General features: G+C 36.8%; 1 protein-coding gene across 3 annotated transcripts; it reads right to left on the bottom strand.

Moving 5' to 3' along the window:
* Positions 1 to 702: 702 nt before the first annotated feature.
* Positions 703 to 43,081, bottom strand: LOC149551942 (uncharacterized). 3 transcript variants are annotated; one of them, XM_089787440.1, is made up of 8 exons: positions 42,563 to 42,897; positions 9,373 to 9,483; positions 8,451 to 9,279; positions 8,112 to 8,348; positions 7,648 to 8,019; positions 7,220 to 7,275; positions 1,741 to 1,816; positions 1,446 to 1,624 (listed from the first exon to the last, which is right to left on the bottom strand). In XM_089787440.1, exons 1-8 carry the CDS (start codon positions 42,758 to 42,760, stop codon positions 1,590 to 1,592), a joined length of 1,914 nt encoding a protein of 637 aa, XP_089643566.1. In that variant the 5' UTR covers positions 42,761 to 42,897; the 3' UTR covers positions 1,446 to 1,589. The 3 variants fall into 3 exon arrangements, 2 of the variants coding, with proteins under 2 accessions (XP_089643565.1, XP_089643566.1); XM_089787439.1 differs by having other exon boundaries at positions 703 to 1,624; positions 8,112 to 9,279; positions 42,563 to 43,081; XR_016352833.1 differs by lacking the exon at positions 1,446 to 1,624 and having other exon boundaries at positions 1,761 to 1,816; positions 7,631 to 8,019; positions 8,112 to 9,279.
* Positions 43,082 to 72,089: the final 29,008 nt, after the last annotated feature.

Below are 72,089 nucleotides of genomic sequence, written 5' to 3' on the forward strand. Positions count from 1 at the left end.
ACTAAGCTTCAGAATGTTCACTAGCAATAACAGAACGTTCACAAGAAAGCTGACACATAGGGAGACCCACAACATTCAGGTGTTCCTCCTCCGCCTTTGTTCCTAAGCCAAGATCACACAAATTAAAGAAAACCTATTATTTGTTAAGGATTATAATTATCCAAATATACTTTGCAAAAATCCTTAGCCAAAAATGTACTTTGCAAAATGAAATCCAAATTAGTGATAGGGAATGTTGTCAATCCACTTAGATCTTTATAGGCAATGGTGGAGAATCCCTGTTAATGTTTACAGTCTACCTAGACAGACAACAAATAGCCAACGAAAATTGAAGGCTCTCCTAGAAAGATTGGGAATAGTTAAGGGAAACAAATGACAGAATTTCATACAAACATATCAGTGCAAAAAATACAACCACAGATGTAGCAAAGTGTTGGACAAGATGGTTTATTCTGATGAGTACTACTACATGAAGTCTGTTTCCTAACCAAATGAGCTTACTTCTTGATAAACTCTCCTAGTCTCATAACCTAAAAACAGGTTAAAAATTATTTCCATGTGCACTCAGCACTGACTTTTTATGTTTAAATCAAACACTAGAAAATAATTTAAATGAGAAAATGTGACATTTTAATGATAAAAGACTGGCTTTTCTGTTAGCATACTTGCAACTGAAATATGCTTGTCGCTTAAGATGGAAGATTTTCCTGTAGGCAGAGAAGCAGATTCCTTAAATGTTTTTTTTCCACAATCCAAATATAAAATAACTTAGGAATTGGCAATTTCACCAACCATTAACCCTAGGTACCTTTGCAAGATAGTTGTCACTCCATTCCATAAATGAAGTGAGAAGTTGAAGTTCCAAATGATTATCTAGTTTCAATCATCTTGCTTGCAACAAACCTACCCGCAAAACTTCAGTTGGTATGAACACAATACCCTTAAGACTCTCCTGGACACTCAGCCTTTTAACTAATATAGAAATATCAGGATTGCAACCATGCATGAACAAATGTTTACAATGGAAGCATCCCTTTTTGGCATTTGTATTCTTCACCTGAAACATTATGAACTTTATCTGAGAATTGAAGGTAAAAACCACTAGAACTACTAATTTAACTAAATCGTTCCTAAAAGCTTACTTTCTACTACACTCTCACCAGACTCTTTCAGTCCATATTCAAAGAAAATTTATCAAAATTACATTTCAGGGTGACAGTGGACATTTCCATTAACTTGTGTCAACATAAAGAACAAAATTATAATAGGGGCCATTTCCTTCTCTATTAGCTGGTTCTGCTGACATGATCACTTTGCTACATGTTTTCACAATGATAAGGATAAAGTGGTATTCACCTTCAAGAAGATGGATGCTCTCAGGCAATTTTTCAAAATAAGTGAATAGCCTTGGGGTGCTGTGCCTTCCATTTTTGTCTGTCATGCTAAATTTTCCAATCACATTATATGCAAAAAGCATATAATCAAAATCCTTAAGATAAGCATAGACACCAGAATGCGGTATTACACCTTTGACAAGATGGTTGCTCTCAGACAAATTTAATAATAAGTGAATAGCCTTGGGTTTCTCCTTATGTTGCATGGAAGTGAGTGGTGCAAGAAGCCTCTGTAAAGTTGTAAAACAGAAAACCATATTAACCAAGGAAAAGTAGAATATAACATATCATCTTCATGTTGAAAGAATAATTATTATAATAAACTACAAGGAGCAAGTAATATTACCATCAGCTTGCTTGACCTTACGTTGGTATCTTGAATTTCTCATTATGGTGGAATCCGTTTTGCTTGGTTTAATCATCTATAACCATATACAAATATCAGAAAGTGTTAAGGCCTGACAAGGGTATGTGTGTAGTTTACAAGCATAAAAGCTCTGTAAAATCATGTGGGAGTTGCATATTACTTTACCTTACAGTTAAATCCACAACCTTAACTAAACTTTTAAGGCTTGGTAAATTTCTAAACGGCTACAAACATGAGGCCATTCTACTACCTAACATTTTGAGCCATAATTGTACGAACACAGTAGCTATTTAATGATTTGGCTTCATAATATGATTGTTCCTGGAGAAATATACACTTTTTCTTTAAAATATAAGGAACTGGTTATTTAGTAGACAACATTACAGTGACAGTTTAGATTTATTTGTCTGCAAACCCTATCACCAGGTCAGTGTAGGATTTGGATACAGAAAACAAGCAGACGTTACTCACTAGTGAATATGAATATACACAGACAACAAACAGTTTCTGCATTTGTGGGTCCAAATGGACACATTGAGGATAGCTGGGGAATCAATTCCAAACTATAAAACCAAACATAATGTATTGTCCCCATTCCAGATGTAAAAACAATAATCAAATAAACAAGTTTAAATTAAAGATTTTAACTTATTTAAGGAACAAGCATAATATTAATAGAAACATCGACTTGTATAAAAGTTAGCAATGACAAATATAAAATGCCAAAGATCCATATTACACAACCACTGCTTATGTTGGGCTACTTAATTGTTATCAAACAGACGGCAACTTGAAGAAATAGTCCACCTGTGTGGCAGAAGATATATATTTTGTATTGATGGCATGAGCGTATTAACACAACCAATATTTAATGATTGTGGAAGTCAATGAATCCACTGTTCAGTAAGAATACTGCAACCATTGACTATCTCATAGCTACCAATTACGAAGCCTGCAATGGCACAGTCACAATCGGGTAATTATTCTGTTAGTCAATATGATTCCATAAGGCCATTGAGAATTACAGAGAGACCCTGGATGCTGAAAATAGTAATCTACTATGTCGTGGCCATCTGCAACGATGGTAAAGGTCCAAAACCAAATGAATGGAAGCCAGTCAAAGATGACCCAGATAAGTATTACCATCAATATGTTGATGGAGACAACGGAGATTCCAGACATTGTGGGTGCCGCTAAATCTTGAGAACCAATACGAGGAATACTGAGACTATACTGAATGTAAATGAAAAGCCGGCCATCATCATTAAAGAATCATCTTATCATACTCAGCGATGATGATATGGAGTAAAATGATTCTATAATACCAAATTTATGATGCAAACTGGTTAAGGAGAAGAGATGACATAAGTGAGACAACTTCTACTCAGCAATTAATAAAACTAGTCTAATATTGTTTAATGAATTGATGAAGGAACAGATACAATGTGGAGAGACACATCTTTTCCACTGACAAGAGATGTAACCATATGAATGGCGAAGATATAAGATGGGAGTCTGTATTCACTCCACAAGGATCATCGGATTATTTCATATATTGTTTTCTTATCCTTTATGGATTGCTCTGTTTAGAGCATATTGCCTGTCGGCATCCTTGGTGCAAGAGCATAAAGTTATAGCCAGAGACAGCATCTTGATTGCATGAACATATTGCTACACTAGACACAGCCAGCCTCTTGGTTGCAAGCATATAATTATAAATCAGAGACAGCAACCAGATCGCTGTAGAAGGTACATCAGACTTTGCATATAAGCATTGCTTCATCAGCAACAGCAACATAAATGTAAAGACATCGATTGTGCAAAAGTGATAATTGCTACAGTTTTATATACCAGATATTGTAATTATCATATTGACATTGTCATCATAAATCTGCATTGCAGTGAGCTTTGTCATTAGACATTATTTGATATACAAGTGCATAAATAAATCAGATTCAGCCTTATCTTCCATTACTTGCTTACAAATCCTATCTATTTAACATATTAGGTAAAGAATCAGAAGTAACAGTCCTATCTTCCTAAATATTGAAAAAAGGGGACATTGCACATAACTTTGTTGGTAGATTTCAATAGATTATGGTCAACTGCCTCTTATGGGAATCAATTCCTACTATTGCTAAATTAGATGGACAGTCCCAATACTTTCTATCGATTGGCTATTCAAATCAACTCTATATACTAGTTTTAGCTTGAACATTTTGAAATTGTTGATGGTAGCTATGTTCAATTAAAGCTTTTTTGACATGGAGTGGTTACAAACTACATATTTCATGTTTTTAGAGATGCATCATGTAAAATTAAAATGAAATCGAACCAAAGAAACTCTAGCACATATAAAGGATATAAAGCTACTTATAAGTGATGTACTTAAATTACTGCTACTTTGTTATGCACAATGTGTAAAATTCAAATATTAAGTATCCTAAAACATTTGGAAGAGTGACTATATCAAAACAAAGGAAAGCTATCTAAAGATAAAATATCATAAGCTCAGATGGGTGGGTGGCATCCGGGTGGCACCCACAGGGCACCCGGGAGCATCCACAGGCTTCCTCTCCCAGAAAAGAAAAACACACATTTTATGAATTTTTTTTAACATGTGGCGTGATTCTTTTAGGCTTAAATCGTGAGTAAAATGAGAGAAATAATTAAACAAATGTAATGAAAGATAAGAGCCGATATGACAGTAGATTTGAACAGCAATGAGACAAAACCCTTAGAGAAACACTTTGTGGGTGAAAACTTCAAGCAAATGTGACTATATGCTCAGTGCTTAAAAATGGCTTAGAAAACTGATTCCACAGCTCCTTTGACTGTCTACAAAACTCCAATAATGTCCAGCTCCCTACGAACCAATTAAAGTTGGATTCTTCCTTTTGAATTGCAATAGGTTTCTTTGCAAGGGTTTCTTCTGGGATGCTGGCTAGTTGAGCTTATATAGCTCAGATGGGTGGGTGGCATCTAGGTGGCACCCACAGGGCACCCGGGAGCATCCACAGGCTTCCTCTCCCAGAAAAGAAAAACGCACATTTTATGATATTTTTTTTAACATGTGGCGTGATTCTTTTAGGCTTAAATTGTGAGTAAAATGAGAGAAATAATTAAACAAATGTAATGAAAGATAAGAGCCGATATGACAGTAAATTTGAACAGCAATGAGACAAAACCCTTAGAGAAACACTTTGTGGGTGAAAACTTCAAGCAAATGTGACTCTATGCTCAGTGCTTAAAAATGGTTTAGAAAACTGATTCCACAGCTCCTTTGACTGTCTATAAAACTCCAATAATGTCCAGCTCCCCACAAACCAATTAAAGTTGGATTCTTCCTTTTGAATTGCAATAGGTTTCTTTGCAAGGGTTTCTTCTGGGATGCTGGCTAGTTGAGCTTATATAGAAATGCATTTTGCAAAGCTTTTCACATTTGATGGCATTTTAAGTATAACTGTATGTATGTATATGTATATGTGTGTGTCTATATATAGGTGCATCCATACACATCTGCATCCCCCACCCCCCAATAAAAAAGGAAATCCTGCATCCTGCATCCGCTTTGGAATCTGCATCCGAATCGGTAACTTAGCTTATAGGGTGGTTGTACTTGTAACACCCCATTTCAACTGTTTGAAAATCAGATCAATTTTTTTATTGAATCAACATTAATATTTGTACTATCTGCTATAAAACAACATAATCTTGTGAAAGCAATAATATTCTCTGTTAATTCATTCTAAGCTTTTCAAGGAGTTCAGATTCCAGCTTTCTCCAAAATGTATGTAGTGTTGAGCCCAAGAGATTATATCCAGGTTCATGTTGGTTCAGGCCTAGTGCAAAACAAAACGAATTGTGGGAGTCGCAGAGGCCATTTATCTCAATACAATGAACCAATCATTGCAATCCTATTCTAGCACAGCAATAGCTTGCCTCTTAAAATTGGGGCAGCCCTTGGTTCATCTACCTTGCTGCAAGAGCTTCATGCATATAATGGAGCTCACAGCGATAGACTAATAATATCACAACTAATTTCATGAAAGTGCACAGGCAGGACAGTCCAACATGTCATTTGATGACATAGTCAATAGAATCTAAAACAACCAAGAGCTTTGGCACTTTAGGAAGTTGCAAAAGCCACACAATTGCAGAACTCCTGTGAGTACCATGCGGCTCCACATTAATGAGAACATCTTGACATCACAAAGCACCCACAACAAGCTGACATGGCCACAAACCAGCCAATGGTGCAACGCCTTCAGATAGGAAGCTCTAACAACAATATAAGGACTCCCATAAATTCTAGCCATTGGATCAACTCCTAATAAAAGAGAGTTGGTGCAACACAAGGAACACTAGAATATTGGCAACCCTAGTGGGTAGCATGAGACAGGTGTTCTCAATGTTGGATGAAAATATCCTGAAGGAGTAAATCTTGTATTCACTGCCAATATGTAACACCCCTAATCCTAATAATGGCAGTTTTTGAGTCACTTCATAACCCTAGGAGATATATTGGACATTCTCATACTATCATGCCTTCTTTTCATTCTCCATGCCCCTACAAACCCGCTTCTTCTTGCATCAAGCATCTGAAAAGACCAATGTCAATGGGCCCTTAGTCTACTAGTGAAGTTGAATGGCTCACAAAGAGCCCACCAGGGATCAAGTCTTGCTGAGTGCAAGGTCCGAATACATCATAAGGGATGAGGCCGGGATCATGCCCCGGGTGAATTTGGCAGCGTGAATGCTCCTTAGTCCTTGGCTCTTAGCCGGAGAGGTTTCAGGCACGCGTGGGCCCGTATCGAGTACCTAAAACTTGTTTGTGGATGACCTCCATCAAAAAAACAAAAAAAAGACCAATTCCCACTCCACTGCTTTGCCTATCGAGGGCATGGGATCTTTACATGCACTCACAGCTTGGCATCCCATTTCCTATGCTAGCAACTTTGGACAAAGAAAGTAATGACACCATACCAAATAGAATGATTTCAAAGCAGATCTTGACTCTCGTTTCCCTGATCCCTCTCGCCATGGATGTGAATTTCCTGTCTTCAAGTATCAAAAATTGGGAGTATGCTCTGCTCATCTTTTTAGTACATGTTCTAGACCCCTGCCTTTTGGGATACCCATTTCTCAAACAAAGGATGCCATGAGTAGAACCAAATTTGGAGGTAAATGGAGGAAGACTCTCAAAGAGCTCTCAACACATGTGAGCCCATGCTAAGGCCTTCAAACCCTAAATAAGGCTTTTCTAACGACGCTCAGATACTCGAAATAAATAACAAGCCTAGTGAACTTGCATGGTTCCTTTCATTAGACTTCAAGATAAAAAGTTGAGATAAATAATTTAATCCACTCAGTTTGTTTAAGCATATTCACAAAATTCTGAGACAATTCTCTAATCTCTAGAAAACAATTATTATAAATCAATTGATTTGACTAATACCTGGGCTCGTTTCATTGGATCCAATATAGAAACATCTCCAGCCTTCTTCAACATATCTGAGACAAGTAATTGCAAAGCATAAAGCACAAAATCAGAGTCAATTTGTGACAGTTAAAAACTTCATTAACACTGTATTCTACTTTGCTTAAACAATTAAACTTCTGGAGCCTGGATTTCTCTCCCATCGGAGATAATTTCCAACCTCCATACACAAATGCAGTTGGATGGATGAGTTTGTTCAGTAGCATGTGTTATATAGGTTTGCAAGCAAACATTGAAAACCAGATGCAATAACAAATACTATTGTCACAAGAACGGTACAGTTAAGACAATCAGTGAAAGAGAATGAAGAAAACCTAAAATATGGTCGTACAGTCAAGAAGACAATCAGTAAAAGAAAATGAAGAAAACCTATAAGGTATAGTAACCTCTTGTATAGGATCCCTGAGCATTTTGCTTGACAGTGATTCTTGCTGCAGATTTTGCCAGATGAATTCTTCTCTGCTCGGGGATTGCCCCATTCTTTGAGGAAAGGGAGGATTCTACCAAGCTACAAATATGTGATGTATTGTTTGTTCGAGAATTGTGTTCAATGGAAGTCTCCTGAAGATTGCTTAGAAAATCTTTGCTTGCTTTAGGATATGCATCAGCAGATGCAGCTTTCAGCTTTGACCACAATTCTCTCCGAAGAGTCTGCTCCCCAGGTTGTTTAGCCCTCTGTTCTGTATTTTGAACATTAGAAGAATTAAGCTTGCAGATGGGAGTACTTTCAGCCGTGGAAAGTCTAGGATGAGCAGGATCTGTAAAATAAAAGCCAGAGATTTAATTAGCAAATGGCATGGAAAACACAAACCACAAAAGATAAAAGGTTTGTGAGAGAAAGAGAACTCACCTGAGTCATCAAGAGATCTACACACGTAAGTTGAAACTTTATTTTCCTCGTGCTCTGCTCGAGTAGAAGATTTTGTCTCACATGGTTCTTGAAATTTCTTTGCAACTTCCTCAGGTTGCTCCATCTTAGAACTAAATGTTGGAACATCAAATGCTTGACATAGAGAATTTGAATAACTAGCCGTAAAAACTTTTGCATCAGGATTTGTTTTATCAATGTATCCTCCTCTTTTTCCAGCTTCACCACAATCAATTGACTTAAATAAATTATGGGGAATTACAGAAGAACATGAATATTTATCCCTTTCAAATGATTTATCCGAATCAAAAATATCCTGACCATCTGATAACGAATCTGTTGATGGTACCATCAGGACACATGTTTTTGGAGGTGACATCACAAGCTGTGGAGACACTTGTACTGGGGTCTTCATTGGTGGGCAATTGTCTGCTACTTTTTTAAAAAGATTGGGGTATTTGATCCTAAGACTCTTTGGTATGGGAGAGTCATCAGATGATAAAGATTCATCAAACTTCCGAAAATTAACAATTACAGGAGTGGATTCAACAGAAACATCATTCTGCAGCTGCAATGGTTTTGAGATTGGCCGCATCAGAAAACAGGTTTTGGGGGGAGATATTGCCAGCCCAGGAGTTGCAAACATCTTTGAAGTATCCTCCTTTAAACATTGTAATGGACTACCCCGGAACATTTGAGTAGACTTGGATGTGTGGCATTTCAAAACTTGTGGATTCACAACCTCAACTTGTTCTGGAATCACAGCCTCTAACTTCTGTGCATTGTCATCGTCAATTTTTCCTTGAAGCTTATTAAGATGTTGAAAAGGCAATGGTGTTAACACAGAAGCCAATTCACCTTTATCACCACATGCAGTCGGTTCTGCAGTGGAAAAGCCTTTAAAGTCTGTAGAAGTTCTAAATTTGGGAAGTGGTGTCAGCGCAAATAACTCCCTACCACAATCAGTTGTAATACCCAAAGGCCATGAAACAAGTGGTGAAGGGGATAGTGAATTCCTAGAATTATTTAGACTAAACAAATTTTTGTCATTTATTGCTGAAGATGGAACCACTGGTGACAAAGGAAGTGGTTGTTTCACTGAAATATCTGAGTGACAGCTAAAAGCTTGTTCAAATTTTGGAAGCCATCCCTGGAAAAACAAGGAATCTAAATTCAAGCTTATCTCCTTGTCTCAGTCTATGTAAAATTGTGAATTAAAATGAAAGCAAACTTACTGCAGTACCTTTAATGTGGAATGAGTTGATAACAGCACCTCTATAAAACACTCGATATCACATTCTCCCAATTTCTCGGCTAAATTGAGCTTATGAGCACGAACTACCAGTCCATCAATCTATAAGAATACAAGACATCAGCATGTTTAGACAGTTTTCATAGCAATCCAATGAAGGTATCTATTACAATCTCCTTCTGACATTTCAAAGAATTTAATAGTTATAAACCTATTCCATTCATTGACATGCTGAATGTATTCCCCTTTGCTCAGACCAATCAACCTTAGAAAACAATGATAGAATACAAACTTGAGTACATAGAGATATATACAAATTGAATGCCCTTGCATTTTCATGTTTGATAAAGTAATCAAATATTCAAGGAAGAGTTAGCTGAACAATATTATTTGATGTACCACCTTACATTATTTGCATTCTCTACCCCCTTATATTATTCTATTCCTACTGCTCAGTTCTTTTCTTTGCAAATTAATTTTTAAATAAAATAAGAAGCTAACCTAAACTGAATAGTAAATATATTCACATGTTTAAAATTATACAAATATTCAAAACTATTTCCCCAAATTTCAACATTCCCCACATTCTCAACCAAAAGTGTGTAACTAGCAATGAACAATTACCAACTTTTGCTCATTAAGAAGGGACATTACAGGAACTAATCATCTGTAAGACTTATATAAGTGTGGATTGACATTATATTAGGATACAATAGTGCACTTCTAATTTATTTTACTATTTCCCAATAGTCCTTTTGTTTTGATACTTATATTTCTACAGATGAAACAAGTTACTGAATATGTTCAAAGGCTTGGATTGTGCTGCTGTGATGGACTGCTGCGTGTACGAGATTGCTGGTTGATAGAGTTTACCAAATATTTTATTGCCTGATTGTTTTGTGTTCTTCTTTTGGATGATCATTGATATTGCTGACCATGTATATTTATTTTTCCAGCTGCGGCTGATTGATTGACGATGTATGTTTCAGATTTAATGCTTAGCATGTATCTCAGAAAGTACTCTTATCCCCGTTGTAAATATTCCTCCAAAGTACCAATTTAAAGTGATGTCTTTATACTAGGATGCATTTGAAATGTCTTAGAGGCTGCCTGAATGAGTGGTTTCCATCCACTAACTCAAGGACAGAAATTAGAAGGTTTGTTCTCAGATTGTTAAGTCATGTTTCACATTCCACAAGGGAAATTAATATAAAAATGCCTTCTAAGTTTCTGTCTCCTTGTCCTTGATTGGTCTTCCTTACTTTATTTCTTCATGAGACACAGCCCTTCACATGCCTTTTAACCATTATTAAGTCCAATCTCCTTTCATTATCCTTGGAAGCTTGTGACTATGATTATAATATATATCTATTGTTATCATTTACAATCTGCCCTTCCCAAGATTGTTCGTCTTCGAGAAATAATAAATTAGTATGCTGAAGGGATTCCTCAGAGTCCCATCTTGCATCTTCTTCAAGATCTTTCCATAGAATAAGATATACTTTCATGGTTTTATTTCTTAGATTTCTTTCACTAAATTTACAATGACCTCAAGAATTAAAATCAATTTCCCTTCATCATCCAATGGTGGTAGTTTTAACAAAGGTAAAGCTCTTTTCCTTGCCCTAGTTGTAAATGTCACTAAACATTGTGTTGCACTTGCTACTTGTCCTAAAACATTTATCCATTCTTGTTGCTGTTATAACTTAGGAACTCCCCCAATAATGCCTGAAATACTATATCTTCACCCTCTAGCTTGAACATAAATTCCATCGTCCAATAGCTTTGCTGATTTCTCCCAAAGAGTGCCATTTCACTCCTAGGATTGCATGGCTTACTTATATGCTCGTCATGTAGAAGTTGTCTTGCATTTTGTGTCTACCAAATGTAACCTACAATTGTTGAATTTTCTTAATACATGGGACAGAAAAATTGTTTGTTAGTATAAAATTGAATCTGCTATAATCTTCTATTTGTAACCCTCTTCAAGGAATCAATCCTTCATCAATTAAATTGTTTGTCACTCCACTATCAATTGAACTATAACATTGTGCCCTTTTCCAACCCCTTGTTCCAAAAAATAGTGATATTTGAGAGAATTTGATAAGGTTTTTAAATGTGCACTTTGAATATTCACATTATACATTTGATATAGTAGTATTCAACTGCTTTGGGTTTTGATATTCCTCCTCATCAAACATTACTTTTATAAAATGTACTTTGCCTTTTCCTAGACAACACCATCCAAGTACCCATGGTTTTCTACAAGAAAAACATAACTAGTTTGAATGTAACTCATTTTTGGTTAATCCATCAAAATTATTCCGTGATGGTAATAGTGATTTTAAGAAAACCTTCTTGAAAAGGTAATGAATTCTAGCCAATAGGAGGGTCTTTTTTAAAAGAACTTATCACTACAAATGTCTCAAAAATCAAAAGCACTTTTAATAGCTTATTGATGGGTTAAGGGATCAAATTCCTTAATGAAACCTCTAAGAGGTTCAATTAACCCTTTAGTAAAAAGCAAGGTTGCATGGGTACTCGTACCCACACCCCTGGTACTCGTACCCACGTACCCAAGTACCGGGTACACGTATCCCACGTACCGGGTACTCGGTGGAGAGCATCATAGCTAAGGACCTTGATTAAGATTCTGATTTTTTTTTTGGTTTTTTGTTTTTGTATTAGCTTGTTGTTTATCAAACTTAATTCAATACCAAATCAGTTTGAAACTTTGATACTCATTAACAATAAACTCTATCACTGTTCAAGTCAAAAGTTTATCATTTGCAATATGTCATTGTCATATGGTTTAGGATCTTCTTGTTCATGTTTAAAGTCTGCCTTCTTTGTTATGCATCTAAGCATTTATCATGTATTATTATTTCAAACATATAGCAAATCTGAAACTGAAAACAGTACATTACATTTGCAAACTTTATCACTGTTCTTGTTTTGAAAAACCATTGTCATGACTCATAAAATCAGATTTTTTATAAATATAAAAGTGTAATTTTTAAATAAGTTTGACATATCCAAGTACCTCTGTCCCCTATCATGAAAAATACTTTAAACATTCAGCAATAGCATATATATATATATATATATATATATTTGACTTATGGCTTATATTTTCAAATTTCTTGTTTTGAATGCTCAATGTCATGACTCATGACAGATATTTTGATTTTTATATTTTCTATAAAATATTAATTATAAAAAAAAAAATTAGGCATACACACGTACCCCCGTCCCCTATTTTGAAAAATATGCGTACCCGTACCCGCTCCCGTACCCGTTCCCGTTCCCGTACCCACGTACCCATGCAACCTTGGTAAAAAGGATAGTTATTTCCAAATCATTGGGCGCCATTACAAATCTTTGAAATTCTGCTACATATCTCTCTATTGTCCTTGTTTTAATTGTGTCAATTCTCTAAAATAGACTTTTGGATCCTTTTTGTTAAATCTCTTTGTAATTTTCACTTCCTAATTTTCCCTAAAGTCATGATTGCAACAACTTAAGGTTAAGGTTACCTCTTACAAATTAAATATCTCTGTAATAAATGCCCCAAGGTTTGAATCCCTGCAATCATTAACAAATATACAAATCCACACACACATATATATATTCAAATGAGTTAGGCAAGCCACATCATATTCACAAATAATCAATAATGGGAAACATACATAGTAGGAATTGGAGGAAGAAACAGGTTGGGTGTGCTCAAAGGCATTTCTACACTTCCAAGAAGGATGTCTACCACAACCCTCTTGCTTGGCACCTTGTATCTACTTTCCCCAGCATTGTCTTGTCTTCCTACAAGCGAGTTGTCATCTTGTGGAGTCTGTAGAGGTTGTAAAGGGTTACTTGACTCTATAAGGGCTCTCTTTGTCATGGGCCACAGTAGTCCTTTTAGGACACACTACTTACGATCTAGCTTGCCACCATTCACTTACACCTCAAGCTTTCTCTCTCACAAGGTGCATTTCAGACACTATGCTCTTGTGGAGTCTAGCAAAGATTGGAAGGGGTCACTTGACTCAGTGTGTACCCTCTTTGTCTAAAGCCACAATGGTCCTTCTTAGCTGGTCTACTTATGAGCCCACTCGCCACCCTAATCTTACACCTCAAACCATCTCGCTTGCAAGGAAAATTTTATAATGTATATCTACTTCTAAAATAGAAGCATAGTCTTAAAAAGTAATTCCACACACATATATATGCATTTATATTTAGAATTGACAGATAGGATTACTTATTTCAAGATATATTTCAATTGCTCAATTGTTGTCTATTGATGGATCGTATTCTCCGAGATTACCCTTTGGTACTTAGCAATCTTGGTGTCAAATGAATGCTTAATTTACAAATCCAATACTTATATTTGTGTAGATGAAATAAGTTTTTGAATATGTTTAAAGGATTGGATTATGCTACTATGATGGGTTTTTGTGTGTGTTAGATCATGTAGTGCCTCTCCTATTTGACTTTTGTAAGTCATCCCGATGGATGCAACCTTGTTGATCTCTCCTTGAGAAGGGATCATGATTGTGACCATGAGTGGTCTACACTGTTGGGGTGATTGGATTTATGTTTTGTATCTGTTGCTTTGATTATGCCTTGGCTGATTTTTGAGAGTATAATGTGATTTATGGTTCACTGAGGTTTGTGCTAGTGGTTACTAGGATCGATGTGGCATCATGATGTTATTCTGTGATTACCCTGAGATGTGTGTAGAGATTGCACTATGTACTATTACCGTGCTACACAAGACTAGGTTCCTGTAGCAATTGTTAGTCATGTTATGACTGTGTTCACTTATGTGTTTAAGTGCCCTTTATGTTGTTTAAACAACCATTATTAAATGCTTAAATAATTATAAATGGATTGTCCATGTTGGATTCATTTGTTTTGTGTTGCAGATATTTACCTTGTTATATTATGATCCGAGAGATATTTGTTACTCATGTTATGTTTTACATTTGAGATGACCTGAGGGTCAGGTATTATACTTTATTTTAGTATCATAGATGTTAGACTACTATGTTGTTCAGTTGATCATATTGCTTGATGATGTCTTTTTGAGATGACGGTGTGTTTTATGATGATATCTAGTTATCTGATATTTGGACATAACTCTGATTATGTTATGTGATGGATTTAATGCTATGGTCATTTACTTCATTCCTGCGTTGTTATGCTTTATGTGAACGTGATTGATGTAAATGGATTATTTCAGCATAATTAAATAGATGGTTAAATTAGTCATTTAATACATTTATTGCTTCGGCTATGTTATTATATGCAATTGCACTTGATCGTGTTGTTTAGTGTGCAGGATTTATATCCTTGGCGCATGGAGTTAGTGATTCAACCATTCATATTTTATCAATGTCGCCCCTGTATGGTCAACGTATCCTTATTTTAATTGTTTAATTAAACCTTTCGTGATTATTAAATCCGAACTCATTTGCATTATGTGATTAGACCAGTGAACATGTCTATGCATTTAGAAGTTCACATTGTAGCGAAAGTTGTTAAGGAAATTTCTGTGTTTTTGGGTTTTTGGGCTTTTAATTTTATTGAATTTAATTTTTGGCAGCTTTGCCATAGATGAATTCTTATTTCTAGGAATAGCCTATTTTCGTTTGGGTTGATTAGAGGTTTAACTAGGTTGGCTAGTTAATTGCCCTAATTGATTATTCACTCGAAAAGGGAATAAGTATTCAAAAAGGAATTTAATTCCTCACTTCTCACTTTTGAATTAAAAAGTTTGAGAGTAAAACCCAAAATCATCTTCATTAAGATTTATTGTTTTGTTCGTTGTGGGAGCTACGGACGTGGGATTGTCGCGAGATCAGACTTGTTGGATCTAGCTCAAGGAGATCTTGGATTGCCGCCATTTTCAGCTACTTCTATGAGATTTTTATTTTATGATTCAGATTCTCGTTTTGCCATTTTGGTTGTGAGGTAGGGCTCTCCCATTTTATTGTTTCTACTTTGTTTTTGCTTCTGTTTTTTGTAGCCGTTTGTTAGGAGGCTGAAAACTAGTGTTCCCCTCCGTTTTTGTATGCTAGCTCTACCTGGTTGGGCGGGTATGAGCATTTCCTTGCTTTTCAGGTTGAGGGTTTGGGGTTTTGCACCGTTATGCTGGCCGTTTGTGCATATGGACTCCAAACTCAGATTTTATTTGATATTTGTGGCTTTTGTGCCCTAAGACCAAATGGGTTTTAATTTCGAAGTTTTTGAGGTTTTTCACCTCAGTTTGTGTGCCGTCCAGTTTTCTCGAGTTTTCTTGGCATGATGTTGGTTGTTGGCTTGGATTATCTATAGGATGTCAGTCAGACCACTATTTTTCTTTTATGTTTACATTGGGATGTGTGTCGCATCTGTACTCCCGACTTCGTGTTCGGTTGAGAGATTTTGTATCTGGTGTTATGGTTTCTTTTGAACCTTTGTTATTGTTTCGTGGACACTAGGATTCGTGTAGAATCCATGCTCTCGAATTGAGGTTGGTTGAGTGAGTTCATGATGTTTTGTCTTGTTGCATCATTGGGATTCGTGGAGAATCCATGCTCTCTGATTGAGGCTATTGAGTGAGTTCATGATGTTTGGTCTTGTTGCATCATTGGGATTCGTGTAGAATCCATACTCCCGAATTGAGGCCAGTTGAGTGATTTCATGATGTATGGTTTTATTGTCTTTGGGATTCGTGTAGAATCCATCCTCCCGAGTTGTTTTCGGTTGAGTGATCTTTTGCTTGTGTTCTCATCTAGTCCTTGTGTTTTGATCTTCGTGATGGTGGTGTGCTACACACAAGTACGTACGCATACATTTGTCGGGTGACTTGTGAGGCCCAATCTTTCGTGGTACTTCCGAAAGTTATGATCACTGGAGTTGTGGGTTGGGAATTTGCATGCTTATGGGCACTTATCGTTGGATGAGCATGGGTAGGGTAGGGTAGGGTAGCATATGGAGGGGGCTTCTATCTAGCAGTCCAACGATCATGTCGCCATGGGTTGGCAGAGGGAGCTTTAAATAAGTGATAACTAAATAAAATGTGAGTGGTAATAAAACTTGAGATAATAAAAAGGTTCAGGATGTGTTCCTTCCGTTGGGAAGTCTGAGCTGCCAATACTAGCTTGGGCTTGTCAATGCCAAGCGACTCTCCATGATGTCAGCCCCTACTTAGTAGCCCATTGAGTGTCTGACTAGGACCTGTAGTTTATGCATTGTCTATGTCTTGATTTCAGTCATCATACTACATGGTGTGAGTGTTAGCCATGGATGTTGTGCTTTGTGTGTGTTTGTGGTTGGATCATTATCTCCATCAACATGACGGGTGTGGACCTACGAGTTCCACGTGGCTGGGAGGCATAGCTACCTTCACCACTGCAAGGGACCGATGTACAAAGACGGTCTTTTATCCTAGTGCGACCGTTGCTGGATGTTTTCACTTAATACTTCAGGTTCCAGAGTATGCTTTCTTGTGATTTATGCTTTCATTGGAATGCTTGGATATCATGTTTAGATGATGCTAGTTTATTAGACGCATTCCTATATTATGATGTTTAGCATATGATTAGATGATGTGAATTATTTCGTTGGTGCATCTATTGCTTATTGGTTTAGCATGTTAGATTTCCTATTCGTATGATGTTAGCATATGATAAATGATGTGGTTGATTTATTGGATTATCTAATGCTTTACTTTTAGCATGTCTAATTTCCTTAATCTTATGTTGTAGCACGTTTTAGTAGTGACGTCCTCATAAGATAACATCGACGATCTGGTCGGTAGTTTGGGATATTACACATGGGGGATGGCTAGGATCCATGATGGTCTTATGATGTTATTGACGGTTGGGAGGAACCGTGTACTTAGTTTGGTTGTTCAGTTATTGCGATGTTATTTATGTTCATTGCGACGTTGCTTTTGTACACTGCTATGGTTTAGATGGATAGATGTTCCTCTTTCTTGTTTCATGCCATCTTGTTGATTATGCTAGGTTTCTTCGCATGGCATCGGGCACTTTCTTGCATGAAACCCAACACTAGTTTTGGGTGTCTTAGCTATTTGGCAAAGTATCTTCTCACGCCGGTTGGTGCACATCCTTGCGTGAAAAGGTACTTTTTCGCGGGGCATGTTGCACATCTTCACGCGAAATTTTGTCTGCTATTGGTCCTCATGCGAAAAACAAGGGGCATCTCCACTGGTTGTCGAGGATCGATTTTTGGTGATTCTAGTACCCATTGGGTTTACTTAATTTTCCATGTCTTGATAGATCTTAGATTCTTAGTATTGTTGTCATTTTGGATTTTTGTTTCCTATTGTGAGTGTGTCAGTTCAGTAGTGGTGTTTGGAGATTCGTTGGTTGTCAAGATTGTGGTTAAGTCTTCCGTTGCGATCTTTGTGATCCCTGTATGATGTTGACATGTGCATTCATACTTGTAAAAAAAAAATATCTTGGCTTGAATTGAATCTTTGTTCCAAGGATCTTTGGGCGGGGCATTACAGATCACTAGTTTATAGAGATTGCTAAATATTTGATTGCATGATTGTGTTTTGTTCTTGTTTTGGACAATAGATGATATTGCTGACCATGTATCTTTATTTTTCCTGCTGCTGCTGTATGTTTCAGACTAGTGTAGAGTATTGACTGCTGATAGTATTTTGTTGCTCAGTTGATTGCATTGATCTACTTTTAAATCTCATTCTCCTTTACATCTGCTCTTAATTGATGCCTAAGTAAGATCGCTGCAAGACATCCAAATTTCTCTCCCTTGGATGACTGCAAATGCTACCTTCTCCCCTTTTATATCTTCCAATGTGAGGAAGTGTCACACCTCTACCCTTTGAAAGAGTCACAATACTTCAGAATTGTGACTCTTTGAATGAGTCACTGTCCTTCATAATTGCTACCCTTTGGAAGAGTCACAACACCTCATTATTTGTGCCTTTTTAAAGAGTCACAAACTTCCATAATGACCACATTAAGGGAGAGACACAACCCTTCATAACTTTTTTCTTTTGAGGGAACCATTTCCTTATTTTCTTCTCTTTCCTTTATTCTCTTCCATCAATTCTTTCTTGATTCATGCGCTCCATTATTTCAACCTTCTTCCATAATTACTTTCAACTCTTCTCCCTTTTATATCTTACGTTGAGGGAGTCGCAACTCTTCATTACATGTATCTTGACTTTTCATTAAACCTAATTAACTTGAAATTATATTATGTTTTATTAATATTTTTTAATTTTATTATTATTCATTTTTTTAGATCTTATTTCAGAAAGAGGACATTACACTCAAGAAACACTTTGCAAATTTCATCATACATATCTATTAGCTTATGAACTTGACTGACCAACCCATGGTACAACCATTTGTGAGCTTATCCTTCCAAGCAATGTAACGCAAACAGTAGGAGATGTTAGGACATTGAGACGGGTTTCCAAGGCGTACAGACAAGGGGTTCAATTTCGTGATGGTGAGGGGGGAAGGGCAGTGTTGTATACAATACATATAGAAATTGAAATGTTAGTTATGCAATGGTGTTTCAGTATAACATACCAAATAATTGAACATAGCAAAAATGCAACATGAACCAAAACCATTGAACATTCAACGTAACATTCCCAATAGTAAATACAGAATATTGAATTACCAATTACTACCAGAAATTCAAATTATCAACAAATAGAATATTCTAATTATATTGCTTCACTTCTATCAAAATCAAAATATATCAAAAAGGTTATTACAATGAGTAGCATGATATGATTACTATTAAACAAGTAAAAAATCATGTCAAATGTAGTGAAGGGAGGCCTCTAATCGTCCCCCAAGGCAAACTCCTCATCACTAGAACTGTTGGACAACTCGTGGTCAATATTTGTCAAAGGAACACCAACCAAACATACATCAATAGTTGTAGTCTCATCTTCATCAATCTAAGATGGCTTCTCTAGCTCTACATCCCATCGTGTTGTTGGGCTTTTCTTGTACATGTGTGTCGTGTGGTCCGTAATACACAGGGCACTATATACAACAACTAGCATCTTTGTTTTTCCTTGAGGAAAGTATATTCCTATTAATGGAGTGGATGAAGCTATAAATAGACCAATTCCTCTCTGCAACTACAGAACTAGAAACCTGAGATAGCAGCCAAATGGCCAGTGTCGTAACCCATGACCTTTTTGATCCATAACATTTCCACCTCAAAATGGAATGCTTTTGTGCCATAGTTTTAATATCCATTTTTGTTGCATCCAAGTAACCTACATGAATGGCAAATTTCGTCCACTTAGAATAGTTGAACATAGAAAAATTGCAACGCGTACCAAAACCATTGAACATTCAACATAGTACTATGCACAATAGTAAAACTAAAATTAAATATAGAGTAACAAATCACTAATTACCTGTGAGAGTGGCAAATTTAGTCCACTCAGAGAAAATCTTGTCAACAATATCAGCATCATACACCTTACCAATGTACTTGAAGAACCTTGCCTAAAACTCATCATCTTGAAGTGGTGTAACTCTACCAAGCCAAGCCATGTACCACTTAGAATTCAATGCATAAGAAACCATGGGCAAAGGAGTGTTCAACTTGTCCTATTTGTGTTGAATGATTGGTGGAATGTGCTCATTGTAGAATGCTAAAGTGGATCCTCTTGCACAACCCTCATTTGGTCAAAGTATAGAATCAATGCATTCATAAAACTCTCCAAGGCTAGGTGCATCCCCATCACAATATTTGATCACCTAGAAAACCAGAGTAACGATGGAGTATATATTTTGCATCACTCCAAAATTGATCACTCTTTACTATCTCCTTCACCCTCTATCTTACCTCAACATGAGTTGCAATGGCTCTTCTAATTCAAAAATTCTCTCTTAGAGAAAGTAATATGATCCATATTTGGTCTTAATTGGTTTCAAAATCTCCTTCACGAAACTCCTGAAGGGTGCATGTGAAGTGTGGTGGTTGCATATAAATAATTACATGTGCCTTGCATCATTGACCACTCCTCTAATCCAATCAATCTTCCCCATGTCCTTGAGTGCAATTGTTCAAGGCGAGTAGACAACATGGACTCCAAAATTTTCTCCGTAGGCTGCCTCAATAAGCTTCCTTGTAGCTCTGTAGACATGTGGTTCATCTGTCACTACTTGGACAATGTTTTGTGGCCCAACCTCCTTAATAGCCACTTGGAGGACCTAAAATCGAAAATCAACATCTTTGCAATGCCTCCTAAACAATCAACTACTCCTAGAAAGTATGGGCTCTCTATGCATGTAACCATGATGTTGATGAGTGGACAATGGCTAATGTTTGTCCACCCATCCATAACTATGTTGCATCTAGACTATATCAACATACCTTCATCTACTCCATCAAAATATTGATTTATTTTATTGGTTATCCAAGATCGTGGTCCTTAATTAGTACTCACTTGGTAACAAAATTGAAAACGCGAGAACTTTCAAACAACAAAATGAAACATCTTTCAACAAGAAACAATAATGCATTTATTGAAATTTTAAGTTTACCTTTAGTTTTAGAAATAACAATTAGAAAATAAAATTAAAAAATCTAAAAACTCTACCTTGTGCTTGATGAATCTCTTCAAGGAAGGTGTAGAATCTTCCTCTTCTTCTTGCTCCTTTTTCACTTGCAATCAATTCTTGGACTCCTCCAATCACTCTTTGCGCTCATTTTCAATCTTCTCTCTCAACTGTAGCAAACAAGTTGGAATCCAAATGTGAGGAAAGAACAAAGACTAGAGGGGCTTATTAAGGCTTGGAGTGGCCAAAATGGGACCCACCTCCTTTCACGGTTTGAATGGAATCCTATTACAAATATTGAAACAAAAAAAAAAAATCACTTTTTTTATGTTGGCGTTGGCAAGTGATGGGTGTCACCCAAATGGCCTGGAGTCGTCCGGACGTCCTCGCATCTTAGTAACGTTCCAACAATTGGGTAGTCATGGGATGGAAGGACTTGCAAATGTTATGTCCTGTCCCAAGGACGTCCCTGACTTGGCTGTTGGGGAGTTTGGGGGGATGTGTCCCCAAGTTAAACTACTTCCAAGTGTAACGATGTAAACTTGATGGAATTTTCCTTTATCATTGGTTTCAATGGTAGGTATGTATCTATTTTTTTCACCCATGCATGAGCAGTATTCTTATTAGATCCATCAAATGTAGATAATGTTAAGTTACCCAAAGGTTGATGGAGTTCTCGACTTCATCCTTGATCCATTTCTTCGTCTCTTCATATTAAAGTAGTTTGTGAGAGTTGTTGCTTCTTGAATTTACCCAAGCAGATTTTTTTATTGTATGTAGCTACCAATGATATCATCTTGCATTGAATTTTGTGTTTCATGTCACCTTTTGCTTCCCTTTGAATGAACATGGGATGGAGGGATCTATCCAAGACCTGTTGATGTGTGTTTTATGACCTACCAACACAAAAATAAAATATTGAGATATCTTGTCCTCTCTTGATCGGAATTGTGTATGCTCAGATTGCGAAAGATTATACAATTATGAGGTTCCTTTTATGTTAGTTCCTAACTATGGATAAACTCAATGGCACATGTAATTTGCTATTATCACAAAGGACCTTATGTTTACGTTACTTGAGTTGACTTCAAATAATGAATATGGGAGTTGTTGGAAGATATTGCAATGGAGTACATTTTTTTAGGGTTTTCACAAATATGTAAAAAGTAAAGATAGTAGGGTTTAGGAATTCTATTCTACTCCAATGGACAATGATATCAATAGATATTGCTTTAATTGACAAATTTCAAAATTACCAAACTCTGCTTCACCAAGATTAACTACAACTTTGCAAGAACTGGTGCAATCTTCAATGTCTTAGGTAAAAGATTTCCATACCAAAATGAGCGCCATCAAAGAAAAATGCACATTTAATGATAGAAGCTAACCATCAGCAAACTATCAAAAATAAGAGCCTTGGAATTCATTAAACATCATTGCATTCTCCATTGAAATCAAAATACTTGTATCTAACAAATCTAGTCTAAGTGACAAAACAAAAAGAACATGCAAACACTAAGACGCAACAAGATCGCCAAACATATAAGATAACTTTATTATCTTAATAGCTTTGAGCAGCAATCTTCAAATCTTGTCTTTACAAGTGAGAAATAAGGTCTTTATGTAGGTCCTTGATTACAATGAGTGACCAGGATTAAATCAAAACTAATGGCCCAAATTGTGTCACCTCAGTCCTAATAAGGGTTAGGGAAAGAAGAGAGAATCTATAATTAATTCACGAGTTCACACGTTCCAATCAGAAAGACCACCTTCTTAGTAGATAATAAATGCCCACCATGCCTATCCATGAAGCAGGGGAGTAAGGCAACATGAATGCCCACTATGCATCAAATGCCCTTTTTCCATGAATAGCCTATGTTTGACCTTGCCTTTTGAATGCACAAATTCATCCAACTCATCCATGTTGACACTTGGCACTAATTCTTGCTCAAACTACATAATTGTTGTCTCTTGCTCAAATTTGTTCAAATTGCTTTTCCAATCTGGCAACGAGTTATGGGATGTGTGCATGACATTTGAGAAAATGGAGTTCTCAAAGTCATCCTTCGTGAAGTAATTTAGCTGAAAGAACTCTAATTTACTTCTTGGGTTACCAACAATTATTTCATTATCGATCAGTCTCAATGATAACAATGTTGTAGTAGTGTTAGAGATACCCTTAGCTGAATATTTTTGACAACCTTCCTCAAACATGTGGATTCCTTATCAAAATGATCAAACATTTCCTTTGCCATGGTACCTACAAGCAAAGTTTTACGCTTCTCCTTCCTTGACCACTCAACCATCAACCAAAATCTACTTGGGAGTTTGCTTAACTACAAGTGTGAGATGACTTCATCTCGATAATATGTTCATCCTCTCATGACTCGTCTATGCATTATATCTTGGAAATGATGGACAATACCATTTCATGAATGTGAACCAAGTCTTTAGCAAATTTGTATGCCTCCCTCTAGATGTCTTCGATCCAAGCTTTTGAAAACTAGAAAAATTGCTTGATTCTTTCAATGCCTTCTAGTGACTCGATGGGGAGAACTTTAGGAGGAACAAAGGCTTGGCTATCTTCCCTCATTGAATGGGATAAGTTGTTTAGATATTCACTCAAAGCTTTGTTCTCACCTTTCAAGTTCTAGTGTTTTACTTGCAGTTTCCTCATCTTTTTCTTTATCGCTTGAGCAAAATTCTTGAATTCTTCAATAACTTGCTCTTGAGAGGCATGCCCAAATCCAACTTTGTCACATTATATTTATCTAAAATAATCTAATCCTTTATTTTGTTGACATAGGCACTGCAAATTGTAAAGTCACAAATCTGGATTCTCCTCTAATGACCTTTTCAAACTTATTAGCCTTGCCTTTCTCTTATGTTCTATTGACTTGGTTTAAAATTTTTTGCAACTCGAATGTCAAGTCAATTTCTTTCTTTTGACTTATTTGTAACGTTTTGCCTTAACTAATCTGGAATGACGTGTTCATCATGGACTAACAATTGCTCTTGCCTTTGTACCTCTCTTTTATTAATCTTTTCCTCGGCAATAAGAGTTTTTGTCATAGTATATGAAACCTCTACTTCTAAAATGGGAATTTTTGCCTCTACTACATGAACTTCTATTTCCATTATTTCAAGTTCTAAAATAGCATCAAGCTTTCCTCTGCGGCAATATCTCATTCTTCGTGTCTTCCTTGGGCAAACTCATCATAAGCATTGATGCTTTGTCTATCCTACACCGGTCTGGTCATTTGATCTTTTTGTTCTATCCTCCAGATTGTTTCTACCTCTCCTATGGTGAAAGGGTCAATCTCCTATAGATTTGCAGTCCAACTAGGTGATGGAGTAGTCTCTAACCTTTGCCTCTTTTGTTCGGGTTCTTTAATGTAAAGGTCAAACCTACTTCTTAGTTGTACTTCCCAAGAAGCACTCATTCCCTTAGCTCGTTGAGCACTATGAGGTGGAATTTCTCTCTTTAATTCTTACTCCTGCAGGTTGCCTTGGTCTATCATCCAACAACAGTTGACCTATCAAGTTTTAAGTTAAGCTATCCTTAGTTATTGATTTAACGCTCAACCCAACATTTCATGAATTTCACAACTGATGCAAAAAATGAATTGATGTCCAATACTTCCTTCTTGGACCAATCATATGGTTGGATGATCTTTGCCCTTTCCGGATTATGTCCAAACTAGATCGTATTCATATCCTCTTCCACTCTGTTAGGTAGGTACGAGGATGATTTTCCATGCTTTGACCATGTTGAGTGGAAATCCAAAATACATTCTCTTTATAATTTTGTTCACATCTGTAGCATGGGCCCATAAATCTTTGAGGTGCATCTCATGTTGATACTCCACACCTGCCACCACTCTGATTTTGTTATAGGGATCATAATCCAGCCTTGCTGAAAAAAGTGGCAATTGGTAGAAATGCAGCTCCTTTGGTTATTTTTTAGCTGCCTACAAACGAGGACATATTTCAACCTCTTCTTCTCCTATAGAGATTGGGAATTCAAGTCCTAACTTCCTCTTCCTCTTTTGAATCTTATAATAAATTGTTAGTTGCCTAGTGACCTCAAGCAATCTTGTTAGAATGTGAGGTTAATGGTTTTCATTAATGTCAACATATCTCTCTCAACCTGTAGTGTGTCAATGGATGTGAATCAATTGGTCGCAGTGATTTTCTTTTCACCAATAGCCTATGTATTGGGTGATGTGTTTTATCATTGGTTGAGCATTAACTGTCTTACCATTTCATACCTCAATGATGGTATGCATCGTTCTTGGTGGATCACTTTTGGGTCAATCCTTTGTGATGCGTATGGTTTCGACTTTGGTCCCAACAACTCTTTTCCTAGCATATTCATCATAATTGTTGGCACCGGAGATCATTATGGCATGTTGAAGTGCTCGAGGATCGTTCTATTTCTCGAGGTGGTGTCTTATCTCAAATTTGTTTCAGCTGACAGATTTATGTCATGCATCCAGTATAAATAAAGTATCATTTCAAGAACGATGTATGCAAGTATGTGAATTCAAGTTTTCATGTAATCTCGTTTATAGGCAAGCTATATGTGATGCAAGTGCAAACATACTCAGTTAGCTAAATCAAGGAGGTGCAGACAGTAGTAGACTATAATTGAAGAGGCTCGACAACAGTATCTTGTGGTAGTTCTTACTTCATCTTTCATGTACTAGCTATAAGTTTGTTGGCAATGAGCCTTATAGTATTTCTAGGGCATGAAAACCCAGGCCACCCTTTCAATGAAGCCTACCAACAATACCCTTTCATATTACAACTAGCATTTCGGGCAGTTAGCCTCGTTTTACAATATCACCCTAACCAATGTTTTTCATTTCATGAGATTTAGCTTCTCCATGGTTTTACCTAGTTTGGTTTTTCCATGTAAATCCTAGTGTTAATTGTGTTGGTGTTTCTATGCTTTCATTCTTATCTTTTCATTGGTGTTTTTTGTGCTATAGCGGACAGATCTTAAGTGATCGTTGTTGCTTATTAGGTATTAATTGACAATCAAAAGTCTTTGTAAGTGTGTGGGAATAACTGATTCACCCCTTCTCAGTTATTCAACTTGTTCAACAATTGGTATCAAAGCTTGGTTCCTTGGTGTGACACTTAACCGCTTAAGGCAGATCGAAGCTTGGAAAGATTAGATGAAAGGTTATCTAGTGTCGGTTGGTAGTCACAAGACTTGTAAGCATGTGGAGACTATGTATGTGTTCCCTCAGAATGACTTACAAAATTCAAATGAAATCAAAGCATACGAGGAAAATGAGAAGGCAAGGTATATAATTACTAGTGCTTTACCTAAATCAGAACTTGCTAAAATTATTTCTTTGAACACTGCTTATGACGTTTGGGACAATTGAAAGAAATCTATGACAGAAATGATAAGGTGAAGCTTTCTAACAAGTTGAATGTGGAGACATTATAAAGATCTTAGATGGAAGATGGTGAAGGTATTAAGAGTTATTTTAAAAGAGTTGAGAGTGCAACAAATGAATCAAGAATCAAGCAGCAACATAACTGATGAAGACTTTATGGAGAAGATCTTGATGACATTACCTGATAGTTACAATAATAAGGTTTCAGCTATTGAAGATGCTTATGATCCAAAGCAGTTTACCAAGAAATAATTGTTTGGCACATTAATAGCATTTGAGCTTAGAAAGTTTGGCAATAACAAGAGCAGATTTGAGATGAATTTCAAGGAAACAAAACTTGAAGAACCTGACAGTGATGATAATAGACATTGAGACTTACTTTGCAGAAAGACTAAAGAAATGTACTGGCAAGAATAAAAGTATGTTGCCTCTAAAACGTTTTAGATGCGATAAAGTTGGTCACTTGGCTGCTAGATTCCAGAGAGGTGGTCCTAGACAAGAGTTTAAAGATTCAATAAAAAGGCTATTTTATGTGAATGAAGATGCTAGTATTTCTGATGATGAATCAAAAGGTGAAGATTCTTTATTTTATATTGAAGAAGAGGAAGAAGTTAAGAAATCGGAAATTGATATATTTGACATTTGTGTTAAGATTGATGAAGTTGAAACTACTTTATATGCTAGAAGAAAAAAGAATGAATGGTTGACTAACAATGGTAATTCTCATCATATGACTGGTGATAAAAGTAAATTTGTTTCACTTAATAAGTATGGTGATGGTCCTGTTAGATTTGGCAATGACAAGGCAACATATATTGTAGGGGAAGGATCAATTACTTTTGATGGTAAGAACTATACTGACATGTTTATTATGCGAAGGGTTTGTATCATAATTTGTTGAGTGTTAAATAAGTTTGAAAATGGACATGTTATTTTCAAGAATGAAGGTTGTGAAATCAAGAAGAGATCAGAAGCATTGATTGCGATTAGCAAGAGAAATGGCAAAAATTTGTATTAGATGGAAGGAGCTATAGAAGGATGCTTGATATCCCTAGTTGATGACAGTTGGCTTTGACACTATAACAATATATCACATCAATTTTGGCAGTTTGTTGTATTGTCTTAAAAAGTAAGCACCCTTGTTAGGTGCTCATTTTTACTCTCGTTCTAGCATTTATGGGTATACTAATTTCATGTCTTTCTAGCCCTTTTTGCATCCTCCAAATCAATATTATTTGTTCAAAACTTGAGGATGGCTCTAATTTCTATGCATGAATTTCCATTTTTCCACCTATTCAAATAATTCATTTCCCTCTTTTGTCCCATTTATGCATTCATGCTTCATTTTCTTGCTTATCTTTCCAATTTCCCCAAACCACTTATACACTCGAGATCTCTAAGGTTTCCTCTTTGATTGGACACTTTTCAATATAGGTCACTGATCATCCAAATAAATTGCAATTGCTTTATCAAAAAAATTCATTTATCTTCACACAAGCGATTTATCCAAAAAGATTGTTTATCTTCACAACACCTACTCACCAATCATCCAAATGAGTTGAAATCATAACCACAACATCTAAAAGTCATGTTTAGCTTACTCTTGTGACCGATCCACTTAACACTTCATAGATTTGAGAAAACAATCAAATCACCTATTGCCTGAGCCATACAAAATTTGAATGCTAATCAGAAAACAACTCACAACTTGCCTAAGGAAAATTCAACAATTTTCAGCGCAATGGACACGGAGGGAGATGATTGTCTCAAGGAAGTTCAAGTAAAGGTTTTGAAAGATCTGAAAAAATAAAATTGGAAGAGGAGGAAATGAGGGATGTTCTGAGAGAGACTTTGAAAGAGCAGGAGGAAATGATCAATAAGAAAGTTCTCAAAGAAAAAGATGATAGAGGAGACATTTCTCTGCAGCAGTAGGGCACGACAACTAAGAATCAAACAATAACCATCAAAAATATTTTCGTAAGGGAAGAAGATGAGGAAGGAGAAAGCTCGCTCCAACTATACAATCAAATCACCTATTGCCTATCACTAATTGTTCTAGCAGTTGCACTGTTAACCTTCAACCAATCATAACTTACTCAATCTTTCACATCAAGAGTAGCAGTCATACATTTAACTAGCAGAGACACTCCTAAGGCTTCTATAAGGATAGCACTCACTAACACTTACTGCAACACCTCATTCATCACATTGAAACTCAACAGTCTACTAGGAACACTAGGTCAATGCTTGACATCAATTACAACACAATAGGCATTATGATAATAGCTAAGCTTCTATTATTAGTTAATGGTTATCCATTTCTAATCTATTGTAAATATTAGAATGTTTCTAATATTAGTCAGTCTGTAGTAATCTGTTAGCTTTCTTTAGCTTTCTTTTAGCTAAAATAGAAAATTTCTATTATTTACGATCATTTCCTAAGGAAACATCGTTTTATTCTTTTGTATGTATTGACCTCTCAGTCTTTGTTAATATTAAGAAACTATTTTACCAATTACTTCGTAATATGGTATCAGAGCCAACTCTTTGAATTTTTTTGAAAAATATTATAATTTCTTGTTCGAAATTATAAAAGTAATATTTTTTGTGATATATGCTTCTTATAACCATTTTTGTGTAACTATCGTCTGTTTTTCTGCACATTTTCGCTGTTTATTGTGGTTTTTTTTGCGGCACGGTCATTTTTGTTCAAAACCCTAATTTTTTATACCAGATCAAAAAAATTATAGATTCTTGGTGAGTTTTTCGAGATCCCAATTGGGTTGTCTATTTTTTCTTGGTGCCTTGATTTTTGTGCCTCAATTTTTGAGCCAACAAATCCAAAAACTGACAACATATTCTTTCTGGATTTTTTGAGCTCTCTTCTAGATACCCCTTCAAATTTTTTAGGTCTTCTGTTTTTTTGCCTTCACTTATTTTCACACCTTTTCATTGAAAAATGTGCTATGACATCTTTGACTAATATTTTGCTCGAAAGCAATTCAAAATTCAATGGTTAAAATTATGGCACTTGGAAGCAACAGATGGAACTAAATCTACTCTCAATCAGTCAATTGTTATGACATTCTCCACTGTTGGATGTCACCTTCAGTTCACATCAGTGTACCATCATTGATAGGGTGACTCGATCTATTGTTGTCGTGGGTCTTGAGGATCATGGTCTTTTCTGACTTACTGATTTTGGTGATTCTCGGGAATTAGCTATGGCTGCTTGGCAATCTTCTATTAGCAGACTTTGGCATCATCGGTATCGACACTTAAATGTTCATTATCTCTCTTAGCTTGCTTGGGAAGAGCTTGTCCTCGGTTTGCCAGAGATTCAAACTCAACAGCTTGGAGTTTGTGCTGCATGCCAAGCTGGGAAGCAACATCGCACACCTTTCACTAGTGACGATTCATGGCGAGCTTCTCAAGTACTTCAACTTCTTGATGCCGACATCTGCGGCCCTATGGCCACTCCTTCTGTTCTTGGATACAGGTATTTTCTATTGTTTGTTGATGATTTCAATAGAAAAACGTGGGTATACTTTCTTAAAAAGAAATCAAATGCATTTATTGTATTTCAAAAGTTTAAACCTTTAGTTGAAACATAGTTTGGGAAATCTATTATTGCCCTTAGGTCAGACAATGGGGGGGAATTTTGTTCTAATAACTTCTCTAGCTTCTTGGATACTCATGGCATCAAATGTTGTTTAACCACACCTCACACACCACAACTGAACAGTGTAGTTGAACATTGAATGTCAAAACAAAACAATTGTTGAGATTGCTCGCTCCATGCTCGAACACAGACATGTTCCAAAGAAGTTATGGTCAGATGCAATTAACACTGTAGTTTATCTTTTGAATCGGTCACCCACACTAGCAATCACAGGTAAGACTCCACAAGAGGCTCGATCAGGTTGCAAGCCCAGAATCAGTCACCTGAAATTTTTTGGCTCCCTTGCTTATGTTTGGATCCCTGATCCTTCCCGCACCAAGTTTGATGCCAAGAGTCAAAACTCATGCTTGTTGGATATAGTAGTCTTCACAAAGCCTATCGCTTGATTGACATTGAAAAATCTTGTCTCCTGTATAGTCCTGATGTAGTCTTTGATGAGCAGCAAGGACCATTCATGAATGTTTCTCCTATTCCTAATCCATTCATGAAGGCTCATGAGTTGGGAGTTAGGCTTTCGTTAGGTCCACCTAATGGGAGGGCTCTAGTAGCTCCTGTGGCTCCAGTTATACTAGTGATCCCTGTACAGACACCTCCAACTTTTCTTGCAGGATCACTCAGATTTGTAGATGCTTCACTTGAGTTTGATCTAGATTCTTCAGATGAGGAACCTGGTAGCATCTCCTAATACTAATGTTCATCATTCTCCTCTGTGGGCCTAAGTGGTGGGATAAGGCACTTGTTGATCTTCGTGATAATGAGCTCATTGATGGGAGAAGTGCTCGAAAAAAGAGCAAACCTACAAAGTCTATTAAATTTTCTCTCATGGCCAACATTCACATTGTGTTTGAACCACAAAAACATTTCGAGGCTCAAGGAATTCTAGAGTGGGAACAGGCGATGACATTTGAACACTAGAGCTTGCTGAAGAATAAAACTTGGGTCCTTTCTGATATTCCACCAAGGAAGAAACTATTAGCTGCAAATGGGTTTACAAAATCAAATACAAATTTGATAGTACTTTGGATAAGTACAAAGCTCATTTAGTTGCAAAGGGATTTTCTAAGTGTCAGGGTATTGATTATGAGGAGACGTTTGCCCCTATTGCAAAGATGAGCACAATCAGATTAGTTCTAGCCATGGCAGTACAATTTGGCTACAAGGTCCATCAGATGGACGTCAAGAGCGCTTTCTTAAATGGTGATCTCCATGAAGAGGTCTACATGACGCAACCTCTTGGTTTTCAGGTTGCTGGTAAAGAACGTCAGTTTCTCAAATTAGTGAAAGTTCCTTATGGCTTGAAGCAAGCCCCTTAGGCATGGTACATGAAAATTGATAAGTACCTTAGTGATCAAGGCTTCTAAAGGAGATCTTCAAACACAAATTTGTACATCAAGACTATTGACAGTAACATCATCCTTCTAGTTATTTATGTGGATGATTTGATCATCAGTGGTAGTTTAGCATCTTTGATTCAGGGAATCAAACAAAATTTATGCCAGTCTTTTGATATGACTAACCTTGGGCTCACACACTATTGCCTAGGTGTTGAGGTTTGGCAACAGTCTTATGGTATATTCATCTCTCAGTCCAAATATGACAGGGCTCTATTAGACAAATTCCATATGCAGGATTGTAAGCCTTCATCTACACCCATGGAGAAAGGTCTCAAGTTATCCGCAAATTCTGATTCTCCTCCGGTGGATGATACTACATACAGGCAACTAGTAGGCAGCCTCATCTACCTCTCTACTACTAGGCCTGATATCAACTTCGTAGTCACTACATTTCACGTTTTATGACAACTCTTAAGGTTGATCATTGGATAGGAGCAAACCGTGTGCTTCATTATGTGAAGGGCACTACAGATTTTGGACTTCTTTACTCTCAAAATTCTAATCTTAGACTTAGTGGGTTCACAAATTCAGATTGGGCAGGCTTTGTTAACGATGAAAAGTCAACTTCTGGATATGTGTTCAATTTAGGATCCGGTGTCATCACATGGACCACTAAAAAACAACAGGCAATTTCTCTCACCTCTACAGAGGTCGAATACAGAGGGACAATCAACGTAGGTTGTCAAGTTGTTTGGCTTCGTCGGATGCTTGGGGATATGCAAATGTCACCAATAGGACCCAACCACTTTGTTTGTTGATAACGAAGGCGTTATCAAGTTAGCACAAAATCCAGTCTTCCATGACCGAACCAAGCATGTGGATGTTTATTGTCACTACATATGACAACTGGTTGAAGACGAGACAATAGACTTGCAGTATGTTCCTACAACAGATCAAACTGCAAACATTCTCACCAAGCCTCTTGGTCCTGATAAGTTTGTCAAATTCAGAGGACAGCTTGGTGTTGTGGATAGATTAACCATTAAGATAGGTTATTACGATAATAGATAATAGATAAGCTTCTATTATTAGTTAATGGTTATCTATTTGTAATCTATTGTAAATATTAGAATGTTTCTAATATTAGTTAGTTTGTAGTTAGTTGTTAGCTTTCTTTAGCTTTATTTTAGCTAGAATAGAATGTTTCTATTCTTTACGATCGTTTCCTAAGGAAACATCATTTTCTTTTGTATATATTGACCTCTTTCTCTGTTAACATTAAGCAACTATTTTACCAATTACTTTGTAATAATAGGTGATCATTATGCAACTAAATCTGTATCATGACAGCTCCAAACTTCTCTTACCACCATTGCATCAATTATGTCAGCATCCCCTCCTCTCATTCTTGATCAGTTGGTTTATGGACAAGCTTCTTCCTCTTGGTTTTACCATTTTCCCTTGCTATAAAATAGAATACACAAACATAAGAACGTGCAACAAGATAAAAAAGCATACTAAATTTTTTCCTCAAAAACAAACTTGTTCTTGGGAAAGAGGAACTTAAAATAAAGTTATAAAATATCAACTACCTCTCTAGAAAGAAATTTTTTCTCTCCTCAAAGAATCACATCTTCTCTCTGAATTTAAAAGTTTTTCTCTTCAAAAATTATTGCACTATTTCTTCACAAATTCTTCAATTTTCTCTAAAATCCTTATCTCAGCTCATTCTCCAATTCTTGAGTGTAAGAATGAAAAGAGAGTAGCTCTCTTATATAGAAGTTCCAGCAAAGTTGTTCTATTGTTTGTGAGCAGATTTTAGGCAATTGCTATTGTTTTCCTTATAAGTTTCTATTTTGGAGTGAATTCTCTTACAAAAACGTCATTTGTCCCTGATTTTGTCTTTTTTTTTCGGAAGATGCTATCTTCAGCACTTTAACTTCACCAAGAAGTTTTTCCATGTATGCATGCACAAACTTGTTTGATTTTTTATATTTTTTGCAATAAAATATTTTCAACTTCTTAAATTAAACATTAGATAAAAATCTAAATATTTAATCTATTTCCAAAATAATTCCAAAAATATATTTATTTTGATTGACTTTTGCTACTTTTTCAACTTTCAAATGTTTATTATTTAAATGTTAATTATAAAAGTTCAATATTAATTTAATTTCAATTTAAATCCAAAATTCCAATTATCTTCCAATTTTCATTCAACTTGGATTTTTATCCCTATACCTTTGATCATTTCCACAATTTCAGCTTGGACCTCTTTTGTTTTTGTAGCTATCTGACTTTCGAAATCCATCAGTGTAATTTAAATTTCTTTATTTTTCATACTTTGACACTAGCACTTTCATACATAGGTATGATTCCTAGAATTGGAACACATTCTCTATCATTTTGATATTTCTGTGGCTTTTCAAAAATAGGAACACATTGAACTTTTTACCCTTTTCATGACCTTGAGCGCGAATAAGCTATAGCCATAAACCTTGTATGTTTGAACAAACCTCTCTGTACTTTCATGCTTGGGCATGATTTTAACTTTGAAATAAATTTTAAATATAACAAAGGGACCTTTAATTTGTTCCTAATCCAAAAGAAATTTGGGCCGAGGGAACATTCACCTTTCTCATGAATGTTTTTGTCGTACATAGACTATAATGGGACTATAATTTGAGCACACCTTTCTCTGTAGCATTTTGAAGCTCTTAACATTCCGTTGGTTTATTGAGTGCACACTTGACAAGTTAGAGGATTTTAGTATCTGTATAAAATCTTCAATATTCCTCCTCCACAACATTATGAAAAAAATTTAATCATAGATTTCTTTCTTATAAGAGCATATCCAACACTTGGGAAAACTCTAGAGACCCCTATATATGCAAAATATGCTACAAGAACAACTAGAGATCCCTCATGGAATTTTTGTTTTATTTCATTCTCCAACCAAGCCATTTTTGCACTTTGAGTGTGTATTGGAGTGTTCTATGGATTTCCTTCTCTTTACAAATTCCTTAACTATGTTGAAGACGCACTTTGAGCATGAATGGTTCTTCAAGGTGGATTTGTTCTTTCCAAACTTTCCTTCATTTTAACGAAAAATGTGCTCTAGGCACAAAAACACCACCAAGGTGGACTTTGCTTCATTTTACCTATGTTCCCCCAAGTTTCCAAGATTGGGATGACAGGGGACAGCAGGACGAGTTTCTGGGACAACAATTTATATGCTGATTTCGAGGACGAGAGGGGACGGCAAATGGGGACGGCTATGTCACAATAGGAAAAATTTAAATATATAGAGAAATTTAAAATATTTATATGAAAACATGGATAAAATATGTAATTATACATAATAGAACCTTAAAATATAAGAATCAGTAGAATTCATATGCCAAATTTGTTTTACTTTGAGAGTCAAAGTCTAACTTGTTCTAGAAGTTAAAGTCAAAGTCCCCTAGGTGTCCCCAAGTCTCCAAGATGTTTCTGGGACGAGGACGGCTGAAAATATGTCAGGAACACATCCCCGGGTAACACTGATTTTTACACTCCATGACCACGCCTAAATCGGGTTGGGCACATATAGAAGCTCTTGCAAAGGTGTTTGGGCAAGATAGTTAGGGTTGGATTGCAAACTCGGAGCGAGATTCTCTTAGTTTGTTGGATTTGTGCTATGGGTTGAATCCTTGGCCAATGCTCATTTTCCTTGTTTCTAAAATGTTTCATTTCTGCATAACCTTGGTTTCAGCATTCTTGGGCACATATGAGGAACACTACCAAAAAAATTCCTTATGCGTGATTCTTCTACCACACGGTGTTTGTGTTATGAGTGTACACGTGCAGGTCTTGTTTCGGATTTGAGTCTTTGGAATTAATTAGGCATTGTTTGTTGGTTTCCTCCATTATTTTATTTTGGTACTCAAGAAAGCACCTTCATAGGAGTATTGGACTTGAAGGAAGGTTGTTTTTTGTTGTAGATTACATCACTCAAAAATATTTTTTCTATCCATGACCATGTCACATACTAAATGGAGGATTTGGAGCAAATCTATGCTTTGAAAATAGACATCGAGGAGGATCCTTTAAGTAGAGGGATTTTGTATTACAGATCTGATGAACTTCTCTAGATGGTGTTGTTGGGCACAAACTAAGTGTTGTAATGGACTCTTCAGATTATGGAGCAACCCCCTACATCCTAGCTTTGGGCCCTAATCTAGCTTTGTGGCAGATTTTCATCTTAAAAAAATTCTTTGAAGAACGATTTATGAGCATGCATAGCATGGTGCCGTGGTAAAACTTCTTTTCAGACTTCCAAACACTTTCTCAGTGTTGTGTTATTCTTTGATATTCATTATTTCAATTTGTCAAATTAATACCAAAATGCTTTGATGCCTTATGTGAACGATGAAAATGCCTTTTCCACCGGTCATGAATTTTTGGGATCCTTAGTCTTGAATCATCTGGCTAGAATCTAACAGAGCCATAATCTTTCAAGCCTCATAGCTTCTGCTCTTGGAACCATGGGTTCTTGATTGTTCCAACACATTAATAGGAATAATCTCCAAATAGGATTCTTATCCTTTTAGAACCAACACTCGTGAGTGTAGATTGGTCTTGTGGACTGACTTCACCTTTCAAAACGATTTCACGCCTTGGCCAAACCTAATCACCTCGCTTGGATTCACCAGGAACTCAAGAGACTAACATCGGAGCTACTTAGAAAGCAAAACCAAAAAGGCCAAGCTAGCCAAAAAGAAAGGGGGTCACATTTATTTATGGGCAATGTGTGAATAGGTCACAACAAGACACAACCTTGTTTCTTTGTGTGTAAATTATATAATCATTATTGTTATTGTTAAAGGTTTCCCCACTATCATTATTGGAATATTTTGCATTATTTATCTTATGTAACATTTGCCTCTGTTGAAGATGGTAGCTACGATAGAGATATTTATCTCTGGAAATATGAACATTATTACCGTTATTATTACATTCAACTGAAAAGGACACTTAAGTTTAATTTGTAATATTAAATATAAATGACATGTGTCATTCACATGCATTGAGGCATGAATATTCGAAGAGTTATAATTAACATAGGAGTTATGGGAATCTCAAGAGACCTTCGGTTATAATGTGAAGAGTCTCTCCTATTGTTATATATTCAAAGCTACCAAAGGATATTGTACACTTGAACATTTCATTATCAATAAAGACATATTTGTGTTGTGTGGTTGGGTTTTTCCCTTCATTCTTTAAGTGCTTTCCAAGGATTTTTCTGGTGTTCTTTGTTTCAGTTTTGATCTCTTCTAATTGTTGGTTATGTTCATGGATTTCTTGGCTTAAGTTTGAACATGGTATCAGAGCCTAGGTTCAAATCCCCTGTGATTGTGAAAGAAATTTCCTTCTCGGTTCATTTTTGAACTAAAAACAGCTCCAAGGGTTTCGGAGCTCAAAGCTCAGATCAAGAGTTCGAATACTGGCAGTAAAAATGAGTACGGCGGAGGCAAGTGCCAGTGCTAAGAAGGAAGAGAAGGAGAACAGTACAAACCCCAAAGGCAAAGAACTCTTGTTTTGTGGAGCGACTATGTGGGAGGCTATTGGCCGAGGAATGTAGATTTCAGCAACACGAATATTGTCTCTCTCGTATGCCTCAGGCCTCTCATGGGGATCAATATCGCTTTTGTAGCTACAGGCTCCGAGCCAGGTTTGAAGCTCAATCTCATTCAAGCCTGTCACATCATTCATGTTTTTCGTCTCGAGCACCAAGCTTTTTTTTTAGTCTCTTAGCACTGCTACTGAAAAGCCTAGCTCGGACATGGATATTCCCGATATTCTCGTGCATGCTATTTTCATTCTATTTGTTAATTCTATGAATTAATTGTGACATGTTTTCTTAATATGGTATGATATTTATTTGTTGAATATGATATGCTTGGACATCGTGGGTAACTTGTAACAACAACATATTCTTGTTGACCGCATTTGCATCTTTGAGCGTTCATACACAATCTTTGTAACGCATGCGGATGAATAAAAATCAAAAATCAAAATCATGCATTTCAAGAACTCAAGATAAGTTGGTCTGTATCTTGCCAAAATCTAAAAGATGCAATCTAAGTGAAATCGACTCAATAGGAGAACTGTGTCACAAGATGTAATATGCAGTAGATCTATCACTTTCATTTCAAGCATTATTCATTTGCTCCAAGCAATATATTTTGGTTTCAAACTGTTTGGTCGGAGGAGATGCCAATGTCCGAATTAGATGATCATGATAATCTGTTATGGCTTCGCAAGCAGCTGTCTTAACAACAAAGGCATTCCAACCGAGAACTAACATAATTATAATTTTAATTCATTGGGTGTGTCATTTTATCTGGGACAAGAGTGAGGAAATTTGATTGCTAGGGTCAAGCGAGCAAGAAAAGAAAAAGAAAGAGAGTGAACAAAGGCAAAGGCAAAGGTCGCAACAGAGGAATGTTATGGCTGCAAGCAATGCAGGTCGCCTCTGAGTTTTATCAGATGGACTGGAAGCCTGCGGTCACAGCTACCTTAATTGGAGCAAATACCTTGATTTATCTCAGACCTAGTGTGTTGGATGATTTGCTTCCCTCTCTCTCCGAGGTTTGTCTCAATCCCCATTTGGTTATCAAGTTATTTGTCGAGGAAGATCTGGTAGTTGTATCTTTCACCTAAACTGAAAAAGGAAATCGAAGATGTATTGAATAAAGCTGCAAAGGCAAGAAAGGCCTGTCTGAAATAGATAAGACAAATACTTGACAACAACATTGGAGAAAATCAAGAGATAAGTTTTCACCTTGTTTTAAGTGTCACTGATGCAATTTTTTTGCAAATATCTGTGTTGAACTTTCTCAATCAGTATATTGAATAAAAGGTTTGATATAATGAGTATTGTTCTGATTTTGGTATCAGTTTTTTTTTTTAAATATAAATTTTCTTATTGATGTCATGAGGAGGACAAGACATAATCTCTTTTGTGTGTGCATGTTGAGATAAGACTTCAAAGAGATAAGTATTAATGGTTATATCTCTTGAAGATTGTCTTTAAGTATTTCTTTTAGCATTAATAGTCATGAGTTTTTAACATCTCTCATGGTTGCAAGATGCAATGAACTGGTGAGAGATTATACAACATTGTTTACAGTCATGATATTAAACCGATGGCACATTATCAAAAGGGGAAGACCATATTTAGAAAGAGATACTATTCAACTTCAGAGGGAGGTTGCATGACATGTCTAAAATCAATTGGAATTAGTTATGACCAAAGGGAGTTGTTCTTGATTGAGAGGGAGTTTTCATTAAAACCCTTGTTTTCTTTTACATGACTTGGTATAGTAGAATTTTGAGACTTGTGTTGGAAAAGGGTTTCAATTATGATTTTATGTGTGAAATCAACAATAATATTGTAAGATGAGCTATGATAACTCTTTCACTATGCAATAGTGTACATCATGTTGAGAGAGTCCATAATGTCATCACGTTGAGAGATTCTGTGATGGGAGTTGGATGTCATGTTGAGAGATTCCATGACAATTCACGTTGAGAGAGTCCGTGAATAGAGGCTTAGCTACGAGTCTTGCAAATCTTTTCATGTTGAGTGATTCCATGAATATGAGATTTGTTATAGATTTTCATGTTGAGTGATTCCATGAATATGAGAAATTGTTACAGGTTTTCATGTTGAGTGATTCCATGAATATGATTAATTGTTACAGTTTTTCATATTGAGTGATTCCATGAATATGAGAAATTGTTACAGGTTTTCATGTTGAGTGATTCCATGAATATGATTAATTGTTATAGTTTTTCATGTTGAGTGATTCCATGAATATGAGAAATTGTTACAGGTTTTCATGTTGAGTGATTCCATGAATATGATTAATTGTTACAGTGTTTCATGTTGAGCGATTCCATGAATGTGATTGACTGTTACAAGTTTCCATGAATCTTATAGGATATATGGGATGAGATTTCATCATTAAAATTTTGGTTGCACTCTTGTGTGATTGTTCAGCTAAAGATCTCTCTCTGGCTAAGAGGGAGTGTTGAAGATGGTAGCTACAATAGAGATCTTTATCTCTGGAAATATGAACATTATTACCGTTATTATTATGTTCAGCTGAAAAGGACACTTAAGTTTAATTTGTAATATTAAATGTAAATGACATGTGTCATTCACATGCATTGAGGCATGAATATTCGAAGAGTTATAATTAACATAGGAGTTATGGGAATCTCAAGAGACTTTCGGTTATAATGTGAAGAGTCTCTCCTATTGTTATATATTCGTAGCTACCAAAGGATATTGTACACTTCAATATTTCATTATCAATAAAGACATATTTGTGTTGTGTGGCTGTTTTTTTCCCGTCATTCTAGAAAGGTTTTCCCACGATATTTCTAGTGTTCTTTGTTTAAGTTTTGATCTCTTCTTATTGCTGGTTATGTTCATGGATTTCTTGGCTTAAGTTTGAACAGCCTCATCATATCTATCATAAGATCATATGTTCTATCAATTTCATTAGCATACTCATAATTGTCATTTTCTCTAACCATTTTTATTGTCATTAGAATTTAGAATTTCAAAATTTTCTTGGTTATATTCATTGGCTTTGTCAATTAATTCCATGTGATAAAAAATCACATGCTAGCAATAATAGAACTATTTGTAATGTCCCTTTGTCCCTTACTTTTCTTTAAATAGTAAAAATCATAGCTATAGCACCCTAGGGGACGGGGGGACAAGTTTTCGAGACAAAGGGACAAAGGGGCTTAATTTGGGGACGGTGGTGGGACGGCAGGGAGACGGTGGCTAGGGACTAAAGGGGTTGTATATACGATACAAATGGTAGTTAAAATGCTGGTTATGAAAAGATATATAAGATGTAAGATATAAAGATGTAAAAGAGTAAATACTTGAATAATGCATTGAATTGGAAGACCGAACATTGAACATCAATAGTCAAATCGGCAAATAGTCGACACTGGGACGTACCCCTATCATCAGCAGAGGTGGCAGAATCTGGTGGCACCATTGGGGATGAAGGAACGGAGTCCCCAACTCTCCGGTGCGTCCCCGTTTCCGGGACATGGGGCAAAAAGGGTGGGGGACACGTCCCCGTGTTACTATGGTAAAAATCTAACTCACAATAATAGTTGCACAATTAATTACAAGTATGGAGTCGACCTAGGAATTGCAGTTCTAACATCTATTATATTTTCAGATCCAATGCTTGGCATGCATCTCAAAAAGATAAAAAGTATGGTCCAATCTCTGGTGTAAATATTCCTCCAATCTGCAGTAATCTCCTTTTATTTAAAAAAGCCTTTGAAGCGTCTTAAAATCTGTCTGAATCGGAGATTTTCATCTGCTAACCCACAATGGAAATCAAGGCGTTTTAAAATTTTAATTTCAAACATAAAGGGGTGTTTTGTCCTCAAGTTGCCGAACCACAGTTCATATTCGAGAAGGGATAACATCATAACAACATTAAAATGTCCTCCAAATTTCTGTCACCTTCTCCTTGATTGATCTTCCTTATATACCCTATCCTTCATAAAACACAACCCTAGAACTTCATATCTCCATTTTTTTTTTGGTTAGAACTATAGAAGAAAGTGAACTAAAGAGTTGGAATTGTACATATATTTGCAGCTGCCATCCTAGAACTTCATATCTCTGTTGTTGTTTGGTTACAGCAATATCTTAAATTTCTTTGAAATTATCTTTAGTCTGAATTTGGTTGAAGCACTTGCATGTGCTTTATCCCATATGTAAAGCAAATCAGTATCGTGTCTAATTCAGTTCTCTTTATTCTAAAATAAATGCAAGTGATTTCAATTATTTCCTCAATGCATAATTTTCAATGCTCGGTCATCTGCTTCATAGATATATACAATTTATTTTATATTTTATATATTTTAACTGAGCAAGTTAGTGAATAGACTAAAAAGCAGAATCCCCCCCTTGTTATACAGCAGTGTTTTTATTCTATTGAATGCCACTACAATATTTCTAGTGCTTAAAAAGTAAGGTTAGCATTTACTTCAGAACCTATGGGATGCTTTATTTAGGTGAGCACCGATCAAAACAATAGGTTTTGTATCCCCCAACTCTAATATCAGGACTTGAATACGACGTGTGCAAAAATAGATTTTCGATACTTCAGAGCATAGGTATAGGCTATAACTTTGGACAGTGCCTTAGGGTCATCTGGCAGAGAATTCTCAGTCAAATGCATTTGAACCTGCAAATTTTAGACATAGAAACTTAACAAGTGAAATTGAAGGATTATTTGGTTTCCCGAACACAACAAAGCTGCAGGTATCCTAGTAAAGCGAGTTAGTTGGAGGCCTAGTACTCGTCGACCAGGACCAAATCACTAGAAACAAAGTCAGTTCCCTTTCTACTAACCCTGAATTCATAGAATAGTTTATAAGACGGAAAATCTAGGTCCCTTTGTTAGAAAACTAGAAAAAGGCAAGCATTCATCCTCTTGTTAAAAGGAACCACTATGCCTAAGCAAGCCTTGTGCAGATGAATTTTAACACATTCTGGTCACGATAGTTCGAGGCTCGAGATTTCCAAGGCCTTATAGAAGCCTCAAAGCGAATTCTAACTGGGAAAAACCCAATTAGATAGGAGGTTAAGGAAAAGATCGTAAACAATTTAGAACTAAAGAAAGCTGTCCAGACAATACTACCCGACCAGACCCCATACCCTTTCCCAAGCCGAATCCTGGTATTTGCCCTCAATTTTTATTTGTGTGAAACGAGCTAAGGGCCAAAAACAGCAGCGTTTTCATAGAAGAACCCTGCGTTCAAATTCCCTATTCAAACTGCGTAAAATACCGAACACCAATCACTGGCTGCAGCGTAGATGAGGTAAGTGCAAGTTCCAGATGTACACCATAATCGGATTTCAGCAAAACAAAAATTAAAAATCAACGCATTCAATACATTAAAGTTGTAATGTTCGATCAAGTTCAAATAAGAGTTGTAAAGCCGAAGCGAAAGATATACACAATATTTGAGCCGTGAGCAAAGCATATCCGCAAATGGGAGCATTAAACTAGAGGGTCTCCCATATTACTGCCTTGGAGTTCCGAAAACGATAAAAAAAAAGATTAAGATGGGTACCTGATTAATTAGCTGGGACAGACTCTTGTGGGCTGCATGAAGACGGTCAATCGCACAATTATCATCGGCATTACCACGGCCCTGAGCAGCGACTTCTTTTGAAACTGTTTTATTCTTGTTCGGTAGATGATTACAATTTGAGATGTTTGAAAGGGCTTTTCTACCGGATTTACAATGACTCTTGATGGTCTTCGGCATTTTAACGGGAGGATGATGGAGACCCTAATTTCCTTTCGCTTTGTAGTCTGAAATATCAGGAGCAAGAGTGGAAACGGATGAGCAGGGATTCGAACATGGAATCCCAAACGCGCTTGCTTTTTGAAATCAATCCTTTTGAGTCGTGATGTAGTATTTGGTATTCTAACGGCTAGCTGGAATTTTTAATTTATTCCTCCGTTTTTTCCGATATCGGCTTATGTTTTATATTTATGAATTGCATTGGATTTGCATCGGAACATGTGCAATCCAATACAAGCTTACGTTTCGGGAAAAATAAGGGACCGTCCCGATATCTTTCTTCAGTACGTGCAAGGTAAAAAATTGAATATATAAAATGAGATTTATATAAGTTAAAAAAAATAAAATGTTTCATTGATGGTGAAGATGCACTCTATATATGTTTCAAAAATAAAAGGATCTCTCACTTGTTGGGCAAATCAATATGTTCAGTTATTAACAAGTTATAAACAAAAGGATCTCTAACTTGTTGGACAAATCAATATGTTCAATTATTAACAAGTTCTAACGTGTAATTTATTGGGTTGTTAAAAACAAAATCACACTCATATTTAAGTCATATATAATTTAAAGTAAATCCATATCAAAACATCACATGTTACTACTTTATATGTTTCTAAGACTCGCCACCAAAGCCAAAAATCACAATAATAAGCAAACATTGTCCCCTAGACATATACAAACCCAAAAGAAGTTGCATATTGGTGATAAATCTAAATGTTAACAGCACGAGTGCGTATAAAGATGTAACCGCCCTAAAATAATTGACATGACCATGTACCATCAATCTAGACACACAATTGCTTCATTCCACCTCAAGCACACACCTTGTTGTCATTTCAGCATGAAACCACCTGCATTCGGCAATAAAAATTGTGTAAGGCCACTAATTCACATTCAAATGCCATCAAATCTAAAAATAAAGCACCAAACGAATGATTTCTTGTAGTTGAAAATGAGAATCCAAAATTCAAATTTTTAAAAAATATAGAAATTAAATACACATTACTAACAAAGCAAACTTGTTACATACGAGTAGACTTGAAACAAACCCATTCATCTCATTCATGTCATTGAGCATCCATCAAAGAGTAGGGAAAAATTAGAAGACACAAAGTAGAAAAAATTGAAGTTTGTTTTCAAGGTATGTGTTGACACAAAACTCTGCACCCCTACCCGACGTGTTATCCCTAGGGGACTTTGTGTAATGTAGTGCCTCTCCCATTTGACTTTTGTAAGTCATCCTGATGGATGCACCCTTGCTGATCTTTTGTTGTGATGGATCATGATTGTGACCCTGAGTGGTCTACACCGTTGAGGTGTTTGGATTTATGTTTCTTTATTAGTTGCGTTGATTATGCTTTTGACTGATCTTTGAGATTTTGATGTGATTTTTGGTTCACTGAGGTTTGTGCCAGTGGTTACCAGGATCGATGTGGTATCATGAGGTTGTTCTATCATTACCCTGAGATGTGTGCAGAGATTGCACTGTGTACTATTACCATGCTACATTGGACTAGGTTCCTGCAGCAGTGGTTAGTCATGTTTATGACTGTGTTTGCTTATGTGTTTTAAGTGCCTTATTAAATGCATTAATGATTAGAAATGGATTATTCTAGTTGGATTCTTTGGTTATGAGTTGCGGACATCTACCTTGTTTTATTTTCATTAGAGAGATATTTGTTACTCATGTTATGTTTTACATTTGAGATGACCTGAGGGTCAAATGTTACTCTTTGATTCCAGTATCATAGATATTAGACTACTATGATGTTCAGTTAATCATATTGCATGATGATGCCATTTTGAGATGACAGTGTGTTTTGTGATGTTATCTGGTATTTGGACATATCTCTTATTATGTTATGTGATGGATTTAATGCTATGGTTAGTTACTTCATTCCTGCGTTGCTATGCCTTTTGCGAACGTGAGTGATGTAAATAGATTATTTTAATATAATTAAATAAATGGTTAAATTAGGTGATTTAATGCATTTATTGCTTCGGCTATATTATTATATGCAATTGCACTTGATCGTGTTGTTTAGTGTGCAGGATTATATCCCTGGTAGTGGCACATGGAGTTAGTGATTCAACCATTCATATTTTACCAATGTCGCCCTTGTATGGTCGATGTATCCTTAATTAAATGTTTAATTTAAACCTTTCGGTGATTATTAAATCCGAACTCATTTGCATTATGTGATTAGACCAGTAAGCGTGTCTGTGCATTTAGAGGTTCGCATTGTCGCGAAAGTTGTTAAGGTGATTTTTGTGTTTTTGGGTTTTCGGGCTTTTAATTGATTTATTTTAATTTCTGGCAGCTTTGCCATAGATGAATTCATATTTATAGGAATAGCCTGTTTTCGTTTGGGTCGATTTGGGGTTTAACTGGATTGGCTGGTTAAATGCCCTAATCGATTATTCACCCAAAAAGTGAATAAATATCCAAAAAGGAATTTAATTCCTCACTTCTCACTTTCAAATTGGAAAGTTGGAGAGTAAAACCCAAAATCCTCTTCATGAGGATTTACTGTTTTGTTCGTTATGGGAGCTACGGGAGTGGGATCGTCACGAGGTTGAGCTCGTTGGATCCAGCTCGCGGAAACCTTGGATTGCCACGATTTTTAGCTACTTCTGCGAGATATTTATTTTATGGTTCAGATTCCCGTTTTGCCCTTTTAGCTATGAGGTAGGGCTTTCCCGTTTTATTGTTTCTGCTCCGTTTCAGCTTCTGTTTTTGGTAGCCGTTTGTTTGGAGGCTGAGAACTAGTGTTCCCCTCCGTTTCTGTATGCTAGTTCTACTCGGTTGGGCGGGTATGAACGTTTCTCTGTTTTTTGAGATGAGGGTTTGGGATTTTATGCCGTTATGCTAGCCGTTTTTGCATACGGTGTCCAATTTCATTTATTTTTGGATTTTTGGGGTTTTTGAACCCAAAGGCCAAATGGGTTTTAATTTTGAAGCTTTTCAAATTTTTGGAATTTTTACCTCGTTTTGCGTGCTGCCCTGTTTTCTCGAGTTTTCTTGGCACAATGTGGGTCGTGGACCTTGATGATCCGTTTGGATATCAGTCTGACCACTTTAGCACTATTATGTTGCATGGGGATGCGTGTCGCATCCGTACTCCCGACATTGTGTTTGGTTGAGTGATTTTATACATGGTGTTATGGTTTCCTTTAGACCTTTGCTTTTGTTTCGTGAACACTAGGATTCGTGTAGAATCCATACTCTCGGATTGAGGCCGATTGAGTGAGTTCATGATGTTTGGTCTTGTTACATCATTGGGATTTGTGTAGAATCCATACTCTCGGATTGAGGCCGATTGAGTGAGTTCATGATGTTTGGTCTTGTTACATCATTGGGATTCGTGTAGAATCCATACTCTCGGATTGAGGCCGGTTGAGTGATTTTATGATGTATGGTTTTGTTGGCTTTAGGATTCGTGTAGAATCCGTCCTCTTGAGTTGCTTTCCGTTGGGTGTTTTGTTTTGCATTGTGTTCTCATTCTTGTCCTTGTGTTATGATCTTCGTGATGGTGGTGCGCCACACACGAGTACGTACGCGTACATTTGTTGGGTGACTTGCGAGGCCCGATCTTCCGTGGATTTTCCGGAAGCTATGATCATTGGGGTTGGGATGGGAGTATGCATGCCCACGGGCACTTGTCGTAGGATGAGCATGGGTAGGGTAGGGTAGCATATGGAGGGGGCTTCTACCTCACAGCCTGGTGATCATTGTGCCCAGAGGGTTGGTGAAGGAAGCTTTAATTAAGTGAAAATTAAATATAATGTGTGACTGGTAATAAAACTTAAGATAATAAAAAGGTCTGGGGTGCAAGAGCCTTTCCGTTGAGGGATGTTGAATCTGCGCAAGTCCTAGTTTGGGCCTTTTGATGCCAAGCGACTCTCCATGATGTCAGCCCCTACTTAGTAGCCTATTGAGTGTCTGACCAGGACCTGTACTCCTTGCATTGTCTTAGGTTCTTGGTTGCAACCATCATACTATCTGGCGTGAGTGTTAGCCATGGATGTTGTGTTTTATGCGTGTTTGTGGTTGGATCATTATCTCCATCAGCACGGCGGGTGTGGACCTACGGGTGCCACGTGGTTGGGAGGCGTAGCTACCTTCACCACTGCTAGGGATCGGTGTACAGAGACGATCTTTTGTCCTAGTGCGACCGTTGCTGGATGTCTTCACTTGGTACTTCGAGTTTCGAAGTATGCTTTCTTTTGATTTATGCTTTCATTGGGATGCTTGTATATCATGTTTAGATGATGTTAGTTTACTTGACGCATTCCCTTATCATGATGTTTAGCATATGATTATATGACGTTATTTGATTTAGTAGTATATCTGTTGCTTACTGCTGTTTAGCATGTGATAGGTGATGTTATCTATTGTAGGATTATCTTTATGCTTTACTACTAGCATGTTAGATTTCCTTATGCTTATATTGTTGCATGTTTTAGTAGTGACATCCCTATTACGACAGTACTGACGATCTGGTCAGTGGCTTGGGATGTTACGCGCGGAGGATGGCTAGGACCCATGATGGTCTTATGATGCTATTGACGGTTGGGAAGAACCGCGTACTTAGTTTGGTTGTTTTGTTCCTGAGATGTATTTATGTACATTGCGATGTTGCTTTTGTTCTCTGCGATGTTTATATTCAGTGTGTTCTATGTTGTTGTAGTTTAGATGGTTGATGTTCTCCATTTTGTGTTGTTCTTGCACTCGAGTGTTCATTCCTCGAGCCTTTGTGGATCCGGTACTCCCTGGTGTGGAGGTTCTTTGCTCTATTTTGGTCCTTTTTGCTTCTGGGAGTGTTTTTGTGTTTCTATGGGCGACATTTGTTCAGCATGGTGCGACACTTTAAAAAGTATCGCACGCCCATGCAAACTATGTCGTACGACACTGTAAAGTATCGCACGGCTTCTTGAGAAATGTCGTACGACACTGGAAGAGTGTCGCATGCCTTCTTGAGAAATGTCGTACGATGTTGAAAAGTGTCGCATGCCTTCTTGAGAAGTGTCGTACGACACTGGAAGAGTGTCGCACGCCTTAAGGAGAAGTATCGCCCTCCCATAGTAAAAAGTGTCGCACGATTTTTGTGAAAAACCTGCGCGTGCCATCAACAGGCACTTTTCTTCGTGATCTGATCTTTTTGAGAGTGGTTTTGGATACCCTTTTGGGCGTTCTTCGACCCTATGCTGTTGCATTTTGATTTATGTCGGTTTCTCTTGAAATCGAGTTTTCGTGTTTCTGTTTTAGTCTCTTGGGGTTTAAAATATATCGTTTAAGTATAAGTTGACGTATATTTAATTCCTTATACTTAAGTTGTATACGTCAACTTAAGTATAAGGAATTAAATATACGTCAACTTATACTTAAGATATATTTTAATATATGCGACAAATCGTTTGAGATAGGTTTCAGACCTCTCAGAGATAAGTTATGGATTCTAGGAAATTTCAGGGCTTCAGAAATCCAAACTTAGCCAATTTTTAGCGCTTCAGGATTTCAGGCTTAGCCAAATTTTGAGATTCTGCATATTACCCCAGCTTGGTGTTTTGTTGATGAGTGGTTGTTTCTTGTGCCCTCATCATGTGTGTTGTCCTTGTTGGCTTTGGTTGTGTGTGTCAGTTTGGTAGTGGCGTTTGGAGATTCGTTGGTTGCCGGGATTGTGTTGAAGTCTTCCGTTGTGATCTTTGTGATCCCTATATGATGTTGTCTTGTGCATTCATACTTGTAAAAAAATATATATCTTGGCTTGATTTGAATCCTTGATTCCAAGGATCTCCGGGCGGGGCATTACATCTGGTATCAGAGCCCATGTTCAAACATTGGGATCTCTGTGTTATGTTGCCCTTGTAGTTGTTGCTGCGTTGGTTGAGTGCGAGTGTCTTGGTGAGAACTCGTGATCTTTGTTGCTTTGGTATCTACTCGTGATGGACTTGCTTGTCCAATAGATGCAACTAGAGCAATGTGTGGAGAAGGAAGTGAGTCTTCCTGGCTTTGTAGGTGGGATCGATGTGCCTTGGTTGGTTGGTTGCTTGTGTGACCCTTTTTGGATGGAACCACTGATTGGTGTCCATGTGTTGGCTTTGAGTGCTGCTTTTGTTTCTCCTTGGGGAGTAGGTGCATTGTTTCCCTGTTTTCTCCTGATTATAAGTTGATGAATGAATCTTATTTGCGATTCTTTTTTTTTTTTTTGTTATAATGATGAAATGGTTGAAAATGAGTGTTTATTGTGAATCATTGCAAAGAGTAGGTTTGCATTATATATTTGGGTTAATGACTTAAGTCCCCAATCTGATTGTTTCTTAAGCTTATGTAAAATTGTATTAAATTGATGAATATTTAAATGTTGCATTGCATGGAAATTAGTGTTTCTGCATATGCATGAGATTACTAATGGTATACTGCTTGATGTGTGTGAGTGTGTTCTCTAACATTGCTAGGATGATGTATTTCTTAGCATTGTGTGGTGATTTATCCCTCTTGTGTGACTGTACTCAGTCATCACTTGTAATGTGATTTGTTTGATGCCTTATTTTATTTGGCTGGAGGTATTTTCCTCATGTTGTTGGGCTAGCATTGGTTTTCAGTATTTTCCTCTCTTGGAGTAGTCATCAAATTTTATCTATCGCTCTCTTTGTGGCAGTTGTCACATTTGACTTATTGTTGAAATGAGCTCTTTTTGGTACTTACTGTTGGAATCGGCAATTCTCCCATTTGGGCTTTTTATTTTGTTTTGTGATGACTATTCTGAATGTGTTTTACTGCTGCCCAGTTGTGTGTTGTGACTCTATCATGTTCATCTCGAACCTCTGGTAGTACGTTCAAGGGATAATATCATGGAGAACATGCTAGTGTGTCTTTGTTAGATTTAAAGTTGTTATTTTAACTGAATGGTTTAAATGGTGATTAAACTTAATGTTATTTTTGAAAGAAATTGAAAGGTGTGTACTTGTTCTATAGTGACTCTTGGACCCTTGCTTGAAAATCTTTCAGTTCATTATGCATTAGTGCTTATGTTATGCTTAATTAATGAAATTATGAAAGAGGAGTGATGATGGTTTCAATGTGTGATTTACCTTTCATTCCATGCCTTATGTTTTTTTGGGCATGTGTGCTCTTGTGTGGATTTGGACATTTCGTCCGTTGCTTGTCTTGGTGACCAAGGCTATTGGTTTTGTCTTTGTTGTTTTGATTTGAGTGGTGGCTCAGATCGTAGGTCTTGGTCTCTCTTAACTTCTTCATGTTGTAGTCCTTGTCGATATCTTTTCGACGCTTTTCAATGGACTCAATCCGAGTCCGACTGTGAGGCTATGGCTTTTGGAGTTGTTGATCGATGTTCTGAGTACCTTTTCGAGTAGAGGCCAATTCAATCATGACATATCATATTTATGGCCATTGGAGAAGTTTAACTCCTCATGTTATTCATAACGGAAGAGTTATCTTGCCTTCATAATCTACTAGGTACTTGTTGGGGTTTGTGCTTGGGTTTTTGTGTTTCCTATTGCATTGAACTGCCCTTGTGAGGTGTAGTGTTGTTTGTGAGTGTTCCTTGCTCAGGGTTGAGGTTGCCTTGTCTTTTGGGAGTGACTCAGTTCTTTGATGAGTCTAGATTTTCCTTCTTGGACGTTGTCTTGGGTGCACCTCTGTATCCTTTTCTCTTGTGTGAGAGTAGGCTAGTGTGGTTATGCCACTAGCTCAGTTAGTGTTCTCTTGTGAGTATATTGATGGTTGGGGGAATTGTGAGTTCCTAACGCATCATGGACTGGTTAGTGTAGAGGTTGAGAGAGAGACTCCCTCTCAGTCCTAGTACTCTGTAGTATCCTTCTCCCTAAGTTTATATCTTCATGTGGACTGTCTCAGTCAAGCTTTCTCTTAAATCATTGACTTGAGGCTGGAGATTGAGTTTAGTGGTAGTTTGGGTAGTTTTCCTAGCATGGTGCTAGAGGGACATGGTATCGTTGGACACATGTTACCATCTCGTGAGTTGGTATGCAGACATTTCGTGATTGTGTCCACTGACGAAAGTCTTTGAACCTTGTGAGAAGGTGATATCTTGTCCGGTTGGGTTGTGTTGCCCTAGTTTCCAGTGGTAGTTGAGTTTTTGTGCCTTGGTGAGGTGTCGTGCTCCTACGCTTGGTGGTGAGTAGTCCTTTGGAGTGTGTCCTTTTGTTCGTAAACTTTCATCCTCTTGTTCTAAGGGTGAGTTTATGTGGATTCCAGAATGATCATGTGTGACATGATAGTATTCTTGGGAGTTTGGGATGGTTATTCCCCATGATTCCAACTTTTGTTGGAAGTGCTTAGTGTTTTGACCTAGTTTTGTGGTCATGTGGTTGGTGCAAGTGGTAGTTGGGCACCTGTTGACGAGGTAGAGAGGGCTTGTTCCTTACCTTGTATTGTTGACTCTATGGCTAGATGGGTTCTTCCTAGCGCATAGAAGGTTCCTTGTTGGAGGACCTTGTGTCTGTGTGACACCCATTCTCTCGTGGTTAACCTATTATGGGGGTTAACGTGATGGTTTGAGAATGTTGGAGTGATTTTGGTTTGACTTGTGGAGAGTTTCTCGAGTCATTCCTTTTGCTCAATTTTGGATTTTTGCTCTTGTGTGTTTTGGGTTCTATTCTTGGATTGCAAGCTTCCAGGAGTAAGCCTAGTCTTTGGGGGGGATGATGTAGTGCCTCTCCCATTTGACTTTTGTAAGTCGTCCTGATGGATGCACCCTTGCTGATCTTTTGTTGTTGTCAAAAAATGTGGGGTGGGATAACATGACATGTTAACTTGCTGCAAAAAATGCAAAGTTGACCCAGGTGGAATAAATTTGATTTGCCCCGTCGATGAAGATCTTCCTTTTGAAATGGATGACCCAGATGCTGCGAGAATCTCCCCAATGCATGATTAAAACATAATTGTAGATGTATCTCTTCTTCATATCAAAAAGACAACTAAGATGAATCAAAGAGATCCACAAGATGCATTCAAAGTTGATGGTTGGCACATTTCCCAATGCATGGTGGAAGAGGCAGCATACAATTTCATGATTTCACAAGCTGCCAAAAATGACCCTTACGAAATGGCAAAAAATGGGATAGCACACAAGTTTTCCCATGCCACATGGCACAAACCCATTGGTCATAATATAGATGTTGCTATTTCGCAGAAGCGCGGAAGGAAGCCTTTTGAAATAGCAAATTTGCTATTTTGCGAAGGCAAGAAAAGTCACTTTCTGAAACAACAAATTTTGTTGTTTCGAAAAGGCAAGAAAGTAAGCCTTTCGAAATAGAGAAATTCACTATTTCAAAAACATGAAAGTGCCTTTCTGAAATAGAAAAATGGTTAACACGAAATGTTAACCCCAACAAAAGTGTGTGTTATCCCACAGTAAAGAATCTGACGCATTGAAGATTTCTCCAAACTGTTGTCAATGATGGGCTAAATGGGGGGCAAAAATGGCCATTCTTGGCGGCTCAATGGGATGCTTGCCCGCTAAGCATAGATCAGTGACCTTAAATAATCCATTGGGCATGGAGTCACTAGCAAGAAAATGACACATTATCCCACCTGCACTTCACAAAATTCTACAACCAACAAAAAAGAAAAAGGCTCCAGGGAGCTCTAAAAAGCTTAGGACACCTCCAAAAAAGTGAGCAAATGTGCTCATGCACTTCTTGGAAAGTAGAAAACTTGCTCTACTATGTACAAATGTTTACAATTACAAAAATAAAACAAAGCCATTGACTAGCTTGTTGAACTAGTCACCCTTCCTTACAAATTGATTCTTTCTTTCATGCACATGGGCAGCTAGATAGATCAACACGTATGACAAGCATATTACTGCACTTTGAAACACCTTCCCAATACTAAGAAAAATGAAGCTCTCCAACACTGGGACACTGAAATGTCCCTTTTCTGATTTGATATGGTATTTCACACCTCTAATCAGATTTTCAAAAATCAAACAACTGCTATCACAAAGATCCACCAAATTTCTCAAGAAACCCCAAATCGGGTATGTTGAAAATAGTGCTAAAAGCTTCACAACTTCACAAATTATTAATGAATCTAAAAATGGAAATTTTTACAGAACTTTCAGCAGCATAACAGCCTACAAATTGAAATTTCCAGATCCGTATAGCCTTTACACAATAGCTTGAAAATGTAGGACCAAAACTATGCTCATCGAGCTCCCGAAATAGCACAAAATATGCCCAGAAACACCACAAGAACACTAATAATCTATCTCAGAATTTTAATCACGTCCCAATATATATATTCAGATCTATTTTAACAGCTTAAAGTATAAAATACAGCAGCAACCAAAACTGATATGAAATACTCAACCGGAAACACCAAACTCTTACAAAAATACACCCGGAAACTCACAAATCTGCACTGTTCAGCACAAAGGCAAACTCTGTATGAGCATGCACATGGAATGACTTCAAACTCCCGTCCTTAGCCTTCCTGGAAACCTACAAACTCCCGTTCTTGGGTCTCCCTAGAAACCTGCAAACTCCCGTTCTTGGGTCTCCTTCTCCACAGGTTTGGCAGCCTCTGAAGAATAACAAAGAATGAGTGAAAATCAAGTCTGGAATCCCCCCCAAAATTCCTCCAAACCTCTTTAAAAAGGGAATAACTGTAACTCACGTCCAAGAGAGGTTAATGAAACATATTTTAATAATAATTATCATTTATTAGTCCAACGGTTTCCAAAGATTAACTCCCTTTTTCCGAAACTTCACTTTCTTGGGCCTGCCTGTCTTAGCAAAGATTATTATTTTTTTATTATTTGAAAAGGGGACATGACAAGTCCTCCCCTCCCAATAATTGCTTGTCCTCAAGCAATGGCTGAACAATAAACCAATCAATCCTCCTGGATCCCAAATGTAGTCATGAACTATACTACTACCAATTAACACAGACTCCTGCAAGATCCTCTGCAATATGACCAAGAGGAATCCATAATCAAACTGGCAATTATAGCTCAAGCAAACTCCAAAATCACCATTACCACAGTAAAAAACCCATGAGACACAAACTCTTAGAATATCAAAACCCAAGTAAAGTGGACTAACAACATAGTAAATACCATCAATGCATTCCACTGGCCTATATGGAATGTACAATCCAACTCTGCAACAATGGTGAATGCTCTCAAATGAAACTATACCAAGTATGGAGAATCCACACACTGTACAACTCTTGCAGTCAACACAACTCTGTAGATCATTGGCCACTATCTCATAACCATAACTCCCATGCACCCCTGATGGTGAAAAGCCATCACAAGATAAACAACAAGAAATGCAACCCAAACCAAATTTTCCTACCATCAACTCCTCAGCATAAGGATCAATTGTTAACTGATGTACATACCCTAAAATATAATGTTGATTAAAAAAACCAACCTTAGTCAATAGCTCACCATGAACAAGTGATACAACCCACTGTGACTGATCACTAGCTAAGTCAGGAGATGTCATAGCCAAAGGAGTAGAATCAATAACAACACTTGCTGAAGCATCACTCCAAAACTCCTGCTCTAAGTCATGTATTATCAAGCTATCAACTACAGAACCTGTTGCCATGTCGTGCCCATCACAACTCTCATCTCGAGGCATCAAACTATTCCATAACTGATGAGAAGCACTAGGAACCAAAGTACATCTCTGTATCATAATCTCATCAACATGGTCATCAAAGGTAAATTGATGAGCGTACCTCACAGTGTAATGCCGATAGAATGCGCCAATCTCAGTCAGTGGCTCAGACTGTAATCTAGATGAAACTAACTGCAATTGATCATCAACCATGTTGGAACTGACTACTACCTCCAAAGATATCACCAAGGGAGTAGTATTACTAGCAGGAACCATGCCAACTGTCGACTCACCAACATCACACATGACCTTTGATACATCTCTAGTCTCTGTGCCTTTAGTACTAGAGGCCACCACCCTGTCAGGCATACAATAATCTGATACAATACCCAACTCAACTAAACTTGACTCTAGTGGGAATGAACCTGATATGCCAATGTTAGTATCAAGGATGGATGCATCCCCATCTCCACTGTCTCTGACAATCTCAGCCATGGACATCCTCGAATCACCAAACACCATAGCTTGTGACTGTATAGAATCAGATAAAGACTGTAGTCGCTCTAACTCCATGGTCACCTTAGCCAAATGAAATTGTGACTCCTTGAAAGCCAACTGTGTACTCTCAAGAATCTCAGAAATCACCTCAAGCTGCTCAGTAAGCTCACTCACCTCATCTTCCTTGGCCAACAATGCATCATATGTTGTACTACCCCACTCCATAAGATAATCTCTGTCAGCTACCAACTGCATATAATTCTGTCTCAAAATCCGAATAGCCTCCCATAAAGAGTGGATCTCTGTCAAGGAAAGATAACTTCTTTCCTGCTCATCACTAGTAGGAGAACCCCATCCATAAACTGCTAATAACTGACGAGCAGCATCAAAATGTTGGCAAGTGATAGCAATGTCTCGGTCACTAACTCTCAACTGATTAGACACATGATGGCATTGGCTTGACTGTCTCCTACAAACCTCCTTTGATGCACTGTCTAAAGGAGTATCCTCAAAGTTACTAGTCTCTAGAGTATTACCATCCATGTCCCGTGAATCAACTCTAAAGCTCATATCAACATAGAGAGTATCAAAAACTGTAGCATTGCTGTCCAACTCCTCTGTACCCAAAGAAACTAAGTCTTCAAAATTTCCCACTACATCCTCCTGGATGTCATCAATGCCAATATGATCCTGAGACTCATCTGTACACACTGCCAAATATGAAAGATCATCAACACATTCCAGCAAGTATGGTCGACTGGATATATGAACAAAGCCCAACACCGGTGTATAAAAACTAATACCAACATCAGACAAGATACTGGCACAAGAAAAGACAACACCGTGTAATCTGATAATCAAATCCATGATAGCACCCAAACAAACACTGCTACCAAAAAGTGTTAAAGATCTCCAGTCAACTGAATCCCAAATGCCAATATAACAATCTCGAGTCCATATCCGTAAACTAGAATCAACTGGTAACTCAAGAAAACTCCTCACCTGAGTAATATGACCAATACCAACTAACTCCACATACCTGTCATGATGAGATAATGAAGTCACAATACTATCTGTGTTCACCTTCAGCTGGTTGGACAAATCATGTGAAGTACTACCAGCCTCAACCTCATGTGATGAAGCATCTAACTGTGCCTGGTACTCTTTCTCAGCAAAGTCATGAATGCTCAATGTCTGCTCATCTCTACCAGGTATCTCACCATCCTGCACAACAACATCCTCATAATCATCATCTGAACCCACTACACTGTAGTCACTGCCTGTTGTAACTATACCATCCTGAATACCTGTGGCATCACCCTTTGACAACCTGTAAACAATTGTCTCAATTTGAGTATCAAGTTGACCGTTACTATCAATCTGTGTAATATCCTTTCCCACCACCTCCTGTGGCAGAGTAGAATCTGAGACCTCTACCTGGCTATCAGCTAGTTTCTCAAACTCCTCATGCAAGTTCTTGGAAATTGTGTCATCTGTCCTGTGAGAAAATCTGCCAAATAGAAATCCAGTCAACTTATCCACCTTAGCTGGGTCAGATAACATGTCATTTATACGGTGGTGCTCAACCAACTGTTTAGACATGTCATGGCTTATTTTCATAAGTTTATCTCGAATGTCTAAATAACCATCCTTTCTACTATTTTGACTTTGGCTATCAATTGTCCAAGATCGTTCCCTCTGAGACTCTGTACTATACCTGTCCATTCTGGATAAAATAGAGTGTAACCCCAATAGGATATAACTTCTTCAAACACCAAGAACTAACATGCAAATGATTAGAAGTAGCATGCAACCATAGATTTGGACATGCAACTGATTAGAAGCAACATGCAACCACCAAATTATGACATGCAAGATCTGGGTAGTTGTCAAAACTGACATGCAAGATCTGGGTAGTTGTCAAAACTGACATGCAAACTTCTACAACCACCAAATTCACCAAGAACTAACATGAAAATGATTAGAAGTAGCATGCAACCATAAATTTTGACATGCAGCTGATTAGAAGCAACATGCAATCATAAATTATGACATGCAAGATTTGGGTAGTTCTCAAAACTGAAATGCAAGATCTGGGTAGTTGTCAAAACTGACCTGCAAACTTCTACAAACCCTCAGGCTGGCAAGATCATGGCTCTGATACCACTGAAATGTCCCTTTTCTGATTTGATATGGTATTTCACACCTCTAATCAGATTTTCAAAAATCAAACAACTGCTATCACAAAGATCCACCAAATTTCTCAAGAAACCCCAAATCGGGTATGTTGAAAATAGTGCTAAAAGCTTCACAACTTCACAAATTATTAATGAATCTAAAAATGGAAATTTTTACAGAACTTTCAGCAGCATAACAGCCTACAAATTGAAATTTCCAGATCCGTATAGCCTTTACACAATAGCTTGAAAATGTAGGACCAAAACTATGCTCATCGAGCTCCCGAAATAGCACAAAATATGCCCAGAAACACCACAAGAACACTAATAATCTATCTCAGAATTTTAATCACGTCCCAATATATATATTCAGATCTATTTTAACAGCTTAAAGTATAAAATACAGCAGCAACCAAAACTGATATGAAATACTCAACCGGAAACACCAAACTCTTACAAAAATACACCCGAAAACTCACAAATCTGCACTGTTCAGCACAAAGGCAAACTCTGTATGAGCATGCACATGGAATGACTTCAAACTCCCATCCTTAGCCTTCCTGGAAACCTGCAAACTCCCGTTCTTGGGTCTCCCTGGAAACCTGCAAACTCCCGTTCTTGGGTCTCCTTCTCCACAGGTTTGGCAGCCTCTGAAGAATAACAAAGAATGAGTGAAAATCAAGTCTGGAATCCCCCCCAAAATTCCTCCAAACCTCTTTAAAAAGGGAATAACTGTAACTCACGTCCAAGAGAGGTTAATGAAACATATTTTAATAATAATTATCATTTATTAGTCCAACGGTTTCCAAAGATTAACTCCCTTTTTCCGAAACTTCACTTTCTTGGGCCTGCCTGTCTTAGCAAAGATTATTATTTTTTTATTATTTGAAAAGGGGACATGACAGACACCATCCTCCTACGATAAATGTGCTTGCTCTTCCTTGTGAAAATATTCCTCATGCTCTGGAATGAGCATGACTAGGGGTGAGATGCATTATTGTAGAGCTAGATGCCTTATGGGGCATCCTCTTGATGGTGCTTGGTCCAAGGAATCATCCTTAACCACGTTGTTGTGCTCCACAACACTTGAATCCTCTTGGCCAGCAAGGGCTAGCTCTGATGGTATGGCTGGTAATGTGTGTGTCTCCACCTACTACAAAAGGGGAGGACTGCTCTGTTTTAAGTAAGAAAATCTTTGCTTTGGAGGCTCTTATTCATCAACCGCTTGCAACTAAAAGCTTGAGCATTGTTTCCTTACTACAATAGCCAACTTCCTCGTGAGCTCCTCCTCTAACCAAGTCGCTCTCGCTTCCCACTCCGAAGAGTGGAGGTAGGCCATGAATTGATCTTTATTCTTATAGTACAAAGGATTGAAAAAATTAGCTTCATGAAGGGGATCCATGAAGAAGCATTTAAACCAAGAACTTCATAGAAAGTCTAAAGAACACAAAAAAGATCAAATGATCTTTACACAAATCAGCACTTGATCTGTTGAAACTAGTAAATGCATAGAATCGCCATGGTTTTAGATGAATGCCTCCAAAGGATGTTTGCACTGAGAAAAACACCCAATTTCTCAAAGAATAGGTCACAAACTAGCTAACCAATGGACTTGAGTAGCTGAAATTGTTTGTCCCATTGGGCATGCCAAAAGTTGTGGTATGGTCAGTGGAGGTTCTGGAAATCGATTTGAAGCTTTGAATGCTTGTCCCACCAAGCGTGCCAAAAACTATTGATGCAAAAGCCTTTACCCCTGCCTGACATGTTATCCCAAGGTGACCTTATGTAACATGGAAACAATCTCAAAAGTGTGAGACTTTGCAATCAGATATTGAATCTCCAGAGAAGGTTGGCTTCCTTACTATCAAGGTGCACCTACACTACCACTTGAGAGAAAAAGGGAGAAGGAATGTGTAAGATTAAATGTTGAGGGGAAAGGGGGTGATGCACCAGATTAAAAATGTGGTTACAATTTTTCCTATAGATGCACATGACATTAATAAAAGACCCCAAAGTACACAAATCTTAACTCTAGTTCACCCTTCAAAGAGCTCATATGTAGGTTTAAACAAATGAAATACTTTAAGGAAATAGTTATTCACATTACAACATTCATGAGAAGCTAACAGAACATACAGATTTAATAGATGGAATAGAAACATTCAACACAAGGCAAAACATGCACAAGATAGTCAAATGACAAGAAGAGGAAAACAAGGATTTCTATTAATGTAAGGTAAAACAAGAAATTTATAGTTGCAGAGCATAAGCAACTATAAGAGAACCAGAGAAGAACAAAGAAGAACCCTTATAAAATATTTACAACTTGCCTTTATAGATTAGGCAGAACTCAAATCTAAACTTGAAGTTCAAACCCCACAAGATGGAGTTGAGTTACAGAGGAAGCAATAACTGAATATTAGACTAAATCTAATCTTGAATTCATCTTTGCCATGAAACTGACAAGAAGGGCACAAAACAATATATCCAGTCGTAAAAGGGATCCAATCAAAAAGATTTGATCATTACATGCATTAAAGAGGTATGGAGATGCATTAGCATCATAGAACAAGGCCCTAAATGTCATTCTGCCATAAAGGATCAGTCTTTGTAATATGGCATGGCCACAATAAATAAATTTGCGTCATTGTCAAAAAATGCGGGGTGGGATAACGTAACATGTTAAACTGCTAAGAAAAATGAAAAGTTAACCCACGTAGAATAAATCTGATTTGCCCCAAAAAGACAGGTCATTGATGAAGATCTTCCTTTTGAAATGGATGGCCCAAATTCTCTAAGAGTCTTCCCAATGCATGATTAAAACACAATCGTAGATGTATATCTTCTTCATATCAAAAGGACGACTAAGATGAATCAAAGAGATCCCCAAGATGCATTCAAATCTAATGGTTGGTACATTTCCCAATGCATGGTGGAAAAGGTAGCATATAATTTCATGATTTTGTGGGATGCTAAAAATGGCCCTTGAAAAATGGCAAAAAAAAAGGATAACACGCAAGTTTGCCCACCACCACATAGCACAAACCCATTGGTCACAATACCAATGTCACTATTTCGCAAAAGCATGGAAGGAAGCCTTCTAAAATAGTGAAATTTTCTATTTCACGAAGGCAAGAAAAGTCACTTTCTGAAATAGTGAATTTCATTGTTTCGGAAAGGCAAGAAAGTAAGCCTTTCGAAATAGCAAAATGTGCTATTTCGAAAAGGGCATGAAAGGGCCTTTTCAAAATAACAAAATTTTCCATTTTGGAAAGGGCATGAAAGTGCCTTTCCAAAATAGTGAAAACGGTTAACATGAAATGCTAACCCCAACAAAAGTGTGTGTTAACTCACAGTACAGAATCTGGCCCATTTAAGATTTCTCTGATTGGTTATCAGTGATGGGCTTGGTTATGTGTGTTACCAATTGAACAAATAATCACTTAAGCAACTTCATATCTTAACTTTCAATAGCTCGGTCTCTATAGTTAACTTTTAGTAACATCAACTAGTTTTTCATTGTCCTAAATATAACAAACTTGTAGAATGTAAACATTAATTACTAAAACACCATAAATAACATCCACACAAGTTTGACACTAGGACTTAACGTGAAACACAATCTGAGAAAAAGCACTAGTAACATGTCACTAATTTTTCACTCTACTAAAGTGAGCTTTGTTAGGAGCCAACCTTGTTAAAGGTTACAAAACACACTATTAAATGTGACCTTGTTAAATGATTTAATCACCCTATTAGGAGTGGCCTTGTTAGAGGACTTTAAAATATTCCATTCGAATGTCACCCTATTAAAGGATTTACATATGATTGTTAGGTCAAATTTGATTAAATGATTTTAGATGTTGTTTACAATGGTTAGAAATTAACAACGGGTTTTGATATGTCAAGTACAACTCACTGTGCATATGCAGATCTTCGTTTGGCTCCTACGCATTGATTCACTGACTAGCCTTCATTGTCATCTCAATCTTTGATTTGCTTGGAAACCATTCAAGCAATCACTCTCCTTCTCTTCCTAACTCTTCTTAGTCTTCTACTCAAGCTTGTGAGAAGGTTGGATCATGTACCTCCTTAAATAAGTAATTGTGATCTTTTGTCACTTAAATAGTACCGTAGATCTTAGGGTTTACAATTAGATTCAACACATACAATGAATCTGATCACCATCTTATTTGCCTTCTTCTTTTCTAGAAACTTCTCTTGCAGTACATTTCGTAGGCCATTTACCTAATCCTCACCTAGCATTAAATGATCCAACTCGTTAATCCTTATCTTCAACACACTTTCCATATTCCAAGAAATCAAATTAGTCGGTTGGAAGTTACAATTTCTCATAAATTGTTAAAATGTTCTTCCTTGGCCAACACTATGTTCTGACACTTGATCACCACTAGGTAAATCAATCACTACTAAATTTCTTTCTCAGAACATAAACTATCACTTGGTCAATATTGATGCTCACTAATTCTACTTGACACATATTGTGGCTTGGTCAACACTAGAATCACTCGACACATACTTCAAGTTCCTTAGTTTTCTGCTTTGTTGCTCAATCAAGCCTATGCATTTGATTTGTCTTTGATCATTTCTTCAAGAATTTAGTGTAAATGTCTTCCCCACTTGCAACATGATTTAAACAATCACTTTATCTTATCAAAGTCCAACTATTCAAGCTCATATTTGTAGTGTCCTCTTCATCACTCAACCTTTCCTCTAGATGCTTTTGTTATGAACAACTTCTCAAATTCTCCTCATTGATCATATAGATATGACACTTAGATCATATAGAAAAATGTCTTACCAATAGGTTTGACATCAATGACAACTTAACAATTTTTCCAATTTTAGTTTCCAACAATCTCCCTCTTTAGCATTGATGGCAATACCTCTAGTTACCATGCATTTCAAAACATGTATTGTCTCAAGAAAACATCCTCAATCTACAATATCAAATATTCATTGATATCCTTAGTTGCATTTTTATTCTCATCTATGTGGCCAACAATCTCTTTCTTTTAGTTTGATTATGGCTCTCATCCATGCAACTCTGATATGCAACACATAAGCTCTTTCTATCATATCAGATTTGGCAACACCTGTAGTAAGTCTTATGAGATCTCTCTTAGTAATCTCTCCCTATTTCTTATGGTAAGTGCTTTCACTATCTCCCTCTATGACAACAGTGCCAAAGACATTTCAGCTCATGCATCTTTTCCATATAGATATCTTCATGCCAGTTGTAAATTCATCTTCTGTTATCTTTGTATGACTGATCCATCATTTTGTTCTTCTTCTTCACTACTACCTTAGGCAATCCTAAAGTAGAACTATCTGCATCAATTTGTAAGATAGGCTGATCAACACATTTGATGCAGAGCACTATCTTTGCTTAAGTAGCTTTGTCTAGGTGAATCACCCCTAGTTTACCCCTTAGATATTCATGAGCATCTTTAGGTGAAGCTTTAGTGAATGTATCAACTATTTTCTCTTTAGTGTTCACATACTCCAAATTCACTTGTTTGTCTTGAACTAGCTCTCTCAAGTAATGATACTTGATAGACATATGCTTGGTTTTAATGTGCATTATGGGATTCTTTGATATGTTAATAGCACTAGTGTAATCACAATAGATATCCACTAGATTTGTGATCTCTTCCTTCATACCTTTCAATAATTTCTTGATCCATATGATATTTGAATAATTTATTGATACTTCCACATACTCGAATTCAGTTGTTGATTGAGAAATGTAGTTCTGCTTCTTGCTTTTCCATGAAATTAGTCTCTTTCATAGAAAAAATACACCTCCACTTGTGCTCTTTCTATCATCAACATTTCTTGCCCAATCACAATTAGTAAATACCTTCAATTCAAACTTGTCATTCTTCTTGTAATACAATCCATAGTCTTATGTTCCTTTCAGATATCTCAGTATCCTTTTCACTGCCATCATGTGATTTTCCTTAGGACTTACAGAAAATCTTGCAACTATTCCAACTGCTAATGCAATATCTTGTCTATTGTGAACAACATATTGCAATTTTCCAATCATTGATCTATATAATGTTTGCTTCACATCAATAGAATCATCATTCTTAGATAATTCGTGTCCAATGACCATAGGTATACTGACTGATCTTGAATCTTTTATTCCAAAAGTTTTCAATATATCCTTGATATATTTGGATTGAGTAATGAAGATACCTTGTTGTATTTGATATACTTGTAAACCAACAAAGAATTTGATCTCACCAAACATTGACATTTCAAATTCCTTCTTCATTTCATCAGCAAGTGATTTTCATAATGCTTCCTTACCTCCAAATATGATATTATTGACAAAAATTTTAGATAGCAATACCACATTGTTCTTGCCACTCTTCAAGTACAAATTGTTGTTATTATTTGTTCTAAAAAATCCAATCTCCACCAAATAATTATGTAGTCTTTCATAGAATGCTCTGGGAGCTTGTTTCAAACCATATAAATTCTTATGCAACTTGCACGACATATTTTTCTTGCTACGATCCATAAATCCTTCAGGCTTCTCTATGTACACTTCTTCTTCAAGTATCTCATTCAAAAATGTAGATTTGACATCCGTCTAATATACCTTAAATCCTTTATAAGCAGAATATGAAAACAGTGTTCTAACTCCTTCTAGTCTTACTACAAGGGAAAATGTTTCCCGATAATCAACACCTTCTTCTTGTGCACATCCTTTGCATACCAATCTAGCCTTATTCCTTGTGACCTCACCATTTTCATTCATCTTGTTCCTAAATACCCACTTTGTTCCAATAACATTTTTGTCTTTAGGTCTACATACTAGTTTCCATGTTTTGTTCTTTTCTATCTACTCAATTTCTTTATTCATTGCTTATATCCAATCCTCATTCTCCACATCATCTTTCATAGATTTAGGCTCAAACTCATAAAGTAAGCATGTACCACTTCTGAGTCATTTTCTTGTCATAATACTAAATTCTTTATCTCCAATTATTTTCTTAGGTCAATGATGTCTTCACACATATTTTCTAGTACATGCTCTTTTATTCTTCGATCTTCAAAAGGTTCATCTTGAAAAACCATTTCAAGCTCATTATCTCTCTCTAGTTCAAGTTCAGGTTCATCTTCTGCATGCTCAACATTATCTTCCTGATGTTTGACTTCCTCAGTATATGACTTGACATCATTTTCCTGTTGCTCGACATCCACAGTTTGTTGCTTGGCACCCATAGTCTATTTCTCAGCAACTGGCTATTGCAACTTGACATTCCTAGTTTGTTGTTGATTTGCAACTTTTCTCATTTGAGTAGGTGGGATGCTAGGAGCACTATCATTCACATATATGAAAGAATTGTAGTCTTCAGGTTATGTCTTTCATTCAACTTCATTCCTTCATGTATACTCATCAACTTTTACATTTGCACTTTCCACAACTTTGTTAGTGTTAGATTTCAAATACTTATAAGCTTTTCTCTTAGTGGAATAACCTAAGAATATGCCTTCATCACTTTTAGCATCAAGTTTTTCATTTATATTATCTTTAAGTATGTAACATTTTCTTCCAAAAAAATTGAAATACTTTACATTAGGTGCATACCCATATCATAATTCAAAAGGTGTAATATTCGTACCTTTCTTGACTTGCACTCTGTTCAGGGTATAAATAATTGTACTTACAACTTCTCTCTAGTATTTCTATGATACATTTTTCTCTATCATCAATGTTCTAGTGCAATCTATGATTGATTTGTTTCTCCTTTCAGAAATTCCATTTTGAGGAGGGGTCCTGGGTGCTGACATTTGTCTTTTGATTCCTCTATCATTGCAGAATATGCTAAATTCATTGCAAATGAATTCACCACCTCTTTTAGATCTCAAGCACTTTGGACTCTTTCATGGGACGAATGCACCAAGTTGTGGTGCCAAAAACATGGCACCATTTTTATTTTTCAAAATTTCCTATAGTGCTTGCACGCTATATTGCATACACACTATGTGATTCTACATAGTGCATACACACTATGTGAAATCATATAAAACCACACAAACCCACAAACCCATCCATTGCTATTGATTTGTTTTGTAATTTTTTCGTTCTTCGCTTACAACAATGCACACACTTTCTATAGAAGGTCAAAGTTTTTATCTCTCTCTTTCTCTCTCCCCCTCAAAATGTCTTCTCATCCTCGGCCATCAAGATTGAGTTCATTGAGTATGTCTTCTAACTAGGTAGCTTGTGTGAGTGGTCAGTTAATTGTTTGGCATGTTAAGAGAGAAGAACAAAGAAGATATTGTGTCAATAAATTATCCTATAAAGATGTAAAAGATAAGAATATAACGAAACATGACATATGTGCATTGTTTAAAAAGTGAGGAGAAGAAGACATTGTTAGAACTACAACTAAAAGATTCCTCGTCCACTAGTGCATCCATGATGATATTAGAAATAACTTTTGGAATAGATGGTGGATGGACTTTGATTCCCCACCCTGCAATAATCACAAGGTTCTAGTATATTTCTTAAAGAAATTGTATTATGAATTTGTCCTTGAGGAGATCCCCAATTATTTTTGACATCTTAGAATCTCAGGGTAGAGGTGGGGGGTTGTCAACTGAGATGTCAAAGGCACATTGTGAACCTAATCTAGTTAGGGCACCTGTTGTCAAGCCACAAGGTGAGCACTTCATTATTCCTTTTGTTGTGAAGGAACATGTAAAGACTAATACACTAGGGACTATCAATGCTTTGACATAGACCCTCATTCATTATGCCAATCCATTAGTTGATGAGGATCCTTCTTTGCTTAATGGTCATATGTGCACGATATGTGGATCCTAATGCACGTTTGGCAGTCACGTTGGAGACACTGTGGATGATGGGCTAGTCATTGATAATTTCCTGAGTGTGACATCTGGCATTGACACACAGGTAAATATTTATAATTATAATGAACTAATTTGACCACATTTCATATGTACAATGAATGACTAATAAATTAGCATGTCTTGACATTGTTCAAAATTAAGGGTAAGAGTGTTGTTGGCCCTACTACAGATTCCCTAGCCCCATTTTACATCTCGTCGATGATTCCACATGTATGTATCGGTTTAATCATTTTAATTAATACATCTATCTATTAAGTAATCATATGAAGGATTGACAAAAAAAAGTATCCATGTGCATTAGTTCTCTACTAGACCATCAACATTCACAATAGACTCTGAGCCTAGACATGATATGAGCTTTGTAGAGGTACATTTGTTTCATTTGATTATATTATATTCTATATAAAAAAAAATTAAAAATTGTATTATATGATTTGCAGTTGTTAACGTCAGAGATTCCTCCTCATCTTCGCCAATCGATTGGTTGTCGAGTTGTTGCCACGATGGCTAGTTTAGAGCCATTGACTGAGGTAGGAAAAAGTTTGCATAGTTTTAGTTGTTATATATAATAGTTAGTATTTAAATTTAAAATGGCATTCATAAGTATGATTGAGTGATTATATTAATTGAATTGTTGTAGGGCCTTGTTACCCTTGATCGTCTGCAAACCTCTGAGGTGGATGTAAAGGGTAACTATTTGATGGTGGTAAGCAAAAATTATTTTTGTGTTTACATATATTTGATTTCAATGTATAATAATTATTGATTTGTATATACTTTGTTTGTATCAGCTCCAATTAGAAAGGAGCCTAAACAAGAGGATGAGTGAGCGTGTGAGGAAGACCCCAACATCCCCATGATCATCTCCCTCCAAGAAATGACCAAAGACCTCTAGGGATCCATTTCATTCCCCTCATGGGAAGGAGAAGATATAGGGATGAAAACACATATATGAATTAGTGGATATTATTTTAGTGGACATATTCAACATACATTTGATGTATACATGACATTGTATATTTGATGTTTGACATATATTTGATACATGGCATTATTAGACTTACAACTTTGATGCATCAGATTGTTCATGTATGACATTGTTGGTTATCATAATATATATCTTGTTTTTTTTGTTTATGTTTTAAGTATTTCATTTTAATGTAATTTACATCCAAAATAAAGGTAAGATTCATTATAATAAGTTTTGATAGTATCTTTTGATATGTGGATAAGGCTATGCTATTAATTTGTATTTAAATTTTACAAGTTAGCAGTACTTTTGATTATAAGTAACTTATTTGGAGTTTTTGCTAGGATGAAATAATAAAACTTGAATTCTTATTACTGTTATACAATGAACATTGAAATTTTAATCTTGAGTTGGCTGCATTATGTAAATCTCTAAGCTTGAATCTTAGTGTCATCATAAACATGTCAAGATTTTATATATGCTTTATCTTCACAACAAGAGAAAACTGGAAATAAAGTTTTTGATTTATTTAAGGAATTTGATATCAAGATTTCTTGCTTATCCATCTCTTTGAGAGTTTCATTCATGGAAGCACATTATATATGCTCTTCTTATGATTCATGTTGCTATAGTTGTTGCATCTTTTATTACATATCTTTTGTGTGTCATTATCCACTATGCATTGACTACATTATCTTTGACCTTCTTTGTATGGTGATGGATTCTACACCCCTAGGATGTCATCTTCAACTTCTTGTATCATTTTCATTTTTACAAGTATTGACACACAATATTATAGCGTAACCTTAGGGTCAATTTTGTTCGGTGTGCCCAAGAACATTCAAGCAATTAACAAGGCGAGACAAGCTTGGAGGTAGAGTTTACTTGGCCACTCGAGGCTAATAGAATAGATAGTTCGGTCCCACAAAAAATGTTTAGAAAGATTCACTAGTTGGCAACTTTGAACTGGCCAACACTACAAGTTTTAGCATCACACGAGATAGGGCCAAAAAATCAAAATAAAATTGAATCTCAAAAGAAAGAGAGAGAGAGAGAGAGAGAGAGAGAGAGAGAGAGAGAGAGAGAGAGAGAGAGAGAGAGAGAGAGAGAGAGAGAGAGAGAGAGAGAGAGAGAGAGAGAGAGAGAGAGAGGTTATTGTAGGCCTTGAAAACATTATCCTATAGCACTTAACATTGCATCAATACCTCGTACGAGCTTTGAGATATTCCCTATCAAAGATCATTGCCCTATGGCATTTAGTGACCCTTAGGGTCAATTTTGATAGGCGTGCTCAAGAATATTCGAGTGATCAATGACGTAGGACAAGATTGGGACTAAGGTTATCCTAGCTAGTTGAAGCTAACAAAGTAGATATTTCGATCCCGTGATGAATAGTTAGAGAGATTCACCATTTGGTGACTTTAAACTGGCCAATAGTACAAGTTTTAGCATCATTCGAGATAGGGCCACAAAGTAAAAAAAAATTGAATCTCAAAAAAGTGAGATATTATTGTAGGCCTCGACAACATGATCTTGTAGCCCTTGGCATTGCATTGATACCTCACACAAGCTCTGAGATATGCCCCATCAAAGATCATTGCTCAATGGTATTTAGCGACTCTTAGGGTCAATTTCATTCAGCATGCCAAAGAGCACTCAAGTAATCAATGGAGTAGGAAGAGCTTGGGACTAGGATTTACCTAGTCACTTAGAGCTAATAGAGTAGATAGTTCGATCCCACAATGAATGGTTAGAAAGATTCACCAGTTGGCGACTTTGTATTGGGCAACACTACAAGTTTCAACATCACCTGAGATAGGGGCACAAAATCAAAATGAAATCAAATCTCAAAAAAGAGAGAGGTTATTGTATACCTTGACAGTGTGATCCTATAGCACCTAACGTTGCATCAATACCTCACACGAGCTCCAAGATATGCCCTATCAAAGATTGCTACCCTATGGCATTTAGTGACCCTTAGGGTCAATTTCGTCTAGCATGCCCGAGAACATTTGAGCGATCAATGGGGTGGGATGAGTTTGAGACTAGGGTTTACCTGACCACTCAGAGCTAACAGAGTGGACAATTCTATCCCACAATGAACGGTTAGAGAGATTCATTAGTTGACAACTTTGTATTGGCCAACATTACAAGTTTCAACATCACTTGAGATAAAGCCAAAAATAAAAATAGAATTGAATATCCAAAAAGAGAGAGGTTATTGTAGGCATCAACAACATGATCCTATAGCACTCAAAATTTCATCAATACCTCACACGAGCTCTAAGATATGCCCCATTAAAGATCATTTCCCTATGGCATTTAGTGACCCTTAAGGTCAATTCCATCTGACGTGCCCAAGAATGTTAGAGTGATCAATGGTTCAAGACTAGTTTGAGACTAGGTTTACCTAGCCACTCATAGATAATGGAGCAAATAGTTTGGTTCCATGATGAATGGTTAGAGAGATTTTCCAATTGGTAACTTTGAACTGACCAACACTACAAGTTTCAACATCAACCAAGATAGGGCCACAAAATCAAAATAAAATTAAATCTCAAAAAAGAGAGAAGCTATTGTAGGCCTCAACAACATGATCATATAACACCTAACACTGCATTGATACCTCACACTAGCTTTGAGATATGCCCCGTCAAAAATCATTGCCCTTTGGCATTTAATGACCCTTAGGGTCAATATTTTCTGGCATGTTCGAGAACTTTCAAGCAATCAAAAGGGTAGGACGAGATTGGGACTAGGGTTTACCTGGCTACTTAGAGATAATGGAGTAGATAGTTTAGTCCTATGACAAATGGTTAGAAAGATTCACCAGTTGGTGACTTTAAACTAGCCAATACTACAAGTTTTAGCATCACCCAAGATAGGGCCAAAAAATCAAAATAGAATCAAATCTCAAAAAAGAGAGAGAGAGGTTATTGTAAGCCTCAACAACATGATCCTGTAGCACCTAATGTTTCATTGATACCTTGCATGAACTCTGAGATTTGCTCCATCAAAGATCACTACCCTATGGCATTTAGTGACCCTTAGGGTCAATTTTGTTTGACGTGCTTGAGAACGTTTGAGTGATCAATAGGGTGGCAGGAGCTTGGTACTAGGATTTTCTTGGCCACTCAAAGCTAACAGAGCAGATAGTTAGATCCCACAATGAACAGTTAGAGAGATTCACTATTTAGCAACTTTGAACTAGCCAACACTACAAGTTTCAACATCACCCGAGATAGGGCCGCAATTTTTTTAAAAATGAATCTAAAAAAAGAGAGAGTTTATTGTAGGCCTCGACAACATGATCTTATAGAACCTAATGTTGCATCGATACCTCATATGAGATTCGAAATATGCCCCATCAAAGATCGTTGCCTTATGGCATTTAATGACCCTTCAGGTTAATTCCATCTAGCATGTCTGAGAAAGCCAAGCGATCAATAGGGTAGGAAGAGATTAGGACTAGGTTTTACTTGACCACTTAGAGATAATAGAGTAGATAGTTTGGTCCCACAAAAAATGGTTAGAAACATTTACCAGTTGGCGACTTTGAACTAGCCAATATTAGAAGTTTCAACATCACCCGAGATAGGGCCACAAAATCAAAATGGAATCAACTATCAAAAAAGAGAGAGAGATTGTAGGCCTTGATAACACAATCATGAAGTACCTAATGTTGCATGTATACCTCTCACGAGCTCTTAGATATGCCTTGTCAAAGATTGTTTCCCTATGGCACTTAGTGATCCTTAGGGTCTATTTCATCTAGCTTGTCTAAGAACATTCAAGAAATCAACAGGGTAGGATGAGCTTGAGACTAGGGTTCACACAACTACTTAGAGGTAATAGAGAAAATAGTTTGGTCCCACAATGAATGGTTAGAGAGATTTAATAGTTGGCAACTTTGTACTGACCAACACTACAAGTTTCAACATCACCCGTAATAGGGCCACAAAATTAAAATTGAATTGAATCTCAAAAAAGAGAGATTATTGTAGGCCTCAACAACATGATCATGTAACACCTGACATTGCATCGATACCTCGCACAAGCTCTGAGATATGCCCCATCAAAGATCACTACCTTATGGCATTTAGTAACCCTTATGGTCAATTTTGTTTGGCATGTCCAAGAATGTTTGAGTGATCAAATGGGTAGGATGAGCTTGGAACTATGGTTTACCCAACTACTTAGCACTAACAGAGTAGAAAATTTAGTCCCATGATGAATGATTAGAAAGATTCACTAGTTGGCGACTTTGTAGTGGCAAACACTACAAGTTTCAGCATCACCCGAGATAGGGTCACAAAATCAAAATAGAATTGAATCTCAAAAAAGTGAGAGAGGTTATTGTAGGCCTCAACAACATGATCATGTAGCACTTGATGTTGCATCGATATCTCACACGAACTTCGAGATATGCCCCATCAAAGATCATTGCCCTTTGGTATTTAGTGACCCTTAGGGTCAATTCTATATGGCATTCCAAAGAAAATTTGAGTGATCAACAAGGTAGGATAAGCTTGGGACTAGGGTTTACACAATTGTTTAAAGCTAATGGAGCAAATAGTTTGGTCCCATGACAAACAGTTAGAAAGATTCATCAGTTGGCAACTTTGAACTGGCCAACATTACAAGTTTTAACATCACCCAAGATAGGGCCACAAAATAAAATCATAAAGAAGAGAGAGAGGTTATTGTATACCTTAACAACAATATCTTGTAGCACCTAATGTTGCATTGATACCTCACACGAGCTATGAGATATGCCCCATCAAATATCAATGCCCTATGGAATTTAGTGACCCTTAGGGTCAATTTCGTCTGACGTGCATGAGAACATTTGAGTGATCAATGGGGTGGGATGATCTTGGGACTAGGGTTTACCTGACCATTCATAGCTAACAAAGTAGATAGTTTGATCCCACAATGAATAGTTAGAGAGATTCACTATTTAGCAACTTTGAACTGGCCAACACTACAAGTTTCAACATCACCAAAGATAGGGCCACAAAATTAAAATAAAATTTAATCTCAAAAAAGAGATAGAGGTTATTGTAGTCCTTAACAACATGATCTTGTAGAACCTAATGTTGCATCAATA

The sequence above is a fragment of the Cupressus sempervirens genome, chromosome 6 (genome assembly GCF_028749045.1).
Source record: "Cupressus sempervirens isolate cs-2001-9-10 chromosome 6, ASM2874904v1, whole genome shotgun sequence".
Lineage (NCBI taxonomy): Eukaryota > Viridiplantae > Streptophyta > Pinopsida > Cupressales > Cupressaceae > Cupressus > Cupressus sempervirens.

What these genes read in the sequence shown, in the direction of transcription:
- LOC149551942 (XM_089787439.1), bottom strand. Translation starts at nt 42,760, where the DNA reads ATGCCGAAGACCATCAAGAGTCATTGTAAATCCGGTAGAAAAGCCCTT. An exon ending in TAGATCTCTTGATGACTCAG is followed by an intron (nt 8,020 to 8,111) that starts GTGAGTTCTCTT and finishes TTTATTTTACAG; the next exon opens with ATCCTGCTCATCCTAGACTT. An exon ending in ATCCAATGAAACGAGCCCAG is followed by an intron (nt 1,817 to 7,219) that starts GTATTAGTCAAA and finishes ATATGGTTATAG; the next exon opens with ATGATTAAACCAAGCAAAAC.